This window comes from Nycticebus coucang, chromosome 16 (assembly GCF_027406575.1).
Source record: "Nycticebus coucang isolate mNycCou1 chromosome 16, mNycCou1.pri, whole genome shotgun sequence".
Lineage (NCBI taxonomy): Eukaryota > Metazoa > Chordata > Mammalia > Primates > Lorisidae > Nycticebus > Nycticebus coucang.
Window position 1 is genome coordinate 68,518,567 of NC_069795.1, and position 60,956 is coordinate 68,579,522.

A 60,956-nucleotide genomic window follows, 5' to 3' on the forward strand; every position below is an offset into this window, starting at 1 on the left:
TTCTTAAGTGTTCTGATCATGAAGCAATGCTAGATATTATCAAAAGCTTTTTCTGCATCAATTGAGAGAATCATATGATCTTTGTAATTTAATTTGTTTATGTGCTGAATTATATTTATATTACGTATATTGAACCAGCCTTGAGAGCCTGGGATAAAACCCACTTGGTCCTGATTTATAATTTGTTTGATGTGTTCCTAGATTCTGTTTGTTAGGACCTTGTTGAATATTTTTGCATCAATATTCATTAGTGATATTGGTCTATAATTTTCTATTCTTATTGAGTCTTTTCCTGGTTTGGGGATCAGGGTGATGTTTGCGTCATAGAATGTGTTGGGTAGTATTCCTTCTTTTCCTATATTTTGGAACCTATAATATAGGTACTAGTTCCTCTTTAAAGGTTTGGTAGAATTTGGATGTGAAATCATCTGGTCCCGGGCTTTTCTTTTTAGGGAGATTTTGTATGGTTGATGCTATTTCAGAACATGATATAGGCCTCTTCAACATTTCCACTTGATTCTGGCTAAATCTAGGAAGGTGACATACTTCCAAGTATTGGTCAATTTCCTTCAGATTTCCATATTTCTGTGAATAAAGTTTCTTGTAATTTTCATTAAGGACTTTTTGAATTTTTGAGGACTGTTATAATTTCATCTTTGTCATTTGTGATTGATGAAATTAGAGATTTTACTCTTTTTTTCCTGGTTAGTTTAGCCAAAGGTTTATCCATCTTACTGACCTTTTGAAAAACCAACCTTTTAATTTATTAATCTGTTGTATAATTCTTTTGTTTTCAATTTCATTTAATTCTGCTCTAATTTTGGTTATTTCTTTTCTTCTACTGGGTTTAGGGTTGGAATGTTCTTCCTTTTCCAGTTGCTTGAGATGTCCCATTAAGGTGTTAACTTCCTCTCTTTCCGTTCTCTTGAGGAAAGCTTGCAGAACTATAAATTTCCCTCTTAGGACTGCCTTTGCAGACTCCTAGAGGTTCCAATAATTAGTGTCTTCATTGTCATTTTGTTCCAAAAATTTGGGAATTTCCTTCTTAATCTCATCTATGCAAGGGTGGAGAGAAGATGGCTGACTGAAGCCAGATTTCCACAGAGGCTTTGGTTCAGAAGGAGAGTTAAAGGACAGAAATTTAACAAGTAATCTGGCAGATTAGAGCTGCGCCAAGAGAGAAAGTTGAAGAATGCATATCAATCCTGCTGAGGCAAGCTACAACCCCAAGGATACAAACAAAAGGTACAAAATCCATCACCAAGTGGACGGGAGTCCCCTCCAAAATGAGAACAAGCAGAGTTCAAGCAGAGTACCCATAAACAAACAAGCAGAGTTCAAAAGTCTTCCCATTATATTCCACAGGAGAGACCCTCTAAAAACTGGACCTACTTTCCCTACTGGGGTGCCATGGCAATCTCCTGCCAGGCATAAAATTGTATAAAATGTACATATTCTCTACTTGCAATTCTGAGCTCCCAGCACTCCCCTCCACTCTCACTCTGGGGACTGGAAGCCTATCCCCCAGGAGTCCAGATTCTTGGGTATTTTCTCGAGAGGTGTGGACATGGCCTGGACAGTGCTGGTCACTGGTCACTGCTGATTCTGCGGCACAGGAGTGAGGAGAGGAGGGTCAGCTGAGAGGGAACCATGCAGGAGCAGTGGTGCCCCAAGGTGCAGCCGTTTTTGGCAACAATAGGGCTCACACCTGGCTATTCTGGAGTCACACACCCTGTCTCTCTGGGCAACCAGAGGAGGCTGGGCATCTTCTCAGGTGGCAACCACTGGCAGAACAGATCTGGGATGGAAATGCAGGCCCCATGAGTAAAGGGTTTGCTGAGGCAGTATTAGCCTGGGTGGAGCGAGGGGACTAGAAAACACACACGCAGAGCTGGCAGATTCCCAGGGCGGGGCTGATCCAGAGGACTACTTTACTGAGCCTAAGACGCACCTGGCCCTCAGGGGATCATCAGCCTCAACAAAGGAGGGCAGGCAGAGGCTGGAACTGACAGGTAACCGTGCTGCGAATACAAACTACAGCTGAGACCGAACAGCAGCACAGACAGGGCCTGAGGCACAGGTTCTATAAACTCTAAACAGCTTCTCTTCTGCAGGGGAATTTAGCCGGGACAGAAACAAATTTCACAAAGTTCTTCTATTCTGTCAGTAACATCAATCAGGGGTGGGGCAGGAACTGAGTGAACAGCCCCAACCTCCAGAGGTTACCAGGCCTCACCTTCCCCTGCTGGATAGTGGCAGAGAGCAGCAGCCTGGCTGAGGAGACATAGATCTCATTGTGATTCAGGCAGGTGCAAACCCCTGGAGTATCTGCTCATTGGAGGCAACGGGGTCACAGCCCTGAGGGGTTATCAGTGACTGGGTGAGACAGAGGTGCAAGGTGGGGGAGGAGGCATCAACCTTCCCAGACTAATCTATTTCCTGGGTGGGTCCTCCTGACCTCACGGAGCACCAGAGCAAATCATATTTGTGTTGTCAGCAGACCACTGCGATCTACTTGCCAGAGACCTTTCAAACTCTCCCACCTCAGACAGGTGCCGACTCAGACAATTTATTTGGACCTTTTGAACTTAGCCAATCACCTGAGGACTATCCAAGTGGTACCCTGGGTGTGTGGTTGTAGGAAGGTTTGATTTTCCTTTTCCAATTGTTGCCTGTTGGGGGGGGGGTGACTTAATTGCTGGTATTTCACCAAAGCTGAGACTTCAACCCAGAATAACTGTTTCACTAGGGTTGGACAGAGACCAGCTGAAAGGAAGACAGAGCCACTTAGCCCCACCACACCAAGCAGGGCCCCAGTTTCTCGGGTGGTGCATCTTAAAAGGGTATATGTGAAACTTACTAAATGTAGAATATCAATGTCTTAATAACTAAGAAAATGCCAGGAAGGCTATGTTAACCAGTGTGAAGAAAATATGTCAAATGGTATATAAAACCAGTGTATGGTGCATCATGATCATATTAATGTACACAGCTATGCTTTATTTTTTTTTATTTTTTTTTATTTTTTTAATTAAATCATAGCTGTGTACATTGATATGATCATGGGGCATCATTCACTAGCTTCACAGACTGTTTACCAAGTTTCACATATACCCTTGTAAGATGCACCGCTGGTGTAATCCCACCAATCCCCTTCCCTCTACCCACCTCCCGCTATTTTTTTTTTATTATTAAATCACAGCTGTGTACATTGATATGATCATGGGCATCATTCACTAGCTTCACAGACCGTTTGACACACTTTCATCACACTGGTTAACACAGCCTTCCTGGCATTCTCTCAGTTACTGTGCCAAGACACTTATATCCCACAAAAAATGGAAAAAAAAATCTCATCTATGACCCAGCTATCATTCAGCATAAGGTTATTTAATGTCCATGTTTTTGTATATGCAGATTCCTGTTGTTACTGAGTTCAACTTTTATTCCATGGTGGTCTGAGAAGATGCAAGGAATAATTTCAATTCCTGTAAATTTACTGAGATTTGACTTGTAACAAAGATGTGATCGATTTTGGAGTATGTTCCATGGGCTGATGAGAAGTATGTATATTCAGTTTTTTGAGGTTGAAATGTTCTGTAAATGTCTGCTAAATCCAAATGTTGGATGCTTAGGTTTAAATCTAAAATTTCTTTGCTCAGCTTCTTATTGGAGGATCGATCCAACACTGCCAAAGGAGTGTTGAAATCTCCAACTATTATTGAGCTGGATGAAATCAAGTTGCTCATGTCTATTAGATTTTCTCTTATAACTTCAGGCACATTCTGGTTGAGTGCATAAATATTAATAATTGAAATCTCATCATATTATTACTCTTAACAAATATGAAGTGACCATTCTTATCCTTCTGTACTTTTGTTGGTTTAAAGCCTATTGTATCTGCAAGTAGAATTGCAACACCTGCTTTTTTTCTGATTACCATTTGCCTGAAATATGGACGATCATCCTTTCACCCTGAGTCTCTATTTATCTTTTAAGGTAAGATGAGATTCTTGTATGCAGGAGATATCTGGCCTGAGTTTTTGTATCCAATCAGCCAACTTGTGCCTCTTTAGAGGACAGTTTAAGCCATTCACATTAATGGAGAATATTGATAAGTCTGATAAAATTTTGGGTATCAAGGTTTTCAAAAGTCCAGTGGACATTTTTAATCTTTTCACCACTTTGGAAGTTGGAGTTTGATCAAAAGTTTCTGAGTGAGTTTACTTTTGTGGTAGAGGATTGGGCTGGTCATTATGAAGGATAGGTCTGAGAATATCCTGAAGAGCTGGTTTGGTTTTGCCAAATTTCTTCAACATGTGAATGTCATAAAGTATTTAATTTCTCCATTGTAAATGAAACTCAGTTTAGCTGGATACAGGATCCGGAGTTGAAAGTTATTTTGTTTTAGGAGATTAAAAGTCGATGACCACCCTCTTCTGGCTTGAAAGGTTTCAGCAGAGATCTCTGCAGTCATTCTAATATTCTTCCCTTTGTAGGTAATGGTTTTCTTACGTCTGGCTGCTTTCAGAATTTTTTCCTTCATATTAGCTTTAATGAAGTTAATTGTGATGTGCCTGGGGGATATCTTATTTGGGTTGAGTCATGCTGGGGTTCTGAACCTGTCTGCTATCTCAATTTCAGAATCTCTTGGCATGTCTGGAAAATCCTCTTTCATAATTTCATGGAGAAGAGCCTCTGTGCCTTGCACAGCCACTTCATCGCTTTCAGGAATTCCAATGAGGCGGATATTAGCCTTCTTTAAATTATCCTGGAGCTCTCTGAGAGAATGATCCGTTTTTGCTCTCCATTTCTCTTCCTCTTTGAGAGTTTGGGAGCGTTCAAAAGCTTTTTCTTCAATGTCAGAAATCCTTTCTTCTGCTTGCTCCACTCTATTACTGAGGGATTCTACCGTATTGTTCATATCTTTGAAGACTGCAAATTGTTGCTTCAATATGTCAAAATCTTTGGTGGTTTTGTCTTTAAATTCGTTGAATTCTTGAGACAACTTTTGAATTTCTTCTTGAATTTGTAATTCCAACTTTTGAATTGCTCCTCCAATTTCTAACCCAAACTTTCCTCCATTCTATTAATCTTGTTTGCAATCCAAATTCTGAATTTGATTTCTGACATCTCAGCCATCTGTTTATGAATGGGATCTTCAGTTACATCTGCCATATCTTTCCTTGGGGGGGTTGATCTACTCTGGTTATTCATGTTACCAGAGTTTTTCCACTGATTCCATCCCATGATTATTTTACACCAATTGACCTGATGAGTGGATAAAGAAAAGTTGGATTCGGGGCTCCAGGAGTAGATTAACAAGCACAATGCCCAAAAGCTGGGACTGGTGTCTGTGCCATTTTCCCTGAAGCTTTTCCGAGGATGGGTACAGTGCTAGTTTGAGAAACTGGGAACCTGCTTGGTGTGGTGGAGCTAAGTGGCTGTCTTCTTTTCAGCTGGTCTCTGTCCAACCCTAGTGAAACAGTTACTCTGGGTTGAAGTCTCAGCTTCAACCAGCAATTAAGTCACCCCGCCCCACCCACCCCCCACAGGCAACAACTGGAAAAGGAAAATCAAACCTTCCTACAACCACACACCCAGGGTACCACTTGGATAGTCCTCAGGTGATTGGCTCAGTTCAAAAGGTCCAAATAAATTGTCTCAGTCGGCACCTGTCTCAGGTGGGAGAGTTTGAAAGGTCTCTGGCAACTACCCTGTTTCCCTGAAAATAAGTCATCCTCTGAAAATAAGACCTACTTACAGGAAAGATAAGATGTCCCATGAAAATAAAACCTAGCCCATCTCTGGGAGCAAACCTTAAAATAAGACCCTGTCTTATTTTCATGGAAATTGGGTAGATCGTAGGGGTCTGCTGACAACACAAATATAACTTGCTCCAGTGCTCCGTGAGGTCAGGAGGATCCACCCAGCAAATAGATTAGTCTGGGAAGGTTGATGCCTCCTCCCCCACCTTGCACCTCTGTCTCACCCAGTCACTGATAACCCCTCAGGGCTGTGACCCCGTTGCCTCCAATGAGCAGATACTCCAGGGGTTTGCACCTGCCTGAATCACAACGAGATCTATGTCTCCTCAGCCAGGCTGCTGCTCTCTGCAATTATCCAGCAGGGGGAGGTGAGGCCTGACAACCTCAAGAGGCTGGGGCTGTTCACTCAGTTCCTGCCCCACCCCTGATTGATGTTACTGACAGAAGAACTTTGCGGAATTTGTTTCTGTCCCGGCTAAATTCCCCTGCAGAAGAGAAGCTGTTTAGAGTTTATAGAACCTGTGCCTCAGGCCCTGTCTGTGCTGCTGTTCGGTCTCAGCTGTAGTTTGTATTCGCAGCACGGTTACCTGTCAGTTCCAGCCTCTGCCTGCCCTCCTTTGTCGAGGCTGATGATCCCCTGAGGGCCAGGTGCGTCTTAGGCTCAGTAAAGTGGTCCTCTGGGTCAGCCCCGCCCTGGGAATCTGCCAGCTCTGCGTGTGCGTTTTCTAGTCCCCTCGCTCCACCCAGGCTAATACTGCCTCAGCAAACCCTTTACTCATGGGGCCTGCATTTCCATCCCAGATCTGTTCTGCCAGTGATTGCCACCTGAGAAGATGCCCAGCCTCCTCTGGTTGCCCAGAGAGACAGGGTGTGTGACTCCAGAATAGCCAGGTGTGAGCCCTATTGTTGCCAAAAACGGCTGCACCTTGGGGCACCACTGCTCCTGCGTGGTTCCCTCTCAGCCGACCCTCCTCTCCTCACTCCTGTGCCGCAGAATCAGCAGTGACCAGCAGCTGTCCAGGCCATGTCCACACCTCTCGAGAAAATACCCAAGAATCTGGACTCCTGGGGGATAGGCTTCCAGTCCCCAGAGTGAGAGTGGAGGGGAGTGCTGGGAGCTCAGAATTGCAAGTAGAGAATATGTACATTTTATACAATTTTATGCCTGGCAGGAGATTGCCATGGCACCCCAGTAGGGAAAGTAGGTCCAGTTTTTAGAGGGTCTCTCCCGTGGAATATAACGGAAAGACTTTTGAACTCTGCTTGTTTGTTTATGGGGTACTGTGCTTGAATTCTGCTTGTTCTCATGGGGGTGGGGACTCCCGTCCACTTGGTGATGGATTTTGTACCTTTTGTTTGTATCCTTGGGGTTGTAGCTTGCCTCAGCAGGATTGATGTGCGTTCTTCAACCTTCTCTCTTGGCGCAGCTCTAATCCACCAGGTTACTTGCTAAATTTCTGTCCTTTAACTCTCCTTCTGGATGGGAGCCTCTATGGAAAGCTGACTTCACATAGTTACTTTCTTATCTAATCTGAAAATACCTGCTTTTTTATGGAAACATTTAGACCATGTTGGCAAACTGTAAACCATATATTTTTAAATAACACATAAGTTAGGAGAGGATTATACTTTTTAATTAATGAAGAGGAAAAGGAAAAAAGGAAGAATAGGAGGAAGTAGAATCAGCAGCAGTGACAGGGACAGTATGTGTCCTGCAAACCCTAACTTATATATTATGCAGGTCATTTCAGAAATGTTTGCCATTCCTCATTTAAATCATTATCATTTAAACTATCAATATGAATTTAAATCTATTTTATTATTTGTGGTTTTTCTCCTGTTTTTATTCTTCTGTTTCCCTTTTATTGATTTCTTTGGGATTATTTGAATAATTTTAACATTTTAATTAATTTATCTATTGGCCTTTTAGCTATATCTCTTCTCATTATTTCTTTTCCTTTTTTTCTCATCATTTCTTTAGCGATTATTTATAAAGATTACAATATACCTAACATTTCACATGAAAATGTTATCCAACTTACAACTATGTAACTTTTAATTCCTTCCACCATTCATGTTAAACTTGTCATATGTATGGTATTATTTTTGCTTTAAATAATCATATGTGTTTTAAAGAACCTAAGAGGAAAGAATAACCTTTTACATTTATTCAAATAATTTATATTTCTAACACTCTTCATTTCCTTGTGAATTTCCAAGTTTCTTTCTGAAATTATCTTCCTCCAACTGAAAAGCTTCTTTTAGCATGTCTTGTATTGTAACACTGCTGAATACTTTTGATTTTCCTAAAACCTAAATTTTCTCAAACTGTCTAAAAATTTATTTCCCTTTCATTCTTGCAGGGAATTTTTGCTAGACATAAAATTCTAAGGCTTTTTCCCCTATTTAAAAATATACTATCATTATCTCCTGGCATTTGTAATTTCTGAGAAGTCCACAGTCATCCAAGTTCTTGGTCCCTGTAGGTAATGGTCATTTTTCTCTGACTGCCTTCATTATACATACATATATATATTTTTTGAGACAGAGTCTCATTAGGTCACCCTCAGCAGAGTGTTGTGGCAGCACAGCTCACAGCAATATCAAACTCTTTGGCTTAAGTGATTCTCCTGCCTCAGCCTCCCAAGTAGCTAGTACTACAGGTGCCTGCCACAATGCCCAGCTATTTTTTCGTTGCAGTTGTCATTGTTTCTTGGCAGGCCTGGGCCAGGTTCAAACCCACCAGCTTCAGTGTATGTGGTCGGCACCCTACTCACTGAGCTATGGATGCCAAGCCCCTTCATAATATTTTTTATCTTTAGTTTCCAGGGATTGATCATGATACTTATTGGAATTTACCTCTGGGATACAGGGGTTAGCTAAGCTTCTTAAATTTATAAACTTACATCTTTCACCACATTTTGGAAATTGTCTGCTATAATTTCTTCAGATATTTTCCTCCCCAATTCTCTCACTTTCTTCCTTCTCTTTTTAAGACTTAAATTATCCTTATGTTATACCTTGTGATATTATCCTACCAATTCCTGAAGCCCTCTTCATTTTTTTAAATTTTTTCTCCTCTTCAGACTAAATAGTTCTTTGGCTCCATTTTAAGTTCACTGACTTATCTGTCAATCATGTTCTGCTGCTAACGCCATCCAGTGATTTTTTTTTTCAGTGATAAAGTATTTACTTGGTTCTTTTCTATGTTTTCTATTTCTCTTCTATTTTCTGTATTTTCTTTCATTTCCAGTGTATTTTCCTTTACTTCATTAAGCATAGTTATTACACCTGCTTTTAAACACTGGATAACCCAGTAATCCCAACACTGGATAACCTTGGAGTTGACAACTGTTGATTGTCCTTACCATTTAGAATGGGTTGCATCTTCCAGGCTTTCTCTAAGTAGAATAATTTTAGATGATCTTGGATATTGTTGTTATTATTATATTGTGTAGACTTAGTTCTACTATATTCCTCTGGTGAATGTTGATATTTTTGTTTCAGCTAGAAGTGAACATGTTTGGATTCAAGCCATAATCTCTCTCTTGCCTCCTGTGTTTGATAGGTCATACCTCAGTTCAATTGGCAGCAGTTCTCAACCTGTGGGTCACAACCCCTTTGGGGGGTTGAACGACCCTTTTACAGGGGTTGCCTAAGACCATCCTGCACATCAATATTTACATTACGATTCATAACAGTAGCAAAATTACAGTTATGAAGTACAATGAAAAAAATTTTATGGTTGGGGGGGTCACCACAACATGAGGAACTGTATTAAAGGGTCTCAGCATTAGGAAGGTTGAGAACCACTGCTCTAAGCTTTTACTGCATTACTGTGAATCTGTCTGATGAGTACATGCTTCAAGGATCAACCTAAGGCTACTTTCCCTGATTCCACAAAGGCAGTAGGATTTCTATCAGAGTTTTAAGCATTCCTGTACTACCATACCTATGGCTGTGACTGTAACTGCCACTGGGTCAAAATTGGAAAAAAAAAAATCATTTCTGTTGATCACTTGCTCCATGGTTAAACTCTTCTCCAAAATCTGCTTTTTGTTTAGTCTCCAGAGCCTTCATGTATTTGTGGGTTGTTTTGGTTTGGATTTTTGCTTGCTTGTTGGGGGGAGAGGTATGTATTTTGTCCATTTGTTTACAGTTATTTGAGGGTTAATCTTTAAGTTCTCCTTCTACATACAAGAAGCAGAGCTTCTTTTGTGAAAAATAATGTATGTTTTAAAAGATTGATCACATAAATTAAATATGTAGTATTTGCACTTTATTTAATTCAAAATAGTTTCTAATGTTCACTGTGACTTCTTCAACTCATGAGCTTTTGCATGTTGTATTATGTATATAAATTATTAGATATTGGATTTGATAATTGTCTTTTGGTTTCTAAGTCAATTACATTTTGCCCATAGGACATAGTTTCTATGATGTCAAATCTTTGAAATGCATTATCTTGCTTTATGACAGACTATATGGTTAACTGTAGTGAATGAATTATTTAGAATTGAAAAATGTTTATTCTGTAATTTGGGGAAAATGTTCTGAATATATTCATTAGGTCAGGCTTGCTAGACATATTGTTCAGGTTTTCTAACATGATTATGAATTTGCTTGTCTCCTATAGTTTGGTCAGTTCTTACTGTGTGTATATGTGGTTGAGGGTATGTCATTGGTCACATATGAATTTAGAATTCTTACATCCAGTAAACTGAATTTTTTGAGAGATCTATTATGAACACTGAGTACTCTGTTCAAGCTTATTATAACTATACCAGATTTACTTCAGTTAATTTTTAAATGGTGTATCTTTTTCTGTCTTTATTACTTTTAATTGTTCTCTGTCCTTACGTTGTAGATATGTTTCCTATAAATAGCATATAGTTGGGTTTTGCACTTTTATCATTAGTATTCAACTCTGAAAGCTTTTAACCATTTACATTTGATACAATTAAAGATGTATTTGGATTTAAATATCTTGTTTTGCCATGTGCTATTCCCACCTGTTACGGTTTTTTTTCCCTCTGCTTTTTGCCTTTTTTTGCCACTCCTTTTTCCCTCTATTAGCTTAGAAGTTGTATGGCTTTTATATTTTTTTTATTTCTTGTTAGGGTGATTATTTCAATTAATGAACTTTATTTTTAAAGGAGTTTTTAGTTTTATGGGAAAATGGAACAGAAATTACAGCAAGTTTCCACTTACCTCCTTATCCTCACCCCTATCTTTGTTTCTCTTGTTAATATCATCTGACATTAGTGTGGTACATTCATTACACATCAAAGAGCCAACACTGATATATTATTATTATATATTAAAGTCCACAGTTTACATTAGGGTTATCACTTTATGTTGTATGTTCTGTGGGTCTTGACCAATATATATAAATGTACCGACCCATCACAATGTCATACAGAATGTGGTTTCTGCCCTAATAATCCTCTTAATATTTTTAATAGTTCCCCTAGAAATTGCAATATGTATTTTTGACATCTCAAAGTCTTAATTATTTGTTCCAGTTCAGTACTATGAATTCTATATTTAAATATCTACATATTTAAACCCCACAAAATATGGTGATTCCAAGTAGACTAAAATTGCCAATAGAAACAAATTCTTTTTCATTCTCCTTAGGTACAGGAAATGATGCAAAAAAGAGATGAAATGTGAAATCCACAAAGAACAGATCTCTCTACGGTATTATTTTCAATCATCAGTGTCAATACCATGTTCTGTTTTCAAATCTAAAAAATTCTTTTGGATAGGCATTGGTGGTGACTCTGCCTAAATGTGTTCTTAATGTTTAAGTAAAAATCTATAGGGTGTCATGGTAAAATTCACATAGCACTTACAGATATCTCTGCCTAATCATACAAAAATATACACATGTTGTATTTTTCCATGCACTGATATTTCAGTCCTCATTCCCCTAACACCCTGAACAATAACAAGTTCACAAACCCTAAAGAGGATAATGAAAATACTGTTTGTACTTCTCATAAAGCATACTACTTTATTGGCTAGGTGTCTATAGCTTGATGGCTAGAGTGCTGGTTCCATGCACTGGGGCTGGTGGATTCAAACTCGGTCTGGGCCGGCTAAAAAACAACCACCACCACAACAAAAAGCATACAAATTTATCATGTCTCCAGGCTATTTACAAAATTCTCAGTCAGAAAATGTGTGGAAAATAATTTATAACAGCACTTTTTTCTCTTAAGGAAAGATTGTTGTTGTAATATCTCTTTTATATTTCCTAATACCTTGAACACATTTTTGTTATTTTCTTTTTTAACCCTGCTATCACTTGCTGCCATCAGTGGATGTGATTTAACCTTTTCCTAGTAATACCTTACTTCTGATTTTTAACCTACAGCTAACTCAAATATATTATACTACTGTGTACACACCTATGGGTGGGCCAGAATGTCATTTTCTCATTACCTTTATGCCTGGAAGAGTATCTACATTATGTGGAATGTTTCGCCAGTCCAACTGGTATTTTAAAGCAAAAACCTTTAACTTGATCTGTCTGGTATGAGGATATTTGCCCAGAAATCATAACTGACATGATCATTGGCAACTATTTATACAAGCTTAACCTTCACTTAATTTCTATTTGAACATTAAAGAAGACTTGATTCTTTATATTGTTTAGGTGATGGCATGGTGTGATTATGTGGTTACATTGGTTGCATTAAAATTAAGCTTCTGTTTGAACCATCACACACAAATCTTACTTTTTTATGTATCTCTAACATTCATTTCTCATAATTCTCAAAAAAAATCCTTATAACTGCAAAATAAAAGTTTATCTAGTTTTTTCTTTCAAAATGTCCATGTGCTCAGACACAATAAATGTTCTCATCCAAACAGGTAAGGCGTTCGTCTGTTAATTGTGGGCTGGCAAAACTAGGCAAAACTTGCAGTGAACCTATGGGGAAAGTTTCAGTGACCTGACTAAGGTTATAACTAATCAATTGGTTGAACAAAATAACTCAAAGATGGAAAAACCAATAATATTGTTAATGATCAGAACCTCAAGTGTTATCAACAACCAATGAAATTAAATTTAGGTCACTGGTTTTCAGTCCTAACACCAGACAGCTTTAGCGTGTTTCACCTTAGACACAACCACAACCACAACCAGCCACTTTGGCCTTTCTCATTGGCTTTCTGCCATGCCTTTCACAAATGTCATATTTGACCTTTCATAATGAGGCAGTGGACCGGAGGGGATGGGCTTGGTATGCTCCAGTGATCCTGTCTGACCATGTTTGTTTGAGAAGAGAAGGGAGAAAATGATGTAGATCAACCTTCATGTGAGATGACTCAAGTACTCCACCAAAAGATCTGTCTAGTATGGAAGATCAGTTGGCTAGAACTATATTCCTTTCTTAGTCATTAAAGAAAGGAAGTAGTCCCAGGCCAGGAGTAAACACTAAGGGTGAGGATCTGGGCAGAACTAGGAAGAGGAGTCTCAGAGTTGACCGTTTCAGAGTAAAAGTAACAGAGGACATGAATGGCCATGTAGAATAAAAATGGGGAGTAAGTATCAAAATCATAGTAATCGGAGATCAAAAGGCATAACCTCCCTTGAAGGATTCTTCAAGGATGCATATGAAGAAGGAATCGTTCATATGCACATGAGGTGTATGTCTCAAGCATTGTTAAATGAGCTATTTTTAAAAACACTTAGAACAGGGCCAGGCAGTGGTAGCCCTAATTATTTTGGTAGTATTGTCATCAATAGTAGTAATATTAGATTTTAGGGAGCAATTCCAATTACCCTCCCTCAGTCTATTTTTTTAGCCACCCTGAATTCCTCACAGTAATAGAAGAGCTACTAGAGCAGTTTTCCTGGGTCTATCCCCTCCTTCTTCCATTTAAAGAATAAATAAGACATCCTCGGTCATTAGGGAAGTGTAAATCACCTCACACTCACTAGGATGGCTATAATAATAATAAAAAAAAAAAGACGGTAACAAGTATTCGTGAGGATATGGAGAAATTGGGACTCTCACATGCTGCTGGTACAATATAAAACAGTACAGCCACTTTGGAAAACAGCAGTTCCTCAGAAAGGTAAATAGTATGTTACCATATGACCCAGAAATCCTACACCGAGGTATATAGTACAGTCAAGAGAATTGAACGTACACGTCCCCAGGAAAACTCATCCATGAATGTTCATAGCAACATTCATAATAACCAAAAAGCAGAAAGAACCCAAATGTCCTTTAACTGATGAATGGATTTTTTTCAATGCAGTATGTACATTAGAATGTTAGACTATTATCCAACCTTAAAAGAAAGGGAATCCTGTCACATGCCACAACATAGATGCACCTTGAGGACATTAGGCTAAATGAAATAAGCCAGTCACAAGAAGACAAATATTACGTGATTCCATTTAGATGAGGTATCTGAAGTATTCAAATGTACAGAAACAAAAAGCTGAAGGCTGATTACCAGGGACTTAGCAGAGGGAAAACGGGAGCTACGTAATGAATTTAGACTTTCATTTTTGCAAGAGGGAAAAGTTGTGGAGATCTATTGCACAACATGTGAATACACTTAACACTACTGTTCACTTAGAAATGGTTACAATGGCAAGTTTTATGTTATGTGTTTTTTACCACAATCTAAAATGTCTCTAATTCAAAATGAAAAACTTGTGATCTATCCATATCCATATGGATAATACTATTATACTATATTATATAATACTATATAATACTATATTATATAATATTATAGGGATAAAATTATTTAGCAATAAAAAGGAATGAAGTGCAGAAAACATGACTATGACATGGATGAGCCTGGAAAACCTTTATGCCGAGTAAAATAAGCCAGACACAAAAAACCACATGTTATATGATTCCGTTTATATAAAATGTCTAGGTAGGAAAATCCATGGAAGGAGAAGTCGATTAGTGGTTGTCAGGGGCTGGAATGCGGTGGTAATGGGAAGAGACTCCCCGTGGACAGGAGTTTCTTCTGGAGGTGATGAAACATTTTGGAATTATAAAGTGCTGATGATTGCAAAACTCCAAATAGTCTAAAAACCACTAAACCGTACACTTCCAGAGGGTGAATTTTATGGCAATAAAGCTATTTTTAAAGAAATGTGGAAGTTAATATTTTTAAGTTCTACCTTATGACAAGGAAGAGGAAGGAGAAGAGCTGTGAAACTCAGGAACAAGAAGACCTGAGTATTACAGGAGCATTATCCTCCTATTTCCTCAACTCTTTACAAACTCCCTACTTCATTATTTGGTCTCTTGGTCCCAGCTCACTGCAACCACAGACTCCTGGACTCAAGTGATCCTATCATCTCAGCCTCCTGAGTGGCTGGGACTATAGGCACCTGCCACCATACCTGGCCAATTGAATTAATTTTTATTAAAGATGAGGTCTTTCTATGTTGCTTAGACCAGTCTCCAACTCACTCCTGGCTTCAAGCAATCCTCCTGCTTCAGTCTCCCAAAGCCTTAGGATTATAAGTGTGAGCCACTGTGCCCAGCCTGCTTTATTTTTTTAAATTAACCTCTAATATTTCTTACCTGGTAACTCATTCCCAGCTTTACTTACCCACTGTCCTCTGACTATCTTCTTTTGCTCTTATGTCATTAACCTTGGTATTAATTCTATTCAAACCCACCTATTTTTGTATTGAAGTTATGAGTCTATAAGTGTAATTACGTCTGTTGATGTTTTTGTGCTCATGTGTGCCCAGATGTATTTGTACCAGGGTGTGGACACATATGGTTCCAGGTCACTGCGTACCTGGCTCGAATCTTTACATCAATTATTTGGTTGAGAACATTGGAAGAATAAAACTCAGAAAGAATTGTGTTTTTATGAGTAGCAAGCGACATTAGTGTGCCAGTGTCTTGTCAGGGTCTCAAAGGGCTATTTTTTTTTTATCGTAGTGTTGGCAGAACTTGCAACAAGATAACATCAGATGGAGAGGAGTAGTGTCTGTTAGTATAAACAGTTAGGATTCCAAAAGAGTTAGACTGTCTTTCTAATTATGTGTTTTAATTTTTTTAAGAAAAAGAAATTCTAAAATTCCATTAAAATTAAAGAATTAACAAAAGAAAGTAAATTCACTCTAATACTCAAAGCAGGAAGGAGAGAGACCAGAGATTACTGATTTTTTTTTTTTTTTTTTTTTGTAGAGACAGAGTCTCACTTTACTGCCCTTGGTAGAGTGCTGTGCAGTTACAGCTCACAGCAACCTCCAGCTCCTGGGCTTAGGCAATTCTCTTGCCTCAGCCTTCCCAGTAGCTGGGACCACAGGTGCCCACCACAACGCCCAGCTATTTTTTGTTGCAGTTTGGCCGGGGCTGGGTTTGAACCCACCACCCTCGGTATATGGGGTCGACGCCCTACTCACTGAGCCACAGGCGCCGCCCGAGATTGCTGATTTCTTAAAACAGGTGGGATAGCAATGACAGATGAACAAAGCAAAGGCCACAGCTCAGAGTCTACCAGGGTATCAAAGTGGAAGCAGAGCCTCAGAGGGAAAGAGATGCAGATAGAGAGGAAATGAGTGAGCTGTGAGATCTGAAGGAATCTGTTTTCTAATGACATTAACACTGTTTTAGTCACCTACCACTAGAGCTACACCTAGTCTTCATAAAAAACTGCCCCATCTATGAAACCATCCATATAGATAAATTACACTACCAGAAATTACACTGAACCTGAGGAATTTTATAAGGAAATTTTGTGCCAATTTTTTTTTGAGACAGTCTACCCGTTAAAAAATTAACAAATAAATTTTTTAAACTATAAATACTCCCAGTTAAAGAATGCTAAGAATAAGAACTTTTTAAAGAAAATATGTAAATAGCCATAGAAGTAGAAATTAAAATAAAAATTGATACTAATTAAATGTCTGTCATAACTTTTTTTTAAAGATAGAATCTAACATACCTAAAATGCAGAGAAATTGACACTTTCTCAGACTGGTGTATAACTTTTACCTTTCTGAAGTGCAATTTGACCACATGAATCAAAAACTTTAAAATGAACATGGTCTTTAATCAAAAAATCAAATCAAGGAATTTGTTCTGCGTAAATGATGAATATATTTTAAAATTTATGTAAAGGGGTATTTTCTTTTTCTTTTTCTTTTTCTTTGAGACAGAGTCTCACTCCGTCACCCTAGGTAAGTGAGTGCCATGCCACCATAGCTCAGAGCAACCTCAAACTCCAGGGCTCAAGCCATCCTCTGGATACAGGGTGGGTGCACCCAGGCTTGGTCAGTGCCAGCCACCTGGGAGGACCTGCCCCGCCTTCTGCATCTCCGCCCAGGATGTGTTGGTGCAGGGAAGAAGGGAGGCAGAGCTGGAGAACCAAGTGCAGCAGAGAGGGTGAGCACTGTGGAAGCTGGCGGGTCCCTAGTTAGTTGAGGGAGACCACAGCACAGCCCACACTGCTGCCGGTGGGAACCCCAGAACCACCCTTGGACCTAGAAAGCCCTCTTCTGGCTGCACTACTCCCCTGTGAGCATTTCACTGGCCCAAGGGTGATACAGAGTGCCCCCCCATTCAGGGCTGAACAGGGAAATCCCCATTTCCTAGGCCTGGTCAATTTCATGTGAGTTTCCTAGGCCTGGGAAATTTCCTGAAGGGAGCATGCTGACATTTTGCCTGGAGGGGAAGGGACTGTATCCATTCATTTGTCAACACATTCATTAACCTTGCCCCAACAAAAGGGACTGCATCCATTCATTTGTTAGGCTACGTATACACACCCCTAGACAAAGGACCCAGGCAGAGGAGAGATTTGCTTCAGACTTGGGTTTTTCCCTCTGCTAGAAGCTCTGGTGCTTTTTCTGTATCCTTTTCTGTAAAATAAATTCTGTCTTGCCACTTATCTGTGGTCCATGGATTCACTCTTTGAAGGACCTATGGAAGAAGGAATTCCAATAACACTCTTACCTCAGTCTCCTGAGTAGCTGGGACTATAGGTGCCCACCGCCATACCTGGCTAATTTTTCCATTTTTAATAGAGATAGAGGGTATCACTCTTGCTCAGGAAGATCTCAAACCCCTGGGCTCAAGCAATCCACCTGCCTTGGCCTCCCAGAGTGCTAGAATTACAGGCCTGAGCCCCTGCACCCAGCCTAAAAGGGTATTTTCTATAGCATTATTTATAATATTGAAAAAATTTTAAAATAACATGAATTCTCAACCTGATGGATTCAGTTAAGTACATAATGGCATATTCCTATAATGGATACAATACATTCATTAAAATTATGTTGTAAATAACCACATAGGGAAGTGTCTACATTTTTAAGTGAAAATAACTGGTTTAAAAGACTGGTAAGTAAGCATGATCTCAGTTATGTAGGGATAAACACAAAGAAGATAGGCAGTGCTCTGAGAGTAGGGTTTTCTGTCTACTTTTTTCATGCTAGAACTGTACCCAACAAAGAGCAGTACCTCTAATAGTTCCCAAATGGATGGTTCTACACAAAAATGTCATTGTATTTATCACTGGGTAAAGAAGTATGGGGGTGGTTTTTTTTTTTTTTTTTTTTTTGCTGTAATAGATAAACACTCACCTTGTTATCAGAATGAAATGATAAATGTTGTTTTAAAAGCACAGAGTAATTTAAGGCAATTCTTAAATGCAGACACCTTCATGCAGCTATCACTTTGGTGACACACTTTGGCTCTTCTCAAGCATTATTTAATGTAATGATTCCCCTCTCTGCCTTCAAAGACTGAGTAGAACTAATTCACACTAAACTGCCCAAAATCAGAAACTCACTTATTCATTTGAAACCCTTCTAGTTTGGGTTAGGCAGCAAGGGCAGGGAAGGAACAAACACAAACAATACCAGACTTTGGTTCATTTTACAAAGCAAAACGAGGTGACATCAGAGAAAGTAACTGGAGTGGAGAGTACAGGGTACTTTAGCAGGACAATCAGAAAAGTCTTCTCAGGGGAAGCGAGAACTGAGCTGTCGGAAGGGTGACAAGGAGTCAGCCCTGAAAACAGGTGTAAAAATAGATTCCCACTAAGGACATCAGCAAATGCAAAGGCCACGTGCCTGGAGGATGCATAGAGTAAAAGTGGTACTTACTGAAGTTGGGGAGGAATACATGGGCAACTTGTAAGCCATAGCAAGGAGTTTGAATCTTGTGCTGAGAGCACAGGAGTCCACGGAACTGTTTTAAGTAAAGGAACAACAAAGTCTGATTTATCTTCTAATAAGTCTCAGAATCTTTTTTGATCAAAGAGTAGATTTAAATTGCATCACAGAATCTTCCACACCCAATATCTAATAAAACCTTTAAAAAATCAAAAGCACAGATACTTACCAAATATCTAATTAAGAGAGGTCAGATGGTTCTGCACCTGTAGCTCAGCAGCTAGGGCGCTAGCCACATACACCAGAGCTGGCGATTGGAACCTAGCCCGGGACTGCCAAACGACAATGACAACTACAACCAAATATAGCTGGTCGTTGTGGCGGGTGCCTATAGTCCCAGCTACTTGGGCGGCTGAGGCAACAGAATTGCTTAAGCCCAAGAGTTTGAGGTTGCTGTGAGCTGTGATGCCACGGCATTCTACTGAGGATGACATAGACTCTGTCTCAGGAAAAAAAAAAAAAAAAGAAGGCCAGAACCTAATTCAGTGTTCTTCAAAATCTGGGGGCCAAGGGATAAAAAAAGAAGGTTCCAGAGGAAAAGCAGAGAAACACCACTGTGTTTATCAGAAGACAGACTCCTAGGATTCTCGCTATGACCTCTACATCCAGACAGAGTTGCTTTATCTTTTTACACTTCTAAGGAGGAATCAGTGGAAATGTAGAGCTGACTCCTTGTGATGGAAGTGCACTGTCAGACGCAGACTCAGAATTAAGAGCTAGCCCAGAGCCCATAACTGGTCAGGCCAAGGAAGAGACAACAGTGAGCCCTGAGAAGGAACAGCCAGAGAAATAGGTGAAACACAAAGAGCAGAGTCTTAAGGAAGCCAGAGGAGGATGGAGCAGCAGCTGCACCGATTGCTGCTGAGAAGCTAAGTAAACGAAGACCAGGGGTCCACTGCATTTGACAAAGTAATAGCTATTTGTAACTTGACAAGCAGTTTCAACGGAGCAGTAAGAACGGAGGTAAGATTGAATTTGGTTGCAAATTTCTTATGTCCAAGAGATAAAAGCAAACCATCTGCTTAGGAAAAATAGAATTCTCCCAGATACTGAAACCAGAGATCTTTTCCTTTGGGACGGGTTAGACCCAAAATGTAAGGTTGTACACAATATCTTCAACATCTCTTCAATAAACACAAGTTTTATAGAGTTGCCCCTTAATAATGGAAATCAGAGATATTATAGAGGGTTTACCTCATAGGTGAAAAATTGGGCTAAATGATTATTTTATTGAAATACAGTTATTCTATATAATAACCGAAGTGGATATTGAAATGAGCTTAAATCCCTTCCAAACATATCCCTTTCCTAGAAAAGGTTTAAACATGCTTTGAAGCCACCTTGTGTGTCCATAATCTGAGCACACAAACTGAGCTGAGCATGTGTCACCTCCTGGAGCTGAAGGGAATATGGGAACATCAAATTACTGCTTAGTGAAAGGATGGCTACACCAAAGAGAAAACCCATTAAAAGTCAAAAAGCCTGAATTTATGCATTTATGGGAAGTGTGCAAAGAGTAAAAACCAGCTAAAGAAAAACTGATTTTCAGAGGCCTAGGGAATTCTGTGCACCTGGGCACTTGAAGCACATTGTGGACAGGCTGACTCAGTCATCAACACAGAGGCCGAGCGATGGTCAGTGACCTGCTGCTCTCTGCAGGGAGCCTGGGCTCTCCGACAGGCTTACTCTTCAGCCAACCGTGCAGAACATGGCTTCTTAAATATCCCAAGAGCAATACTGTACTCTCTATTAACCTCACTGAGCAGTTAATAGAAAAATAAACCACATTTGTGATTTAAAATTTTAATGTGACCTGCAAAGTTACACTGATCTACCAACACCCCAACAGCGAGAGTGCAGGCTGTGAGGACAGGCTGATGGAGTCCTTACCTCTGGATAAGTCTGTAACCATGGGCAGTTAGCATCCTCAACCTTCAGTTCCCTAATCTGCAAAATAGGGGGAATAATAGCACTTAACTTGCAGGGCTTTGTGAACGCAGATATGTCAGGACCTGGGAATTTTAGTAAATACTGAAAATATGCTGAACAGCATCATGTTTTGAGAAATATTTTTTCCAGAGTTGGTGACTAGAAAGCATAGAAAGCAGTAAATAACCCACATTCAGAACCCAGAGAGGGGGCCAGCACCACTTTCCCACCCACTTTGTACTACATCTCCCTCCTTCACCCATAGAAAAGTGGATCTGAAGTGGGGGGGTGCAGACTTAGTGAAGAGAAACATTCCAGTGCTTCCTCACCCCCAGGGTAAGAGAAGAAACCCCAGTGACGATTCAAATGTTTTAGGGAGCATACGGGACCAACATCCTTTAGCCCAGTTAGATAGCGTATTAGTCACCAGGCTCGCTAACTTACCTTGGAAATACCACAGAGAAGGGCACGCATTGGCGGGGGACAGTGCATGGATGGGGATGTGTATACTCCCCCTAGTTCCTGGTTCCCAAGATGTGCAGAAGATGGACATGACTTGAGAACTGGAGTCCTGGAGAGTAGGTGAGATTGGAGGACACGGACTGGCTGCAAACCAATGTGAAGAGGACAGAGTAGCGTTCGGGGCTTCAGAGAGCTCTGTCAATAGAACTCTCCTCTGCCAGCCCTGTGCATCACCCCTGTCTGCACTGACTCTGTGGGTGATGAGCTGGACAGCAGGAATGGCCAACAGAAAGGGACAGCAGTTTTCTGGGATGGTCACACAAGATGATGTCATTTCCCTCTCAGATGAACATATACAGGGAATGGGGGTGTTATTAGAGAAAGGGGGGGCTATTAGAGAAAGACTCCTTCACATCTCGCCCCAACCCCCACAGCACTGGAATGTAAAGTCTGAATTATGATGATAGGAAGAAAATATTTAATTCTAACAGAACTGAAATTTTTAGTAAAGAGAATTCACTGATGAGCTTGGAATTGGGTTAAGATGTGGTTAAGGAGACATTTAGCCAGCAGGAAAGGAGGGATTAGCAGAGCAGAGGTAGAAATCAATTACTGGCAAAATAAACCTGTCAAACATTGAGGACTTGACATCCCTCACCTAATCAGCTATTACCTGAATAATAATCTTCCTTCCCCCAGCTTGTCTCCCGTCACTTGTTATTGGGTTTTGGGTTCACATTACCTATTTCAAAAAGATTTTCACATCTTTTTTATTTACTCCCCACACAATCCTAGTAATAGAATATAAAATGCCTAAGACATGAATGGAAATATATGTCCTTGTTTGTGTCTCTGCTACTTTATTCCTTCCAATGCAGCATGTTATTAATAATTTAGTGAGTATATGTTTCTCTTTTATACTTACAGATTCTTTGTAAACATATGAACTGCAAAAATAGAAGATTATACACTTCATCCATATTTTATCCCCCAGATAGACTCCTAATATTTGCTGTACATTCTTACTATTATTTAATTCACAGGCAAACGTTTTAAAAATTAAAATATAGCAAATTACACAAGTTTGTAAATTGCTTTTTCCTTTTTAGCACCTAGGAAAGTGTCTGACATGTCATAAGTTTGTAATAAGTATTTGTTGAACAACTGACTGAACTTATTTCCAGGGCATTCAGTATTTTTCTGTGGCACCACTTTTAACAGTTGCATAGAATTCTACTCTGCAAGCTCTCAAAACTTATCTTACCAGGCCCTGGAGAACTGCAGAGGAAGAAGGCAGCTGTAAAGGACCCAGAGAAGCTGCAGGAGTCCCCTTTCAAGGGGGCAGCTATTCCCAGCTGCTTCAGCCTCAGTTATCAGTGCTCTTCAGGAATTGCCTCAGCTACAGAAAGCTGCCTTCCCCATCGGGAGGGACAGATCGTAGAGGGGCCCACCGCACAGCCATCTTTCTCCAGGGTTTCCCAGGGAGAGAGGTTGCCTGAGGCTCTCCCACCTAAACTAGAGCATGTCCCCCTGCTAAGCCTGTTTCTTCTCTCTCTCTCTTCCACAGTGTCATCTCAGGGCACTTCCTAATAAACATACTGCTCACTAAAATGCATCTCAGCCACATGGCAGCTCCAGGAGGGAAGAAAGAAGTGAGAGAAGGGAACACAGGGGAGGAGCGGAGAGAGAAGGGAGGAATTAGACATCAGTAAATAATTCCTTGTGTCGTCTCTCTCTGCCTGAGTTTTTCACAATCCTTTTTTCCAGACCTCTTGCTTCTTACGTCTTTGGACCACCTATGGTGTGAGCATTACTTGAGCAATTACTATCCCCATGAGTATAGCAGAGCCACGTTATAGAAACTGACACTGGACATGACCCTATCCAGCTAAACACTTGCAGACATCACTAGGAAGGGTCGGGACTAACTGGCCATTTAACACACAGAAGCAGAGGTAAGGGTCAAATCGCACAATCAAAGGAAATAAAGTCAAACCAAACTAAAAACAGAAACCCTGAGTTTGTACTCGAGTAAGGTCCAGACCTGGGAGGAGTGCGGAGAGTGATGAGCTGGGGCCCATCAAGGTGTTTCTACCTGTCAGGGCAGCGCATTCCGGAGCTGCAGAACGCCCTGCAGACCTTCGGGTTAGGCTGCTTCCAGCTTGGACGGGGAGGCTCAGGCAGCAGCAGGCTCCGCCCCCGGGAGACGCCTCCTCTCTATACAGACCCCCCTTGCCGGGTCCCAGAGGTGCAAAGAATTGCTGCAGGGTAGACAGCACCTTGGGCCGGTGAGGACTGCAGAGGGGACGGCACAGCAGAGGAGGAGGCTGCCGCTGGGTGAGCAGACTGTTCATTCTGCAGGGTTCCTCTGCTTGGGTTGCTTCCCTGGGAGGGAAGTTAGCGGTCTGAGGAGGAAAGGGAAAGAAGTGTCATTCTTGACTAATAGAGTCCGTTTGTAATTTAGGATATCGTGACTGTTCTGTTCTCCTTTACTTTGAACTGTACAAATTGCACCCTGCAGGGGTCGTCAAACTGCGGCTCGCGGGCCACATGAGGCGGTGTGATTGTATTTGTTCCCGTTTTGTTTTTTTACTTCAAAATAAGATATGTGCAGTGTGCATAGGAATTTGTTCATAGTTTTTTTTTTTTTAACTATAGTCCAGCCCTTCAACGGTCTGAGGGACAGTGAACTGGCCCCCTAGTTTGAGGACGCCTGTGAAAAAGCCTCAATATGCATCCTGTTTTGAGCTGAGGTCAAAGCTCTAGAGATGTTATGAACCCATCCTGATTTCAACCTCAAATATCCTCACAGAAAGACCAAGAAAAAAAAATCCAAGAACCCCTAGTAAAGTATCTCAAGAATAGAAGAAAAAGAATCCAATGTACTCAGCCCTACTATGAAACTAATTTATGGCTTTCACATGAAAGCTATAACCCAGTTACAACCTAAGAATAGGGGGAAGGGGGAAAGGGAGGGGAGGGAGGGGGGAGGTGGGCAGAGGGAGGAGGATTGGTGGGATTACACCAGAGGTGCATCTTACAAGGGTATATGTGAAACTTAGTAAATGTGGAATGTAAATGTCTTAGCACAATAACTAAGAAAATGCCAGGAAGGCTATGTTAACCAGTGTGATGAAAATCTGTCAGACCGTCTATGAAACTAGAGTATGGTGCCCCATGATCACATTAATGTACACAGCTATGATTTAATAATAAATAAATAAATCCAAGAACCCCAAGAAACCCCTATATCACCTGATTAAATCAGACACCTTTGTAGACCCTCAGTGTCTTCGTGGAATCAGAAAAGCAAAGTTAAGGAGGGGTCATGTTCTTTCTTGATAATCTGTTCCTTAGCCTAGCAGTTTTCTGGTCTTCTTGTCAGAAATCATTTGGTCCTGCAAACTTGTAAAGGAATGTGGGAGGCAATTTACTCTCCCTTCTTCTCTGCAAACAGTTCTGTTTAACAAAATGTCAGCTGAAGTAAGTCAACAAATTAGCTTTACCTACACAATGTTATTTTTACATAATTTTTACCTTTTACCAGTTAGATCCACCGGAATCTGCAGGACATAAAGGTTTTGTTGTTGGTGGCAGTGGTGGGATTACACCTGCGGTGCATCTTACAAGGGTACATGTGAAACTTAGTAAATGTAGAATATAAACGTCTTAACACAATAACTAAGAAAATGCCAGGAAGGCTATGTTAACCAGTGTGATGAAAATGTGTCAAACGGTCTATAAAACCAGTGTATGGTGCCCCATGATCACATTAATGTACACTGCTATGATTTAATTTTAAAAGAAAAGATTCTTTTTGTTGTTCTAACAACATTTTTACACAAAATATAAATGGTTTCAAATAATGTATTATTTTATGTTCACGTTTTTATATTCATGTTTATGAGCCTGAAAACCCTCTTCTAACTAATTTTAAGATGTTTAAGACACTTAAGAATTGGGGACAGGGAAGGAGGGAAAGGGAGGGGGGAGGCAGGAGGGGGCTTGGAGGGGGCTTGGTAAGCTCTCGCCTAATGGGCACAGTGTAAGGGTGTACAGCACACTCCTGGGTGAAGGGCTCAACTACAACTTGAACTTTACCTTAGAAACACAAACAATGTAACCTAATCATTTGGGGAAAAGGCATTTAAGAATTTTTAGGGCAGTGCCTGTGACTCAAGGAGTAGGGCACTGGCCCCATATACCCGGGGGTGGTGGGTTCAACCCTGGCCCCAGCCAAAAACTGCAAAAAAAAATTTTTTTTAATTAACTTAACTGTTTTCCTGTACTTTGCGACAAGGTTTATTGACCACTTCTTGCCTCAGGAGAGTTACTAAGCATGATAGTAAAGAACTCACTTGGGTTTTATACATATATACATGTTTCAGTTGTTTATAAAACTATGTTACATAGTTTTCAAATTTTATGAAGAAATGATTTTTCTTTTTATTAACCTTAATGAAGGGCAAATTTCCAATTTTGTTTTCTGCTACAACAGACTGTTTTTGCTTTGTGCTGCAATAGTCTTAAAAATTAACTCATGTATCTTTTATAACTATGTGGGAAGAACCAAAGACTTTTAGTTGCAACGAGACCCTAGACACTATTTTGTAAAAAAAAAAAAATCTCTGAATTTGTTTTTGACCTTTCCTTGCTTACATTCTTAACCCAGAGCAAACACCAGTCAACCCTAGAATATGCTGTGCCTTGCTCTGGAATCCAGGCCTGATGGCCATCTGGGGCTGCCCACAAACCTGATGAGCCACCATTCCCTAAGCACCCCGTCACACCTCTCCCAAGGGTTCTTCACAGCATTCCTGCCCTGGGCCTGGCCAGCCCACTGCAGTGTCCACACCAGAGGTCCTCACACAGTTCACAGTTGAATGTGCCTGAGCTGTTGCTTACAGCTTAATCCTTGGTCTCCACTGGGTAGATGGCTCCAACCATCCCAGGGAGCACGAGGAATCAAGAGCAGTGCTGTCCAATAGAACTTTCTATGATGAGGGAAATGTTTTAGACAATAGACACTAACCACATGCGGCTATCAAGTATTTGAAATGTGACATGAACAACTAAAAAAAACAATGTTTACTTTCATTTAATTAATCTCATTTGGCTTTAAATAGCTGCACACAGCTACCAGCTACCATATTAGTCAACACAGGTAGAGAGTTTTAAAATAAGAACTTAGGTGCTGTGAGCCATGGGTGTCACACCCTGGGAACAAGCTCCTCTTTTTATCATTCCCAGGGACTCATCCTACCCTAAATGGAAGCATCCCAGCAATTGTCTTGATCTAAAAGGTCCACACCCATCTTTACTCTCCTCTCCAAGTCAAGTAACTGTCTGTTCTTGTCCTTGGTTTCAGGGTCAAGTCTAAAGCAATAGCATATTATGTTTCATGGTTTCCTCCTATTTCTTTTTCTTTTTTTTCTTTTGTTAATCCAAATTTCTCTAGCATGAGCTAGAGCTCAAGGTGTGGTTTGTATGTTCTCTGGTGCAACAAACTTGGGTGAGGAAGAGAGGTAATGAACTTGAAAAAATGACCTCATGCTTAATGGGTGAGTCTCCCTTTTTCTTCTGCTTTGGAAATCAGTTTATTTAGTGAGCAGTTGTTTTTAAACCTATTCAATGTGTCTGGAAACATTAACAACATATATTCATCAACAAAATCAGATTCACTCTGAATATGAATAGTATTTATGAGAAAACAAACTGAACGGGGACACAAGAAATAGAAGTATAGCCTTTAAAAATCTGCCCTCCTTACAGCAAAGGAACTCTCAGCGTATTGAGCAACTTGAGCAAATCATCATGGTTCCAGGCCACGAGGCAGTTTTTCCACAGGGTGGGGCTCACAGGGGGTACGCCTTTATGTGGAAAGCATTTTGAGGTGAGTTGTGCATGCTTTAGGACAACATCGTTGCAGTGACTCATGCCTATAATCCTAGCACTCTGGATTGCCAAGGTGGGTGGATTGCTTGAGCTCAGGAGTTCAAGACCAGCCTGAGCAAGAGCAAGACCCCATCTGTACTAAAAATAGAAAAACTAGCTGGGCCCTGTGGCAGGTGCTCGTAATCCCAGCTACTCGGGAGGCTGAGGCAAAAGAATCACTTGAGCCCAAGAGTTTGAGGTTACTGTGAGCTACGATGCCATGGCACTCTACTAAGGGCAACAAAGTCTCTGTCCCCCCAAAATAAAATAAAATAAAAAATAAAGTGGGAAGTTGCTACTCTGCTCTCTACCCCTTCCTACTTTTTAAATTCACCTCATCCCAGTTGTTTCTAGCCCTGCCAGGTAAAGGGCTCTTAATGATATAGGAGAGGGAATAACATGGGAAAGTTTCAGAAGACCACATATTTGAAACAGCTCATCCATACTGTGGGCTGTGAGAGAAGAAGGAAGGGAGGATGCAGCATGTCCTCAGGACTCAGTCAGACCCAAGCCCCCAAATCACAATCAGGAGGTTCATCCTTTTAGGTTTCTGTGGGTCTCTCTCCTCATGACGTCTTCCCTCTCCCTTTGAAAACTCAGTAAGAGAAGCGATCCGATAAAATCATTCACCACTAGGTACTAACACTGATGGCTCATGAAACTTAGTGTGCCTCTTTTATATGTATTTGCCTTTTAATCAGGAACAAAAGAGCGGTTCTATAATTGTGGAATTTCAGAAATTAGGGTGAGGAGGGAGGAAGACTTTGAATGAAGGGAGAGGGTAGAAGGCTTTCCTCCTGGCAGCTTTGTTTGTGTGACTCCCTTTCTGGCTTAACCTGGAAGGAAAAAGGCAGGCTCAAGGGAAGAGAATCAGGAGTTTCTCTTAATCTTAAAGAGACGTAAAGGAAGGTGGAGTCTCCCTACCTCAAAAAAGAAGAATGATTAGTACAAACTCAATGCAAGGCTGGTTTAAGAGTAAAGAGATCTGGACTTGAATGCTGACACTGCTTGGAAGACATCAGTGATCATCAGCAAGTCATGTCCTCTCTGTGAGCCCTGCTTTCCTTACCTGTGAATGTGGGGGCTGACTACCAAGCCCGGAAGTTTTCAGCCAGAAATGACCTCTTATCATGCTGTGAATGGGCACACGGCCAGTAACTGCCTGAGGATGAATGACACCTTGGTCTCTCCTAAATTACCTACCTTCTAAGACAAATAAAAACTTCCAAAAGTGTAGTCATTGACTTCTAGGTATGTCATTCAATTCATGTTAGAATATATAATTTTGCTTGCTAAGGCAATTCGCCCTCAAATTCATTTTTTGATATGTGGCCATCTATTCTTTTGTGGGTTCAGAACAAATGATTAAACTTGGGTGATGAAAAGAGGCAACAACATTATAGACAGGATCGCTGTGACAGAGTCTGGGCGAGAAGAAAAGCCAGGCACAAATATCCACACGGTGTGAGCACCCCTAGACGGCTATTTGCTAAGGGCAGAGAGAGGGATGTAAGACAGGAAAGATAATGCTGGGCAAGGAAAGTGGGGGGTAAGAAGAGGTTTTTTGGTTGGGCTTCAGATGATAAAGAGTTCAACAGGCAGAAATGGGAGAAGAGATTCCAAAGAGAAGGACAACCTAAGCCAGCCTTGAAACACAGTCACCAAGGAGGCTGTGGACTATGGCAAGCAGCCCATTTGGAAGCTGGTTGGATACTCCGTTGAATCCAAGCAAGCTGATGAATTTGTATGTTATCTCTTAGGTGGTCCAACCTTTATTCCACTGGCTAGATGGAGCATGAAATGGTTGTGTCTGGCCAAGTACTGGAGACTATTCTATCAGGATAGAATAGGAGCAAATCTGGAATTAAAGAAAATAGCAACAGAGCTTAAGTGGACAAGGAAAGCCATCTAACAATAGGAAGTAAGAGAGAGCCAGTGGCTGAGCTTGTGAGTGGAGAGGGAGCTATCTACTGCCCTCCTTTAAATTTAGGCTACAGAGAACCTTTGAAGGCTTTTGAGCAAGGGAGTAATATAAATTCAGAGCTGTGTTTTAGGACAGTGGATCTCAAGATTTATTAAGTGGCTGGCACTTAGAAGGCATGCTTGTTTATCTTTGTGGAATACCACCAAGTGTTGATATACTAAATTCAAAATAAGTAGATCAGCCTTTCGGCCAGAGACACCATCTTCCAGTAATTCGCCAAAATGACAAGCACGAAGGAAAAGAGGAGAGGTACCCGGTACATGTTCTCTAGGCCTTTTAGAAAACATGGAGTTGTTCCTTTGGCCACATATATGCAGATCTACAAGAAAGGTGATATTATAGACATCAAGGGAAGGGGTACTGTTCAAAAAGGCAGGCCACACAAATGTTAGCATGGCAAAACTGCAGGAGTCTACAATGTTATGCAGCATGCTGTTGGCAATGATGTAAACAAACAAGTTAAGGGCAAGATTCTTGCCAAGAGGATTAATGTTCTTATCAAGCATATTAAGCCCTCTAAGAGCCACTCCCTAAAACATGTGAAGGAAAATAATTAGAAAAAGAAGGAAGCCAAAGAGAAAGGGACCTGGGTTTAACTGAAGCGCCAGTCTGCCCCACCCAGAGAAGCACATTTTCTGAGAACCAACGGAAAGGAGCCTGAGCTCCTGGAACCCATTCCCTATGAATTTATGGCATAATAGGTATATAACAGCACACAGGAGAACCAATGGAACCATGATATCAGGTGCTGGAACCTATTTATTCCTTATGAATTCACGGCATAATAGGTGTAGAGCATAGCACACGGGATAACCAAGAGACCCAATGTAACAGTGATATAAGGTGCTAGAACCTATTCCCCATGAATTCATGGCATAGTAGTCATGCAATACTTTGTCACATTTAATGATAACGTGCCTCCTTGAGCTACTGGAACCTTTTCCCTATGAATTTATGGCATAATAGATATTAAAAATAATAGCCTACTACTACTATAAAAATGTTTCTTGTCATTCACTAAAAGTGTGGTATTTTTTTCCCAAAGAAGTATTAAATCAAGTTTTAACAGTGTCCTAAAAAATAAATAAATACATAAATAAATTACGTAGATCATTTTGGCCTAAATTCATACTAAAAACTAGATTCTAGCACAGATAGGTGGCATTAGAACTCAAGATTTAAGAAAAATTTATGAGAGGAAGATGTTTCAAATGGCAAATTTTGGTCCATAATTTTTCTTTAAATTAGTGAATGACTACAAGTATTCAATAGATAATTTCAGAAGCTTTGCATTAGAAGTTCACTCCTTTTCCATTGTGAGGAATGGAAAAAGAAATATTTGAATCTGTCTGAGCCAGAGCTGGCAGCGGACAGAAAGATTAAAATGGTCTTAGGTAACATCAGAAAATGATCATATTTGTTTCTATCAAAACTATAAATCCAGGGCCCGCTGTGGTGGCTCCCACCTATAATCCCAGCACTTCAGGAGGCCAAGGTAGAAGGACTGCCTGAGGCCAGGAGTTACAGACCATCCTTAGCAACATATAGAGACTCCTATTTCTACAAAAAAAATTAAAATTTAGCTGAGCACAGTGGCACATCTGAAGTCCCAGCTACTCGGGAGGCTGAGGCAGGAGGATGGCTTGAGCCCAGGAGTTTGAAGCTGCAGTGAGCTATGATCATACCATTATACTCCAACCTGGGTGACAGAGTGAGATACCATCTCCAAAAGTAAATAAATACATACCCTTCTTTTTATAGAAATCATGTTGCCTTTCCTCTAATTATGCCAAAAATGCAACACTTGCCAGAGATCCCTCAAGCTTCTATACTATGGAAGTAAACTCACTTGTTTCAACTTTTCAGGGACCTTTCCTAGAAGTCTTCCATGGAGTGGGGGGCCTCTTTGACACAGACTATATATATTTTCTTCTTCTTACAAATATATACCTGTACATGTAAATATATATAAATATATATGTGACTATACATATTTTTATTTATGTAAATATATATAAATCCACGCAAGCTAAGGAGTTTGTATGTTATATCCACATATAATTTTATATATATATAAAATTAATCAATCCAAATTAAGACAGTATATGTCACAAGGTTCTCCATAGAAATAGAACCAATAGGATACATAAAAATAAAAAGATGAATTTTAAGGAATTAGCTTGTGTGATTATGAGGGCTGGCGCTCCGAAATCTGTAGAGCAGGTTGGCAGCCTGAAAAGTCTGGGAAATGCCAATGCTGCAGTCTTCAGTCTGAAATCTGCAGATTGAAAACTCAAGGTTTCTATGTTACAGTCTAGAGATAGAAATGCTATTTCTTCAGGAAACATCAGTTTTTGCTCTTAAGGCCTTCGGCTAATTAGATGAGGTCTACTAGGTTACAGAAGAGAATAATCTACTCAAAGTCTACCAATTTCATTGTTAATCACATCTAAAAATTATCTTCACTGGTGTTTGACCAAACAACTGGGCACATATAGTAGCCAAGGTGACTCATAAAGTTAACCACACAGGTATCCATTACAATACTTGCATAAACAGAGACAAAACTGAACGTATTACATTAACTGAGGTACAACTACTACGGGGCCCTAGAGAACACCATGGTTTATATTCTGTATGTAGAGGAATAAACATTTGTGTTGTTCTTTCTCCATACCTGTCTCCTCTGGGAAGGTCAACAAATTTAGGACCTGGCAGCAGAAAGAAAGGGTAAAATGGTGGAATATACTATGTCAATTTGGATTGATTAATTTTATATATATATATAATTATATGTGGATATAACATACAAACTCCTTAGCTTGCGTGGATTTATATATATTTACATAAATAAAAATATTTATATTTATAATGTCTTTTTTTTTTTTTTTTTAATAAACATTGATGTGGAACTTTGTCAAAGTTTTTCTTTTTTTAACCTAAAAATAAGTTCATTGGTCTGGTCCTATGCACAAATATTAGCCTTGAAAGAAAGGGCTAAATGTGGAAAGTGGAAAGAAAGGGGCCTGCATAGGTCTGGTCCTATGCACCTTTATTAGCCCTTCAACTCTTTCAGAGTTGAAAGAGCTCTAAAAGATCAGCCAGGTCTGATCTTTTCCTTTTATAGAAAGCATGTCACTTTTCCTCTAATTGTGCCAGGAATGGAACTTTTCAAGGACCTTTCCTAGAAGTCTTCCATTGAGTAGGGGGGTCTCTTTGACACAGACTATGTAGCGCCAGTTTACACCTTGTGACCAGGTTTTCCAACTTGACTCTTGAATGTTCTCTTTAACTCTGTGGGTACCTGCCTTCTGACCTCAGCAATTTGCCTATGGTTTAAAGCCTGTCTGGGGCTGGCCATGTGGTTTGGAGGTTTAAAGGTGGCAAGATGTCCTGTGAGCCCAGAGAAGCAGCATTTTGATGTAATGTTATGTACTAGAGCTCCATATTTAAATCATGTTTCCCTATTTTCTTTGAAAACATGGTTCTGTGCCTTAAAAATAAACCACCAATCACTGTTCTGTTGTTAACTCTGATATGTCTGCTTGAAGAAACTGAGACAAAAGTAAACAGCATTAATATTGGGGAACTAATACCGTGTTAGAACCTCATATACATTCTCATTTAATTTTCATGGTAACCCTTGAAGTTAGGTATTACTATACTCATTTAGATAACATTCAACAAGATTAAGTAACTTCCTAAGGTCACAACACCACTAAGAGGCAGAGCTAAGATTCAAAGCCAAGTCTGTCCAGAGCTCATATCCTCTCTACTTCACCATGCTCTCTAACCTGTTCTGCGATGAAGTTCTAGGCAAATTGTTAACTTCTATATTCACTCGTTCATTCAAATAAGCACTCATTTCTTTACTCTATCCTTTTATTTAGCAAAATAATTGAATGCCTACTGTTGGCTAGGAACTGTGCCAATATGGACCTAGAAAGACAAATAAAACAGGGTCCGAGTGACTTGCCTTGGGGACCCTGGCAGTGAAGTGCAAGAAGCCCCTCATAGTTTGGCACCAGGGCAAAGAATGTAAAAGGGAAGCATAGCAGAGCCCCCTCTGAGTGGTTTCTGTGTCAGGAAGAGAGTGGCCCTAGGACAAAGGTCAACTTCAGAGGTCATCTCTGCATCACGTCACAGTCCAGAGCAGAGGCCTCGATGGAAGGCGACAATGGCCGCTTGGTACTGACTCTGACCACAGTCCAAGCACCACTAGGAAGTTTTATTCTTTTTCCCTATGAAGTCACCCATGGAAAATAAGAAGCACAATATGAGTAAATCTGTGCAAGGCCTCCAGCAGAGCAGCCCCTGGTCCATGAACAGAAGTAAGGCAGAGAGAGGCCCCTTCTTCTTTCAACCCAGGAGCCATTGGAGGTGAGGCCAGTCACTATTAAAACCTCCTTTCTCAGAGCCACACACGGTGGCTCACGCCTGTAATCCCAGCAGTTGGGAGGCAGAGATGGGTGGATTGCCTGAGCTTTCAGGTTCGAGACCAGCCTGAGTCAGAGTGAAATCTCATCTCTAAAAGTAGCTGGGTGTCATGGCCAGCACCTGTAGTCCCAGCTACTTGGGGAGCTGAGGCAAGAGAATCGCTTAAGACCAAGATTTGAGGTTTCTGTGAGCTATGATGCCACGACATTCTACTGAGGGCAGCAAAGGGAGACTCTGTCTCAAAAAAAATAAAATAAAAAATAAAACCTCCTTTCTATGCCCCAGGGTCACCGGCACATAAAACAAACCATAACCCATACCAAAACCATCCCCTTCTTAAATATCCCCTTGTTGTAATTAATAATTTCTTATGTTTTTTTTTTTTTGTAGAGACAGAGTCTCACTTTATGGCCCTCGGTAGAGTGCCGTGGCCTCACACAGCTCACAGCAACCTCCAACTCCTGGGCTTAAGCGATTCTCTTGCCTCAGCCTCCAGAGTAGCTGGGACTACAGGCACCCTCCACAACGCCCGGCTATTTTTTGGTTGCAGTTTGGCCGGGGCCGGGTTTGAACCCGTCACCCTCGGTATATGGGGCTGGCACCTTACCGACTGAGCCACAGGCACTGCCCCAAGAATTTCTTATGTTTTAAAACAATCTTCGTGTTTGCCAATCACTTCTGCATCTTTCATCTCATTTAGTAATTACAGTAGCCCCAGCAGACAAGTTGTGTTCTACCCACTTTACAAAAGAGGAAGCAGACCCTATGTGGGACATTGCCCGGGACTGCATGGTAATGACAGCACAGGCTGGGACTTGAACTCAGGTATTCTGGTGCCAAGTACAGTGTGTCCACCAACCACAGCCTCTAGCCTGGAAGCCTCCTGAGCCACTGCAAGCCCACACTTAACTCCCTCTTGACATTTATGGGTGATTAAGGAGGGGAGGGGAACCAAATGTTTTCGGTCCTCTGACACTAATCTAGTCTAATGTACAGGTGGCCAAGGAGAGGTTATGAAATGCTGACTTTTTCATTGACTTGTGCCTTGTACCTTTTACTTCCAAGAATTCTGGTCCCAGGGGCTGTTGGTGGGACAGCTGCAGGATTGTGATACATCCAAATAGGTCTTCTGGAAAAGCACCTCGGTACAGTGCAAATATGTGTGCAGTGTTGAGGGACCCAGGGGACAAGACACTATAAAAGTGAGTGAAGAAAGACCGGGAAGGTGGGGAACCTGTGGCCTTCTGGATCCTTGACTGTAGTCTCTTGATTGAATCCAAATTTTATAGAACAAGTCCTTTTTTTTGCTTAATAAACATTTATTTTTGTTACTAATACAATCATTATACTTATTTTTTTATTAAATCATAACTGTGTATAGTAATGCATTTATGGGGTACAGTGTGCTGATTTTTATGCAATTTGGAATGCTTACATCAAACTGGTTAACCTTCACCTCACTTATTTGTTGTGTTAACACATTTATACTCTACTCTTCCTAGTTTTGACACGTGCCCTTGCATTGTGCACATTAGGTGAGGTTCCACCAAATACTCTCCCTCCTCCTGTCCTCCCCCTCTCCTTTCCCTCCTCTTCTCTTTTTTTTTTTTTTTGGACTATAGTTAACAAATCCTTTTAATAAAGGGATTTGTTCTGTAAAGACTGAATTCGATTGAGAAGCCACACTTGGGATCTGGAAGGCCACATGGGCCTTGAGGCCACAGGTTCTCCACGCATACTAGAGTCTCCTGAGCAAGCAAAATGTATCTGTTCTCTCTGCTCCAATTTTCTGTTCCTACTGAAAGCACTAGCTATGGTACAGTCCTTTATAAACTCTATAGAGTGCTTACCAAATGATCTGGAGCCAAGAAGACCTGGGTTTGGATCTCAGCTTCTGCACTTTTTAGCAACATGGCCTTAGACAAATTAATCGCTCCAAACCACCTTTTCATCAGTAAAAAATGGCAAAAAAATAGATTCTTTATTTAGATCCTTCAGAAGGAGCAGAGGCCTGCTCGCCCTGTGATTTCAGCCCAGTGAGACTCATTTCAGACGTCTGCTCTCTAGAACTATAAGATAATACATTTCTGTGGTTTTGAGTCACTAAGTTTGTGGTAACCTGTTGCAGCGGCCGTAGGAAACAAATACATCTCTCGGTCCGTTGAGAGTATGCATAGAAAGTGACTAACACAGAGGCAAGAGCAGCCCAAGTGCCCACTGAATGGCAGCTTTGGTCACTATTTCATTATGTTAGAAGACAGCAGGAGTGGCTTTCTAAGTTATTATGTTCCATTGATGCCAAAGGTCGAAGGGAGAAAAAGAGAACAAAAAACAGGAAAAAAAAATTTAAGAGCCAGCAAATTCAGAAATCCTTGCCCCTCAATATATCCTTCCTTCCCAAACCCACAGCTGAGCTACGTCCTGGCATTTCCTCCCACGACCCCATCTAGGTCTCTTCCAGTTATGCTTTTCTTTGTGCTCAGAGCAGGCTTCTCTCTGCCTCCTTCTTTTTTTCCCTTCCACTCTCATCTGCATTTTCTACCCTAATTCTGACTAGTGCAGTTCTCCTACAGAGCGTTCATTTGTCCTCTCTCCTTGTCTAAACTCTGTGCAGCAGGGTTGTCCTGGAAAAGGTCTGTGTGTCTTGAGCATAATTGGTCACTTAGGCCACCTTCCTTGTTCAGGGCCCTTTGGCTCCTTTCTGGTCTAAGAAAAGGCCCGTTGGTGGTCCCTCTAGCCAACCCTTTCCTTGTTTCCACAGCCCTACTTTTTCCCTTTTTAGCCATTTTTGCTTCAAGTCCATGTTCCTGTCATCACACTTTAAACTCCTTGAAGGAAGAAATTATCTTCTTCCTGTTCTTTAATCCCAACTAATCACCAAAATAGGCTGATCCCTGACACATGGGTATATAATTGGAACTGGTGGAAAATGGTGCCTCTCCAGATTTCTGCCCTTTACTCTCCAGACTTCTGTTATCCGAGCTTCTAACTCTCGCCATCTATTTATTTGTGTGCGGTTGAGATAGTAACCCAACTGGTCAGGGATAATGTACATACCCAGAGTGAACTTTACAATGTGACTCAACCAGCCCCATGAGTAAGACTCCCCCTCGGGGGAATTTGTGCCTTAACTCCTCAGGACACTAAGACTCTGCTCAGTCTAATTCTCTACAGTTGCTAGAGAGAGTGAATGATATTTCTAAGCAGAAAAAAATCAATGGTATTTCTCAGCAGAAACTGCTACGCACGGGAATCTTGTAACAATGGCCCAGATTCTTTTTCCATTATTTCAGCAAACAATGACGGAGTATCCCCTGTGTGACAAATTCTGAACCAAAAAATACTCAGAAATTTTAATTCAAATTGCCACAACTACTCAGCTTAACAGGTCAGGGAAAATATTTAGAGATGGTTAATATTACTTGGAAGGTTATTAATACTTAGAGTGTAACAATGAAGTTAAAATTTACCAAGGCCTGAGTCAAATAGAAGCCTTGCCTCCCAGGGATTCCTTACACAAACTGGGACTTTGGCCAAACTGGCTGGTTTGCTATCTCCTGGATGCCTTGCTCCTCTGTCTCCGCTCCCTAACTTTCCCTTTTCTCTTTACCAGGAGGAATGTTGCCCAAGCCTAACCTACTCCCTCACATTCCCACTTCTATTTCTTAAAACCACACACATCCTACAAAGCTTACATCTTCCTTCCTTGGAACGCCCCAGGATTTAGGATCTTCCACATAGATTCTATTTGGAAATGGATCTTGGCTTCCCTACGAAAGCAAAAAATCCTAGACCACAACAATCCCCCCTGGATATCTTTGTATGCTCTCTAAACAAAAATTATATCATTTAATATATTTTATTTTTGAGCACAAATGCATGAATTGGTTAATTAATAAATTTAATTAATATAATGTTGAGAAATGTGGTTTTTTTCTCAAGGTGTTTCAAGTGCAGAAACCCAAGTGATTGACTCATCCATTTGCTCCTGTGTTCCTTCCAGAAAATGCTCAGGGATATGAAAGAACCATGTTCAGCTATGCCTGGCAACTAAGCCTATTATTTTCTGGGGTGGCACTTGGTGTGGGCCGCAGGGAAGTGCTTGGGCTCTGGAGTCCCACTGACCAAGGTCTCCAGCCCAATTCTGCCACTTACTGGTTGGGAGACCTCAGGAAACTTAATTACCAATTTAGCTTTAGTTTCCTGATCTGTAAAATGGAAACTTCTCACCTTTTTTTCTTTTCCTAGCTAATTGGGTTGCAAGAACCAGATGTGTGCATGCAAAGTCCCTGGTAGAGTGACACACAGAAGGAGATAACTGCCAGTTGTCCTTTCTCTGCACTTCATCTCTTATGGGACAGGGGGCTTTTTTATTTGCCAACTTTTTTTTTTGAGGATTAAAAACTAATGTATGGTGCCCCATGATCGCATTAGTGTACACAGCTACGATTTAATATTAATTAAAAAAAAGCATCAAAAACCCCCCAAAAAGTAAAAAATAAAAAATAACTCAGAAAATAATGTTTTGTTTTTTAGAAAATAGTGGTTTTTAACAGCAGCCCATATTCCATATGGGAACCAGCCACCAACACTTGCCATGTGTTTGCCCCTTGGGTTTCAGTTTGCTCTAGCCACGGGCATTGAGGGCTGTGCCAGGAGCCCTCGGTGTGCCCAGGTCCTGCCCTCCATCACCACTTCAGGCAGGTCTGCTCCTGTGCCCTCATTGCCTTTGTGGGGCTCAGCCCACCACTCGGAAGTGTGGATTCTGTACAAACCATTCCTGAAAGAACTCCTAAAACACACTGATAAAACTCGGGAAAGCTTTGTCTTTTCTCTTTTATAAACTTTCTGCGATTACTAAGCTTAGTAATCAAATTTTCTCCATTGCTGAATGATGTGTGACTTGGTTTGGATGATTTGGATGTGTGACATAGCAAGGCAGTGAACAATGGTCTGATGTAGTCATGGTATGGAAAATTGTAGCAGTATTTGTCACCCAGTCCCATTAAATTATAATGTTCTCAACTGTGACCTCAGCTTGTGGAAAATCCTGAAGATGGCCAAAGATGACTCCACCATTCGCTGTGTCCAGGGTCTGCTGATTTTTGGAAATGTGATTATTGGTGTAAGTAATAAATATTTCTCAGGAAATTCTTCTTGGCCTGTAATCATGACTCTAGATTAATCAAAAGCAAGAGTTTGAAGGGAAATAATGTTGCACTTGCCAGCTCCCTACATTATTCTTCATTTTTAGAATTATGCTAGCAAATATGCTAACTAGAATTTAATATATATATAATTACATTTAACTATGTAATATGTCCAAAGATCATAGTTGAAAGAAATAGGATTGCCTTCCCAACTTTAAAACACAGGATCTAAAAAAAGTCATGTCAGCCAAACACTTCGACCTCACACCTACTTTGGTGTTTCCTATTTTACCTGGATTTGATTTCCATGGGACTCTAGTTAAGGTTTGGGGGAAAGATGTTTTTATCTCTTGTTCTCATACAGAGGCCTATGAGAATGGCTTGGAGGTCAAACTGTGTGGGCACAGTGGGGTTGGACAGCACTTGTGTGGGAGTCAGGAGAGCTGGCTGTTGGCCCAGCTCTGCCTTTAACTCCCATGTGACTCTGGACAAGTCATCGCCTTTCAGGACTAAGATCCCTCATCTATAAAATTCAAGCATTGGGCAAGATAACCACCAAGGTTCCTTCCAGCTCTACCTGATAAATATGACTTGGACCAGCTCAAATATTACAACCCAGGAGTTTGGGCAGTGAGGCAGTGGGGGTGGGGGATTATCTTCATATCATCTGAGTGGTTATGACCCAAGGACATTATGGATAGTCTGAAATGATCTTGGTCTTTTCCCACATAGACAGAGTGACATGTGGAGGAAGGTATGCAGCCAGTTAGTAGGATGCTAGTAGCTGTTTGATTTCCTAGCAATGGGGCGTTTAAGTCAGTTGCATAGAACAGGAGAGGGAGTTGGTCTCTCTTACCTACCCCACCCTCCACCCCCTTTCCCCAAGCTGTGCTTCTGGCTGCAAGCCTGACATAGCCCCCCTTGGCTTGCCCCCAGATGTGTGGCATCGCCCTGACTGCAGAGTGCATCTTCTTTGTATCTGATCAACACAGCCTCTACCCACTGCTGGAAGCTACCGACAATGATGACATCTATGGGGCTGCCTGGATCGGCATGTTTGTTGGCATCTGCCTGTTCTGTCTGTCTGTCCTAGGCATTGTAGGCATCATGAAGTCCAACAGGAAAATCCTTCTGGCGGTAAGAACTTACAACTCTCTATGGCTGCCTCCTGGATCAATTCTAATGAATCATTTCTTCCTCACCAAGCACAATGCTTTGCCTTTCACTGGGGGAGGTGGGAGCAGCAAGTGCCAGGTGAGGGGAAGGGGGAAGGGAAGACTCTCCCTGCAGTGGAGACTGTCCATGTGGGGACAAGGATGCCCTCCCCTATTGCAAGTCCAGAAGACCCCAGTACAGAGAAGGCAGAGGGCAGACACCTAAGGGTAACCATACTGAAAATTTTCCAGATCTGTGTTCCTTTAGATGGTGTCTAAATGTACCCAACAGACACAGACAGAAGCTATATAGGCCAAAGGAGAGACAGAATAAGAATTTGTAGATTTTTTTTTTCTCTTGACAATAAGCTGTTTAAAATTTGTTAACATTACTCAGGCATTAATATATTATGATATAAAAATACAAAATACGTATGAGCCTTTATAAGGGAGTATAAGCCTTTCAAATATTTTGAGCTCAAAGTTGATGATTTTGTATCATGGTCTATACTTCCCACATGGTCAGTCACTCAGCTTTTCAGGAACCCTGGAAAACCTTAGTAAGCACCACCGTAAGGGTACAACTTCAGCTCTTATCTGCCTGTGGGGGCTCTAACTCTGTGTACCCACAGAGGGCTTTTGCCCCACCTACAGTAAGATCTTAGCAGAAGGAGTGAACGTGCAGTCAGCAGAGCCGGAAAACCTCAGTGCTGGGTTAGAGCCTGGTTCCTTGTCCCTGTGCTCAGGGAAGCATTTCTTACACTGTGATAAGACAGCACCAAAGCTTCCCATGCCTGAAACAAACCTCTGACCCAAATGCTACATGACTTGAGTTCCAGCTTTATAGAACCAGTCCAGCAACTTAAGGTGCTTGTTGGTTTACTTTTCCTTGAGCTGTTGTCCTGGTACCCAGGGAATGCAGAACATTTACATCCTCTGATTTCTTAGTGTGAGTTAGTTCTGGGGCAAAAGTATCCACTTTCGGAAGGCGGAAAAAGAAATGCAGAGAAAAAGTAAAAGACAGGCAAGTGTCCCTAAAGACACCTTCACTGACATCCCAGCTTCATTTGGGGCCAGCTGTGTGTGTGACTGACAGCCAAGAGAACTGAGCAGGGGAAGGACAGAGAAAGCAGTGCCCCTCCGAGGGGCTGCAGGAGAAGACACCCTCACTGTGCCTTCTTTCTGCGGTGCCTGTAAAGGGTTGGAGCCTCTGTGAGAGAAGCCAGTGAAGCTCTGGGATGGCAGCCAACACAGGAAAAAAGTGTTGTGGGGCCTCTGATGGTGCTGCCACTTTTGCTGTTAACTCTGCAGCCGCAGCCATCTTCTGTGCGGTGAGCACAGCAGAGGGTCCTGCTCAGAGAGCCTCCTCTCCTCAAGGAGGGAGGACAGTTTTTCCTGGCTTCCCCAGTGGCACTGCCCATGAAGGACCCGAGGATTGAAAATGTATGTGCAAGGCTGAGGAAGGCCAAGAAGGAAGTCTCGCCAACAGTCCACAGCCCGGATGCAGAGGCCATTTGCTGCTTATTTTCCAGCCAGAAATAGGAGCAGTGTCATGTGGAGACATCACTCACACATACACACACACACACACACACACACACACACACACACACACACACCTCCACACCACAAGCTCCATTTCACTCACCTGAGCAGATGTAACTGGAGGACGCAGTGAGTGAGGAGGATGCCAGCAGATTGCAGTGTGCCTGGGGCTGATGAGACCAGACACGTGTTAGGGGGACAGAGGATGTTAAACAGGAGCCACTTCATCCTTTTCTGACCTCTGTGATTTTAAAGTTTTAATATTTGAGCTCGCTATAGCAAGAAAGTCTAACCTATTCTGGTGTTCTCTCTTTATGGGGCAAGCTATTATATAGACTTTAACAGTGGAAAAAAATAAAAATAAAGTTTCAACAAACCATAAAGAAAACTTCTCCCAATTAGAAGGGATTTATGAGTGCTACGTGGTGTGTGAGACCCTCAGACTCGCCTGCCAGCCACTGAACATGCACACGCGTGTACACACCCATGTCAGTTCATTCTCTTATACTTGTTTTTCCCAATTAAAATAGAAATTCAAGATACTGGACTGAGAGAGTTCTGTATTCAATGGCTGTTTGTTCTCAGGCAAAAAGAAGGGAGCTGAGCTGACCAGCACCAAGCCCCATTCCAAGCCTCTGATCAGTGAGGGTTTGTAGAGTGACTACACAAATGACTAGATATTTATATTTAGATGAATGTGCTGAAAAATCATCACATGCATTTGGGAAAGTCTCTCCTTGTGGGTAAATGTAATTCTTTCTCCTCATGTGTTTCCTTTCCAGTATTTCATTCTGATGTTTATAGTGTATGCCTTTGAGGTGGCATCTTGTATCACAGCAGCAACACAGAGAGACTTCGTGAGTATAACCTCAGAAAGCACAGAGCAAAACGATCATACGAACTATCATCATCACAATGCTAATAATATGTAGCTGACATGGATTACCCTCTTGCTATGTGCCGGGCAATCTAACATACGCAGTAACAATACATACGTGATTTTACTTAATCCTTATAATCCTATGAAATAGGCATTAAGTCTATTATTTTTAAGCCAAAAAAAAGAGACAAAAATATAAAGAATTAATAACTTGTTTAAAGTTATGTAGCTAGCCAGTGAAAGAGCAAGAATCCGGGCCCTGACAGCCTGACCCCTTTGCATTTCACCTCTCTGCCAAGGACATGGGCCTTCCAATGGGATGGTCCACAGTCTGCCTCAGCCCAGACTTGCTCTCAATTCAGCATCTTTCTATCCCTTCCTCTGTGTCCCTACCCTAAGATTCCCAACAATGCCAGCTAGTCTCACAGTGATTTCTCTGAAGATAGGGGGTCTCTTCCCTACACGAGGGCATTCCCCAGCCCAAGGCAGCCCCATCCAACTGTACTTGGTGCCTCTGACTACGTTTTGCTCCAGGAAAGGATGTTCAGTCTCCCTAGAAACAGGCTGGGAAAAGTATTTTCCCCTCCTTGGAGAGGAGTGTGTTAACCCTTCCTCTTCTGTGGCCTGCTCCCACCATAGTTCACGCCCAACCTCTTCCTGAAGCAGATGCTAGAGAGGTACCAGAACAATAGCCCTCCAAACAATGATGACCAGTGGAAAAACAACGGAGTCACCAAAACCTGGGACCGGCTCATGCTCCAGGTAAGGCCCATGGTGTTGGGGACATGCCATCTTTATTTATTGGTGGGGGAGGAGGATCGTTGTACACATGACTCAGTGGGGCCCCTAGATCTGTATTTTATTTCAAACTATCATGCTGATTATTTTACATTTATAAGAACAATGGCATTGTCAAGAAATTTAAGGTAATCACACACTCTACCTCTTAGAACTCAGTTTATCATTTACATTTGACAAGCAGGCACGTTTAAGATCATCATTTACAGTAAAAGAAAAATGTCTTCTCTAGCCCACAGTGAATTCAAGTGGCAAGCATTGCCTGTTTTCCCTTTGTGGTACTTTTTCATACCTCCTGTGAGCTAATCCTGCTAAGGACCAGGACCTGCTATGACTTGATTTGATCCCCCAACTTTCTCTCACTTGCAATCATACCTTATGTCTAGGTTTATCTCAAAATACTATCACAAGTCCAAGTTTTTCAGATTACCCGTCATGACCCCCACATTGCCTGTGTACCCAAATTTCTGATCTTCATGTGAATCTGAGTCTGACCCGGCTCCCACCCTGGCCCCCGCTCCCCGTCCCCAGCTCACACCAACTTTCGCCATCTGTCATGAGTACCCTCTTCCAGCCTCCACTCCTCTGAATTCTCCTGCTTCATCAGAAATCCGGCTGTCGCCTGGGGGCACTGCCTCCCTTCACCTTCTCATATTTCTGCCGTACCCGTGCACCACAGGACCTGGACATGGGCTAGGTGCCCTGCTTGCTCCCTTCGCTGCCATCTATTTCCTTCCTCCTTCAAACGCTAGAAGTTCACATCACAGTGTCTATCTGCCCCCCCCTTTGCCCTCATTTACCAGTCTCCTATACCCAGTTGTTCTCCTGCCTTCATTAGAGACTTCAGTATCACATTCACTGTCCACTTCTTTACACATCCTCCTGTCATCCTACCTCGAGACTTTAACATCCACATAGATGACTCAGCCAACATCTGGTTTCACAGCTTCTTCCCTACCCTATTCCAAAAATCGTGTCCTCCACTCCATCTCAGCCACCCTCTTCCAGGGCCATAGCCAACATATCCTCACTAATAACTGTGCCACCTAAGAAAATTCCACTCTCTGACCACTATCTTCTATAATTTCTTTTATTTATTCCACTATCCCCATTGTAAATTTTCCCCCATCAGGACTCCACGTAATTGGCCACATGTTTATTTTCTATCGCCCTTTTCATGTTCTCCTCCTTAGCTAACTAGTATTTGAGTCCCGGGTAAGGCTTTTTGCCTTACTCTCCATTTAAGGGCTAAACAATGCTGGGAAAAGTCACACAACCATGCTATTAACAATTTCAAGTTAAATTTTAGAGCGCAAAGCTAAAATGGGTACTCAACATTTCTTGGTATACTTTCCAAAAAAATTCACTTGCATGCTCTTCCCTCTCTTCACACCCGCAGCACCCCTCCTCACCCTCACTCCCAGCCAACGACCTGACCTGGTATCTTATTGGCAACATGGGAGCAACTAAACAAGAACTATCTCTTTCTACCACCAAATCTACCTGGATCTTCACCCGTGTATTCTGCCTTTGCTCTTGTTATGAAAACTGGACTTCCTCCGTCCAGTCCCCTGACGTCTGCTCTGCCTTCTGATCCCTTTACACCAGCAATCTTCCTGCTCTGAGATGCCTCATCGGTTTCTCCCTCACATCATCCTACATGAACACCTTAAATCAGGCATCCTCAAACTTTTTAAACAGGGAGCCAGTTCACTGTCCCTCAGACCACTGGAGGGCCGGACTATAGTTTAAAAAAAAAATTATGAACAAATTCCTATGCACACTGCACATATCTTATGTTGAAGTAAAAAAAATAGAACAGGAACAAATATAATCACACCACCTCATGTGGCCCACGGGCCACAGTTTGAGGACCCCTGCAATTGTCCCCATCTTTTCAAAGAACTTTTTCCATTAATATTAAATCATAGCTGTGTACATTAATGCAATCATAGGGCACCATAAACTGGTTTTATAGACTGTTTGACACATTTTCATCACACTGGTTAACATAGCCTTCCTGGCATATTCTTAGTTATTGTGTTAAGACATTTATATTCTACATTTACTAAGTTTCACATGTACCCTTGTAAGATGCACCGCAGGTGTAATCCCACCAATCACCCTCCCTCCACCCATCCTCCCCCCCATTCCTCTCCCCCTTCCCCCTATTCTTAGGTTATAACTGGGTTATAGCTTTCATATGAAAGCCATAAATTAGTCTCATAGTAGGGCTGAATACATTGGATACTTTTTCTTCCATTCTTGAGATACTTTACTAAGAAGAATATGTTCCAGCTCCATCCATGTAAACATGAAAGAGGTAAAGTCTCCATCTTTCTTTAAGGCTGCATAATATTCCACAAATGGATTAATAAATTGTGGTATATGTATACCATGGAATATGATGCAGCCTTTGCAAAGAACTTTTGTCCAACATTCACCCATGATTCTGTTACACTGTTGTTCTGTTTCATTTTATAGCAAATCTGAAAAGAGATACTCTCTCCACTTTTACACCTTTCATCCACTTTCAACCTATGATTGGCCTCTAACCTCTTGACCCTACAAAATAACCCTTATCATAGTTGACAATTACTCCCTCCCTGCTAAATCCAATGGCTAAGTTTCTGTCCTTATCTTTCTTGACATCTCATCAGCATTTGTCACGTTGCTCGCTCACTCTCAATCTCCTTCACTGTATTTTTACTCTTTTCCAAAACCTAAAGGTTAGAGCACTGCAGAGCTCAATTCTGGAACCATAACTCTCTCTGTTTCTACTTAAATCATAGTCTCAAATAAGCCTAGCTCAAACTTTCCCAGAACACTCATGTCAAAATACAGAATGATTATTTTTCCTGGTTAGGTATTGCCCATAGTCCAGTGGTAAAAGTGGATATCCTTTAAGATGGCTGGTTTGTCATCAAGCCTGCTTGGATACCTTTATTCTAAAAGCTGACAGACACTTGTAGGTTTAACAACTTCCTCCCTTTTGAAACACTTTAGCAGAATTTATAATAAGGTAAGAAAGTGATAGGAATTGTGCTTTATCCTCCATACTCAATTCTATCCAGAGTGTAAGGATATCAGTTATGTATTAATTGATCTTCCTTCCCATGTAAAGGCATAGCTGTGTACCACCAGACTTTTGTTCATTTTTTTCCAGTTCATTTTCTCCCAATGTAAAAGTCATACATAATTACTCCAGAAAAAATTTTAAAATATAGAAAAGTAAAACAAGAAAAATTACACAAAATTTCTTCACCCCTAAAATTTTTAATTTTCTTATTCTCAATTTGCTTACGTGATATCAGAATAATTATACCTCTCGCATTGTTGTATCAAAGTATTAGTACAGTATTAATAATAATTAACATTTATTAGGATTTACCATAAGCCAGGCACTGTATGAAACACAGTGTATTAACCCCTTAATTCTTACAAAATCTCTATGAGGTAGTTACTATCTGTATTAACAGCTTTACAGTTAAGAAAAAATTAGGCTTAGGGAGTTTAAGTAATGTATCAAAGGTGACAGAGCTCATTAGTGGCTAGTCAAGTAATGAATGTGGAAACTATTTTGTAGGCTCTAAAATGTAAGTTGCCAATATCTGCAGGTCCTGTTTCGGGATTGTTCAGTAAACCTAACATACGGTACACTTTCCGTATCTCCTTTCTGTATAAAATCTCATTTGCTACCCTGAGGCTCTAGTAAAGACCGTGAAAGAGAACTCTGTCTCTCTTACCCACTGACAGGACAATTGCTGTGGTGTGAATGGTCCATCAGACTGGCAGAGATACACGTCTGCCTTCCGTACAGAGAACAATGATGCCGACTACCCGTGGCCCCGTCAGTGCTGTGTTATGAACAATCTCAAAGAGCCTCTCAACCTAGACGCTTGCAAACTAGGAGTGCCTGGTTACTACCACAATCAGGTGAGTGTGCTCTAGTCCCAAAACCTGCCAGAAGGTCCTTCTACTCTTCAAAGAAAAATCCTGGTCAGCTGGAGGTAAACTCTCTGTAAGGAATTCTACATTCTTTTTCCTAAGCCTCATGGAAACTGTTTTCTTCTCTGCCAGAAACCTGCAAAACGCTAAACCAGGACTGATACAAGCACATTTACGTTTTAATAAAATTAACAGAGCATAAGAATTGTAATAGCAAATTTCACTTTCTTTAAATAAAAACAGTTTGTAGAATGTATAGAATTGGTAGGTCAAGAAATATTTACATTGAACAAAGTTTTATTCGGTCTATTTCTGCAAAACATACCTTGGAAGGGACGATACACAAAAGTAATGTTTTGCCTGTTTCAAAGCCATGGCAGTCCCTGAAGGTACATACAGTAATTATAAATCCACATTCCTTACTCAGTGGCATTGTAGGAAAATCATAATAAAATGTTATGTTGGTGATTCAGGTAGACAGTAGTTTACATACAAATGGTCCTTGAAAAAGTGTTTCCACACTGATGAGGATGACATGATTATGATCATGCAAATGAACATTTATCCAGTACTTTCTAAATGCCAGGCACTATTCCAAGTGCCTTTAATGTTCAAAAGGAGGTGGCAGTAGGATTCCTATTTTACAGATGAGGAACTGAGATATAGAGATGTTAATGAGTACCTTGCCCAAGGTTGCCTAACTAGTTAATAGTCAAGATTCAAACCTGAGCAGTCAGGCTCCAGAGCACACACTCTAAGCCAATTAGGACCTGATAACAGTTCCCAGTGCCCTGATGAGAAGCCCACACACCTGTAGCCTGCATCTGCTGACAACCTCACCAAAATGCTGCCCACTGCTCTAGGAGTTACGCCTTGGAGGAAGGCTAGTTGCGTGCCAGCTTATCAAATAATTGAAAAATGCTGGACTCTTTGGGAATAAATAATAACTGCACTTTCAGATTGAAGGTCAGCTGGCACAAAGCTGGTGCTCAGTGTTCAGTAGGCGGGTAGATGAAGAAGCGAATGGCCCTGCTTTCCACATCTGTACCACAGCTTTTCATGATCTCCCGTGCTCAGATGTGCTGCCATAGCCACAAAGAGTAACGACACAGCATTAGGGAAGTCATCAGTGTGGCAACAGTAGAAACCCACCAAAATTTCAGGGTGTGTCAGATGCAAATGTATATATTCTACATCATGGTCCCTCTGCCTCGGAAAGGCTATGTGCACCTTCTGATCACTACGCCTCAAGAACTTTATGATGAAACTAAGGAAGGTCAAGGAAAGCACCACTAACCTGATTAGCATCACGAAAAGGCACTAGATGGGAAGAGAGTTAATGTCTGAAAGCTCCATGAAGGCCAGACCAGGCCAAGGACTTAAAAGTGCATTATTTAGGGTGGCAAGAAGCCCTTGGAGGGTTCTGAGCAGGGCTGTGAATTGATCTGATTTATATTTTACAAGGATGACTCTGGCACCAGGTGAAATCCAGTTGGGAGGCAAGGGTGGCCTTCAGGTCTCAGCTAAACCCCTCGCCCAGTGCCTGGCACCAGGCATATCTGGGTTCTTCTGTATATTTAGATGAATGACCACTTCCCAGGATTGTTGAAAGAATCAAATGAGCAAATGATACCATAGTGCTCTGTGAGCCATCAAGCATGTTGCAAATGATACTGTTGGCATTAGTACTTACTGTTATGTTCCATTCATTCTGTAGTTGTAGTTGTCATTATTGTTTTTTAGCTGGCCCAGGCCGGGTTCAAACCTGCCTGCCTCGGTGTGCATGGCCTGCGCCCTACCCACTGAGTTCCAGGCACTGCCTTCCATTCATTCTGTAAATGTTTACTAGGTGCCCACGTTGGACCAGGCACTTGCTCTAGGAGGTCAGGAGATTCAGCAATGAACAAGGTGAATTCCCCACCATCATGGAGCTTGTACTCTATCGTAGTATGGGAGACAGACAATAGACCTGTTACCACACAAAGACATGGCCAAATTCCAGAGGGTGATAAGTGTCCTGAGCAGAGTGAGTGTAGAGAGTAGGACGGGGGAGAGAATGTTTCTCTCTCTCTAGTTATCAGGACAGGCTTTGCTGAGATGTTGCAGAGGTCTGAATTAAGTAGGAAATGAGGCACTGGCAGATTGAGGAAGGGAGTTTTAAACAAAGGGAGAAGGGGAGCAAAGTACCGGAAATGGGAGCAGTCTTAGCATTTTGTAGGAATATCTAGAACATCAGTGTGATGAGACCAGTGTAAAAGATGAATTGGAAGGGATGGAGCCAGATTTTTGTGGGGACTGAAACCTATGAACTTTGTAGGAAGCTTTTTTCCTCCTTAGGAAAAACAACTTTGAAACATGCATACAAAATTAGGTACAAAATTAGGCCTTGAAATGATCTTGCAAGTAGGAGACCCTGAAACTCCTATAAAGTTCATTAGCTTTGCAGTAAAACTGCCTGTGGTAATAGAATATGGGATTAAACAGAGAGGCAGGACCATGTCATATAGTGCCTCCTAGACCAGGCTGAGGACTTAAAATTGCATATTTAGGGTGTCAGGAAGCCACTGGAGGGTTCTGAGCAGGCTGTGAATTGATCTGATTTATATTTTATAAGGATGGCTCTGGCACCTGCTGAAGTCCAGTAGAGAGGCTAAGGTGGACCTCAGGTCTCAGGGAAGCTAGTCAGGAGGCTCTCAGACTAATCTTGGAGTCAGCCCCTGGTGGACCACAGTGGCACCAAGACATGATAAGAATTGTTTGGATTTGGAATATATTTGTGAATTAGACCCAAAAGGATTTGCATAAGTGTTGAATGTTGGATGAAAAATAGTTGATTAAGGATAATCTCATGATGTTCTCATTTGAGCATCTGAATGAATGGAAGTGCCTGTCATGTAATTGGAGGAGGGTAAATGAAGGAGAAACCAAAGTGTAGTGAAGGCAGGGCCTATTAACTATTAACAAGGGAGTGGGACAGAGGCAAAAACAGACAGAACCTCAAGTAGCCACCTGTAGCCACTAGAGGGAGCCTTCAAAGCCAGACTTTCTAGGACTCAAGGTGAGTGGAGGCCGGAGGAACCAGCCTTGGTCATTGTGTTTCCTGGGCATTGCCTGTGACTGCCAGTACTGTAGTGGAGGTTGCTCAGACGGCGCTGTAGCCTTATATATGTGTACTACTCCAGAACTTTGCATAGCAATTAAAACAGCTGTGTTTAAATCCTTACTGGATTATGGCATGCATGAATGAATGATTTGATATATAAAAATTAATCACTTTTTGTATGCACACCATAACCCTTCAGGATCTCATTAGAATCCAATAAAGAAACGTTGAAGTCTGATCTCAAATGAGAACTCAGGGGGTGTGATGCAGGGCAACAGAGGACCCTGGGGTTTGTAGCTTAGAAACATTTTTATCTAAAAACAAACCAAAAGATAACTCTGCCTTCAAATAAATCACCAATAAAATCTTTGAGGAGAGAAAAAAATTCTAATTTTATTAAGAATATATTTTCCATGTATTCAATAGAAAGAGAATTATGCTAAAATAGCAGCACTTTTTTTTTTTTTTTTTTTGTTACAGTTCAGCAGGGGTCAGGTTTGAACCCGCCACCCTCAGTATATGGGGCCGGCACCTTACTGACTGAGCCACAGGCACCGCCCAATAGCAGCACTTTTTAATGAGATTAATACAGACATGAATGTGTTATAGAATCGTTGTTCAACAATATTATTTGTGTTCCCTCAACAAAGCACTCTTAGCAGCTGGCTGTCCCCAGCAGAAATAGCCTAGTTATGTGAAACTGGACTTTGAAGTGGCATTTATTCAGATACCTTCCTATCCATCTTTTTTTCTGGTTCTTCTCATACAAATGTGGAATCGCCACCTCCTCCAGGGCTGCTATGACCTAATCTCTGGACCAATGAACCGGCATGCCTGGGGGGTCGCCTGGTTCGGATTTGCCATTCTCTGCTGGACCGTGAGTATTTCCTAGCAAATACTTTGTTTCTGAAAGGATGATGATTAAGAAAAGATCCTGAGATTTCCAATGGTTACCTCAACTACAGTAGAAGGTTTAGAAACAAACCCTCAGGCCTGAAAGAAACTTCTGGCAGCAGAGTAAGAACAGTGGATTCCTTTGAGAGGGAGAAATAGGGTGTGCCCTCCTAACCAGGCCCTTCTTCTGGTTAACTTGGATGCACTTGCCTTCTGTGGCTAGACAGCCTCTTTCCCTGCCCAGACTCTGAATGCCAGCCTGCTCCTCCAGATCCCCAGATCTTGTTAATTCATTACAGCGAGATAACAAAGACTTTCACCTACCTACATGGCTCTGCGCTGATGCATTCCAAAGAGCTGACTGCCAACCCTATCATTTCCTGCTGCCCACTTCACCTGACACACCTATGCAGCAAGAGGTTACAGCAGGGGGTTCTCAGCCCTGGCTACCCATTTAAACTTCCTGCAGAAGCTTTACAAAAAAATAATTAGACCCCAACATCTGAGGCTCTGATTCAGTTGATTTAGGGGGGAGGTTCCTCCAGACGATTTCAGTTTACTATCAGAGTTGCAAACTATTGCATTAGAGAAGTAGTCCCAAATTTTTAATTTTGGTACACATGTACACTTTCACAAATTACTGAGGACTCCAGAAAGCTTTTGTCTGTATGGTCTATGTCTATTGATATTTACCTCATTAAAAATTAACATAGGAAAGTTTTAAATATTAATTCCTTTTACGACAACAATATGCCAATTACAAGTCAACGTAAACAACATTTTTTGTGGAAAAATAACTGTTTTACAAAATGAAAAAATGTGAAAAGCAGCATTGCTCTACATTTTTGCAAACCTCTTTAATGTCTGGCTGAATGGAAGACAGCTGTATTTTTCCCATTTGCTCCTTCACTCGATATGTTGTGATATGTTGTAATATGTTGCCTAGATTGAAGGACTTAAAGAAAATATGTCTTTCTCATTGGTATGTAATTGTAAAGAAATTGTGCTTTAATAGCTATATCTGAAGATAATTGTGAATATTCTTTGACACTACACATAGGTAGTAGTTTCTTAAAGGCCAGTTGCCATGTGGAATCTGGAACTATGTTAATGAACTTTTCATACTCTGTTAGATTAAAATACATTACACTAGTTTGCCTTGCATTTTGCACAAATTCTTTAGCCATGGGTAATTCAATAACATCATGAATTGGTTATTTGGTAAAATATTGGTTCACTGTGTTATGCAGATCTTCCAAATGTTGGCTAATCTCTTTGTGCAATATCAACAGGTCACAGTCATTAATATTGCCCCATTGGAAAAGACCTTAAGCAATGGGATGCTATCAAGTTCATTGTGAGTTATAAGTTTTCCGAAGTTCTGATTTTGCTTAAAAGCTCAAATTCATCATTGGCAACTAATATCGCCAGTTGTTTTCCTTGAAGTGACAGATCGCTTTGTACATTTTTGACAAAATATCTGCCACACCCTCAAATCTGAGTAACCATAGCTTGTGTGTGAGCCATTTTTTCCAAGTAAAAAAGATGTTTCATGAGGGAAAAAATGGCTAGTTCAGTGCATAATAACTCAATCACACAAGTGCTTTTCTTCCTGACAACCAGATCTCATATGTAACAGGGCTGCTTTAGATACAGTTCCTTTTTGTCATGCAAAGGGCAAAGTTTAATAAAATTAGTTACTGCTTCGTTGCGGACAATCTCAAGTAAAACTGTCTCTTTTTATTTTTTACTGCATGGGCATAACAATGAGGAATATAATGATCCCTGACATAGTTCCATGCCTCGGCCTGGGTTCTTGCTAAGACTCCAGCAGCTTCACCTTCCACTTCCTTCGCACCGTTAGTGTAAATGTGGAAAGGGTGACCAAAGCAAGTAAGGTCTGCTAATTATTCAAAGAGTCTTGATATCACATGCCCCTACAATGGTTCCTTGGGTGTCTGTTTACCACATCTTAAGAAATGCTGGGTAGGGGTGATGAACTGAGGCAGGAAGGAGAGGGAAATAAACTCCTTTTATGATTCCTCAATCCACCCTCTTAGAGCTTCCACAGCACCCTGTGGACACCTCTCTCCTGGAATGACTCCACAGTGATGTAACTGAGCCTACAGAAGGCTGGGAAAGGGCTGCTCTTTGTCCCCCCACCCCACTGTATGTGCCTGGCATAGCATGTAGTTCAATGGTGGGTTGAATGAATGAAAGATGATAGCCGTGGAGTTTCCATTCATGCCACATTAGCAGAAAATACAGGATAACGTTTAAAGGCTCTTGAGTATCTTAGAACTCCAAACCAGTTGTAACCCTCAATGTTTCCACAAGTTCCCCCTTGAAATTGAAAAGCACTGAAGGCCTGCTATAGACAAGGCACCATGTAAAATATTTTTAATATTAAGTTCCTACAACAGTAGCTAGGCAGACAGCCAGTCTCTCATCTTACTAGAAACAGAGAAATTCAACAGGGTTCTCAAGAATTGTGCTTGAGAAGAGCTTTTAAGCATGCTCTGTTCACTACTGCTTGCAAAGGGCTTTCCCTTAGTGGTGAATTGGATAAACTCTGCCTGCGGTTGGATCCCAGCTCCACCACTTACTAGTTCTATAACTACAGGTAAGTTATTTCTCTGTGCTTCAGTTTCTCCACAGTTTTGGAAGCACTAACTTCAGTTACAAACGAGTATGTAGCACTTAAAACAGTGCCTGATGTATAAAGTTCTCCTAATCAACATTGGGCCCCATTATTATCATTTCATTATCTCATTCACTCTTCTACCTCTGGGGTAGGCATATGAAGATGTTATATTTATCACACAGATGTAGAAACTGAGGTTCAGGAAAGTTAAGTGACTTGGCTAAGGTTACCTAGGAGTAAGTGCCAGGTCTGAAACAAAAAGCCCAGATATTCTAATTCCTTGCCTCTGTCAGATATCTTGAGTTCTGTGGGATTTTTGAGAGGCAGCCGTTCCAGATCACAAACATGTTAGGAGACATGGGAAGTCCCTTAGTAGGAAAAGTTGGATATTTAGAAGCAGAAAACCCTGACTGCGAAATGGGAAGGCATGGAAGGTAATTAGTCTTGATAGGAAGAATAAAGAATTTCCCCAAGGGACTAGTTTAGCCTAGACTGAAAAGGGCAGCACCCCCAGAAGACAGGGAATCTAGAATGGGAATTGGGGCCAGAAAGTGGGAATAGAGAAGTTGCCTCTAAGTGGCCGGAGATAAGCAATACTTTGGGACAGAATGGACTTGGTGTCACATCAGGCCCTGTTGAAGGGCCTATTGAAGGCAGATTACTCTTAAAAATCTATTGTCACCTAAGCCTGTATGAACCCAACATCACTTTTTTCCAAGTATGAAACGTTTGAAAACAATTTCTTAATTTATTTTTCTTTCTCTCTCTTTTTTTTCCTTTGCATTCTAGTTTTGGGTTGTCCTGGGTACCATGTTCTTCTGGAGCAGAATTGAATATTAAGCATAGAATGTTGCCACCTTACCTCCTAATGACCCTGGATTTGGTACTGGAACCCGCTCACTCCTGGTATCCTGCATTTGTTCTCCACAGTAGCACACACAAGTCCTGCTCAAATCGCCAGGTCACGGGGTGTGGAGTTCCTTTCAGGCGTCCTCAAACTGCGACCACATGAAGCAGTGTGAATTGTATTTGTTCCCGTTTTCTTACTTCAAAATAAGATATGTGCAGTGTGCATAGGAATTTGTTCATAGTTGTTTTTTTTTTAAACTATAGTCCGGTCCTCCACTGGTCTGAGGGACAGTGAATTGTCCCAATTTAAAAAGTTTGAGGACGCCTGCTTCAGCCTCTTGAGCTCCACAGATTCTCATGACTAGTACTTTTCATCTTGGTCCAGAGTTCTGTAACATTTTTATAGACTGTAGGAAGGAGAGGATTTGAAAGCAAATAATAACTACTCCCATCTCTGCTTATTTTTAATTTGGGAATAGGAAGACTTGAAAGAAACGGTGTTATCACAATAAGCCAAGACTGTATTTCAATAACACATCTGCCTATATTTCTCATTGTTTTCTAAAAAAACCTTCCAGGCATTCCCTTTATTTCAGTGTTGTTGGGGGAAGGAGGAAGCAAGAGAAAAGTTGCTGAAATACATCCTTTGCATTCGACAGTGGCTTCCATCTTCAGAGACTGGGGTGACTTTCCTGATGCTACCTTCATATCCTTTTATTCTCCAGTACAAACTTTCATCTTAACAGTGATTCAGATTTCCTCTCTACCTTCCAGACTGATGTGTGCATAGTAGCCTCAATTCTCCATTAATTAAAAGTGAGAGTACTTTTGAAGACAAAGGAGCTTGTTGTATATTTTCTCAGTCCTTGCCCTGAACAGTCTCAACTTGAAACACCTTCCAAATGGGCAAGAAGGAGGCCTGTCAATAGAATGGGGTATCTACGAGAATTTTTGTTTACTGTCAAAATATTTCTCTTCTGAACTATGTTTCCATTTGTAGCCCTGAAGGAAGTTCTTCTAACTCAATATTTGTCTATTCTAATAAATAAAGAAGGCTTTAGTGTCTGTTCAATTTCTTTCATTTTTATTGGTGTCATAATTGGTCATATATGAGTCTAACAAAATGGGATTTCCAAAAGTGGAGGAGATGTAAACTGCATACACGGCGTGGGGTTTCCGGCTCGATACCAGATAACCCTTAATGCAGTTAAACAGTTGGAACTCCTGTGTCTACTTTCACTTTTGCTCCCACTCACCTACTCCATAAGACATGGTCAAACTGATGCTCTTCAGATCCTTTTTCTCCTGCATTTAGAAACAATGGAAACACCTGACTCCAACTGCCAAATGCTGTCCCTTGTGAAGAAAGAAAGGGTACCTGTCCCGTGGGGGTCCTCCTACTCCCAGCAAACTCAGCACAGGGAACACTCCCACCCCATGCCCCCACCCAGGTTCCTGTGAATTAGGCTGAGCAGGGATGAGAGAGGACTGGAGGGCACACGCCTGGGGTGTACCTCATGGTAAAGCTGGGGCAGGAGCCACATCCCTGATTCCTGGGATAGGGGTGAAAGGTCCACATCCTGACAGGGCACAACCAGCTTGCCCCTTCCCTGCCTCACCTTGTCTCTCTGGGACAAAGATGTCTTGGAGTATCAAGACAGATGACACCAGTACTTGTCTGAGATGAGAGGAGAGGGCAGGAGCTTACTCTGGGCAAACATGGGAACAGCCACTGTCCCTCCCACATGCTCTCAGGCGCTCTGCTGCCTTCCGTTCCCACCACTCACTAGGCTTGCCAGTGCCCTTGTGCTCCCCACTGGCTGACCAATCATAGCCCCGAACTTACTCATCCCTTTCCATCTAGGGCCTCAGGCTCCAAAATTCTCATCTCGTGGCCAGGCGTGGGGGCTCCCACCTGTAATCCTAGCACTCTGGGAGGCAGAGGCACAAGGATCTTTTGAACTCAAGAGTTGAGACCAGCCTGAGCAAGATGGAGAACCCGTCTCTACTAAAAATAGAAAACTTAGCCAGCATCCTCGTGGCAGGCACCTGTAGTCCCAGCTACTCAGGAGGCTGAGGCTGAAGGATTACTTGCACACAGGAGTTTGAGGTTGCTGTGAGCTAGGCTGATGCCATGGCAATCTACCCAGAGTGACAGAGTAAGACTCTGTCTCAAAAAACAGAGTCTTACTTCTCTTTATGATTGGATCTCAGTTCGGTCAAGAGAGATTCTTTTTGGAAATGAATTCATACTAAATGAGAGGGACAACTAGTCCCCACACTCTTAATCTGTATGGGTTTTTCTCGATAACTGAAATCAGTCTCTGGTTGGTGGAATCCAGCACAGCTGTGGCCACAGGAAAGGGCAGTTGAAGCAAGAAGATACCTGCTGCTCCTTCAATCTCATCCCTGACTTCCTTCTACAAGAGAAAGGGTCTCAGTAGCTGCTGCTCTCTGCCACTGTCCAACCAGCTTCCCACCTGAAGCCTCAGCTCCTCTTTCACAGAGGTACAAATTCCATTACAGATGGGGACAGGCTCTACTTCCAAAACCAAGTAAAGCCCTGGGCCCGAGTACCCCTGTGTCCAGGCCCCCAACACTCAAGGAGGACACACTTTCAGCTGAGACAGAGCCAAGGCCTACGATCTCCCTGAAGGGTCCACTGTTCAGGACTCCCACGTGAGGCCGCAGAAGTCTTTAGATCAACCTCAGAGCAGTTTCTTTTCTGTCCGGTTCCTCCATTCTCCTCCTCCTTCCCTGGATGCCCTGTCTTACCCCTATTCCTTGGAGGGGATTGGCAGTGGGGCTCACTGCAAGCCCCAGGCCCCAAGCCACTGCTCAGCAGGGCCCAGGCCTAGCCCTCCGAGGCCAGGAAGGTGAAGGAGAGCTGGCAGTTTACTGGTCTCAAACCCATCTTGTGAAACTTCCCTCTTCTCCAGCTGTGAGCTGGCTTATCAGTGGACAAAGAACAATTACTGTCTAACCAAAATGTGTTAGGCTAACTTAAGTTTCACTTGATCGCAACAGCAGGGTCTTCACGCTCTCTGGTTGGCCATTTCCTGCCACTCCTGACACCTAGTTGGTCCCTCACATTTAATGGTAGCAAGCCCCTGTTCCTATTTATCCCCTTCACTTGTTTTTTCCTACATCAGCAGAAAGAAATAGGAACTGCTTCTATTTTAAGCAGCAGATCAGAGACTTTCTGGCTATCCCTAAAGGAGTAATAGTCATGTGAACTTGAAAAGCTAATCTCCTCTCCACCTCACACCTCCACCCCAACCCATATGATTGACCAGCTCTGCTGCCTGCTCTAGAAGAATCAGAAGCAGCTGGTTTCTCATTTCTATTGACACAACAATTTCCTTTCTCCTTCTATATCTAGTGTTATATTTCCTCTGGTTTCTCTTCCTGGCTTTACCTCACCCAAATCTTACCTCCTAGAAGTGAGACTGAAGCAAAGAAGAGACCCAGGTCGTGTGGGGTGGCTCACGCCTGTAATCCCAGCACTCTGGGAGGCCGAGGTGGGTGTATTGCCTGAGCTCAGGAGACCAGCCTGAACAAGAGCGAGACCCTGTCTCTACTAAAAATAGAAAAACTGAGGCAGGAAGATCACTTGAGCCAAAGAGTTCCAGGTTGCTGTGAGCTATGATGATACCAAGGCACGCTACCCAGGGTGAGAGAGTGAGGCTCTGTCTCAAAAAAATAGAGAAAGAAGAACCCCAGATGAAACCGGTTATAGGTTACTGAGTTGGCTTTCATGTATTACCCTAAGGTTCAAGTGGCCACATCTGGTGAGGAGATCCAAATCTGTCTCGGAGAGAGGCAGCCTTGCTGAGAAACGCACAGATGCCAAACCCCCCAACCCACACATCCCCCACCCACATCTTCAGGAGACAGACAGCCAAATTCTGGGATTACAGAGAAATGGTGCTGTCATGCCCAACTTTCATGTGATCTCAATCCCAAATTCCTTTTGAAAAAGAACAAAACAGCAGCCCTGACATTCAGAAGCTTGTCTGGCACTCACAATGAGGCTCACCTATTTTCCTGTTTGGCATAAACAATCTCACACAATACCAACCCCAGATAAAGTCCCTCTGAGACCTTGATAAAATAAGACGAACCATTTTATAATTTTGTCTAAGCACAGACAAAAACTGCCACTGTGCCACCCACAAAATACAAACACCTATTATTTGTATTGGCTAAAATGAGTGACACTCAGTCTTAACCAATCACAGCTTTTTTCTCTGTCTAGTCTCCCTCCCTGTAAATAAAATTGATTGAGACTCACATCATGGACTCACCCCGGCTTTCTGACAGTACCCAGCTCAGAGCAAACCCTTCCTCAGACCCTCCCCAAATGACCCAACCAAATCCCAAATGCTAGTAAATCTTTCCAACCTTTCTACTGAGTCACCTCCCCACGTCCCCACAGTGTGCTCCTGCTCACCATAGCAAGTCACAATCCCCATATTTTGTTCACAGGTCTCTTCAATTTATTCCTCCCATTTAACTGAAATTCTGTATCCTTTGACCAACATCTTACCTATATTCTTTGTCTGCAGATGTATTCCTGGGGGTTTTGGCTGAAGGGCATTGGCACTATTTGAGTAACTCTGCCCATCCTCATTTCCCCTATCAGTTGATTTCTCTGTCACCATGAGGTAGTTAAGAACTCGAACTTTGGATTCAAATACTGTAAATCCCAGCTATTTAACAAGTTACTTAACTTCCTGGAGCCAGCTTCAGAAAAATGGGTCTCTCCCCACCAGAACTGGATAGATTCATAAGGTATGAAAAGTGTGTATTAGCCTAGAAAAGATATGGAACAGGAAGTTATTGCATAAACGTGGTCTGAAGAACTCTGTGTGGCCCTTAATCCCTGAGAACACACCAACTGATGCCATGTTGCTTCAATTTATTGCAATAAGCTAATGATCAAACATCCTGGTCCACATTTAATAGCCATCAAACAATAGCTGTGAGTAATAGCTTTGCAGGCAAACTACTTAATACTGGAAGAATGTAGTAGAGTCATCAAGGTAAGACATTTTAATGGATACATCTCAAGTTCTTTGTATTATTTCTACAGTCTAACCTATAAAATGAGATCTCTGCCCTTACCACCCTCCCAGGGAATCTCCTAATTCGACACTGTTATTTTCTGGGGGGAAAGCCAAGACAGATCTCACCTGGTCTTCAGAGCCAAGAGACCTGAATTCACAACTTATCTCCTCTTCATACCAACTTTGAGAAGTTATTTAACCTAAATTTTTCTCTTTGTAGTACACATACATGCACACACATTTTTATGTAGCTACTATAAAATTAAAATTAAAAACCACGAGGAAAACTGACGCTAAGCAGGCATTCAGTTTTTATTACACTCCACTCTTCACCAACCTCTGCAGAATGTCACACACACATACACCCCACATATGCTTGTACACAATATTTGAATTTGTTTGGATTCTCAACAATTGTCATTGACACACGGAGCTTTTACCTGTACAGTGCTCCCCGGGGTGGAGCTCCTCCCAGCCACTCCTGTTAAGCCCTCTCAAGTGGTACAAGATGGCCAACCATATACTAAAATTCATGAAGGTGGCAATACCCTAAAATGTCTAAGGTACTAAGGAACAGACATTTTTTTTTAAGTTATGGGATATGATCGGTGAAAAATAACTTATGCAATGTATTTGAATATGCTCCACCCTGTGGACCATGTTAATGGCTTTTGAGAGGGACTGTGTATGTGCACAGGACTTGAGGAAGTGGAAGTTTTGAGTCAGAAAATGACTTTCATCTCTCAAACCCACTCACAGAGCACTTTGGGGCTCCCAGGAAAGCTGTCCAGTTGGGGCCTACGTGAAAGTGAGGAAAGTTAAGGGCAGAAACACTAGGAAAGGGGTCTGGAAAACAGTTCGAAGAGACCAAATCAGAACAGAAATGTCATTTTCCAGATCCTGATGATATAACCCTCTGTAGGAGTAAGGACACTGATTTGGGAAATCTACCTCAGACTGACTGCAGCCCAGATGAAAGCAATGCAGTGTAATTGTCTTGAGGTCAGAATTTGGCCCTGCCTCTGCCATTCATGAGCTGTAGGATTTCTGACAAGTCACCCTCCTGTTCTAGACCCCAACTTTCTCATCAGCCCTTCTCGTCTCCAGTCAGTAGCATCCATAAAGCATGTGTAAAAGCATCCCAAACCGTAAAGTGCCATAAAAGTGAACGCTAGTGTAGGTGAGAAAAAAACAATAAAACTTTAAAATAGCACTCATATAA

General features: G+C 41.7%; 1 protein-coding gene and 2 pseudogenes across 2 annotated transcripts; all 3 read left to right on the forward strand.

Annotated features, from left to right (window-relative positions):
- The first annotated feature begins 23,538 nt into the window (after positions 1–23,538).
- UPK1B (uroplakin 1B) lies at positions 23,539–55,731 on the forward strand. 2 transcript variants are annotated; one of them, XR_008374931.1, is made up of 9 exons: positions 23,539–23,682; positions 38,738–38,825; positions 39,787–39,987; positions 42,332–42,406; positions 43,069–43,191; positions 46,984–47,163; positions 51,072–51,155; positions 54,606–54,722; positions 55,420–55,731. XR_008374931.1 is itself a non-coding variant. In XM_053565302.1 (8 exons), exons 2-8 carry the CDS (start codon positions 38,757–38,759, stop codon positions 54,654–54,656), a joined length of 783 nt encoding a protein of 260 aa, XP_053421277.1. In that variant the 5' UTR covers positions 23,540–23,682; positions 38,738–38,756; the 3' UTR covers positions 54,657–55,731. The 2 variants fall into 2 exon arrangements, 1 of the variants encoding a protein (XP_053421277.1); XM_053565302.1 differs by having other exon boundaries at positions 23,540–23,682; positions 54,606–55,731.
- Positions 29,482–29,961, forward strand: LOC128567790 (60S ribosomal protein L21-like; annotated as a pseudogene).
- Positions 41,764–41,895, forward strand: LOC128568275 (uncharacterized; annotated as a pseudogene).
- Positions 55,732–60,956: the final 5,225 nt, after the last annotated feature.

Excerpts from the sequence above, each read along its gene's own strand:
- UPK1B (XM_053565302.1), top strand. The coding sequence starts at position 38,757 with ATGGCCAAAGATGACTCCACCATTCGCTGTGTCCAGGGTCTGCTGATT. Across the intron at positions 38,826-39,786 it reads TTGGAAATGTGATTATTGGT|ATGTGTGGCATCGCCCTGAC; the intron begins GTAAGTAATAAA and ends GCTTGCCCCCAG. Across the intron at positions 39,988-42,331 it reads ACAGGAAAATCCTTCTGGCG|TATTTCATTCTGATGTTTAT; the intron begins GTAAGAACTTAC and ends TTTCCTTTCCAG.